The sequence below is a fragment of the Cupressus sempervirens genome, chromosome 3, assembly GCF_028749045.1.
Source record: "Cupressus sempervirens isolate cs-2001-9-10 chromosome 3, ASM2874904v1, whole genome shotgun sequence".
Classification (NCBI taxonomy): domain Eukaryota; kingdom Viridiplantae; phylum Streptophyta; class Pinopsida; order Cupressales; family Cupressaceae; genus Cupressus; species Cupressus sempervirens.
This window is the reverse complement of record NC_143120.1, coordinates 919271205-919343293: the sequence shown is the minus strand read 5'-3', so window position 1 is coordinate 919343293 and position 72089 is coordinate 919271205. Positions and strand designations below refer to the sequence as shown.

General features: G+C 47.9%; 1 protein-coding gene and 1 long non-coding RNA gene across 2 annotated transcripts; both read right to left on the bottom strand.

The window, feature by feature from the left end:
* Positions 1-16959: 16959 nt before the first annotated feature.
* Positions 16960-19224, bottom strand: LOC149569755 (uncharacterized). The gene is made up of 2 exons (XR_016362803.1): positions 17358-19224; positions 16960-17263 (listed from the first exon to the last, which is right to left on the bottom strand). It is a non-coding gene; the product is annotated as an uncharacterized LOC149569755 (long non-coding RNA).
* A 10813-nt stretch (positions 19225-30037) lies between these two features.
* On the bottom strand, positions 30038-34055 carry LOC149569754 (Cytochrome C oxidase subunit II-like, transmembrane domain-containing protein). The gene has a single exon (XM_089822478.1). It carries the CDS (start codon positions 31733-31735, stop codon positions 31175-31177), a length of 561 nt encoding a protein of 186 aa, XP_089678604.1. The 5' UTR covers positions 31736-34055; the 3' UTR covers positions 30038-31174.
* Positions 34056-72089: the final 38034 nt, after the last annotated feature.

Here is a 72089-nt window from a genome sequence, read left to right as displayed (position 1 = left end):
AGACAATCTTGGAAAGGCGGGCTCACTTGGGTGCGTGGGCTGAACATTGCTCTTTACTTTCTTTAGACTATTTGCCTTTACTTCATGTGCATCTATCCACCTATGTTGTGCATGTTAACCATGAAAAATTGACTGTCTCACTTATGAAACTTAGTTAGTTATCTTACGCGCTTGGGTCAGATCGGAACTGCCCTACGGAGGATTAATGGCCTACTATTATAAGGGCTCCCAGAACTTATGATATTAGATTTGGGTCAGCCCCTACAATTCTATGGGGACCAGGACCCTTGCCGAATAGTAGGGCCTTTACCTTTAGATGCCGGAAGGACTACTGGGCACTAACAACAGTCTTGGATCATTGAATCGTTGGAACTGCCTTCTTCTTTTATTGATTCACTAAATGACTAAAGCCTGCCCCTACTATTCTATTCTAATGGGCGTGCAGAGAGATATCTTCTGGGCCTACCGGCACCTTCGCCCTTGCCGAATAGTAGGGCCTTTACTCAGCCTATCTTACCTTTACTTACGTGCATGCCACCTGGTCATCCCACTTCACCCAACCTATGCCCATGCAAACCTATTGTTTCAGCCAGAAACACGAGGGAGGTTAGCCAATATTCACAACCCCCCCTACCTTAGTTCCACACTCCGTGCCTTACCTATATAATACCACTAGACCTTTTTCCCTATACCACTTCTTTCATGAATCGCTTATTAGTGGGGACTGCTACAGACCTTCTCTTATCAGGGCCGGATGGATCAACCAACCTTACCCCCTCACTTCTGACCCTACCCACCTTTGGATGCCCTATACCACTTGATGATTCATGAAGCGCTTAGGAGGTAGGTACTGCTATAGACTTATACGGGCGGGATGGCATGGCATGAAACATACTTTAGTGTTTACAAACTACCATAGGCTTAGACCTGTTCTCCAGCACTATACCACTTGGATTCATGAATCTTAGGAGGTACAGCTATAGACCCGGGATTGCATGGCATAGCATAGCATGATACAACCTTACCCTTCCCCCTTACTTCTGTGTTTCCTCCATAGAATAGTAGGGCCTGCCCACCTTAAGCCCATAAAATAATAGGGGACATGTTAGCCTTATACCACTTGGATTCATGAATGCACTTAGTGAGTCAGCAGGGTACTGCTATTAACCCTTCTCTTATCAGCAGGTATCAGGATGGGATCAGACAACCTCATCCTTACCTTTCTTACTCCCCACCAGACACCATTGCTAGGAGATCCATACCTTACCTTTCATCTTAGTCCCTCCCTTCACAATCAGACTCCCCTTAGAATAGTAGGGCCCTACCGTTAGTATCCCCACCAAACACTTATCTATTCAATCTCATTTATAACTGAAGTGGCCCGCAGGATTCCTTCGGATTCAAGCATCAGCCTTTTGTTCTGCATTCCAGGGTTTCAATGGAGGGTCGCTGTCAACACCCATAAGATATGACTTGGCCCCTTAGAATAGTAGGGCACCACCGAGCCAAGTGTTCATGATGGAGGCTCACGGTAGGGTGATGCCAAGTAAGATGGAATTGGATATGATATGCCCCCCGGGGGTAGTAATATGATGTTCACCGATGAATGCACTCTTATGTTCCCGCTTTGCCTTCCGGCCTATAATTTCTAAGGGCAGGCATTCTGCAGCGATAAATTCATTTTACTTCTGTTCATGGGACTGGGAAAGCAAGCCCTCTGCCGAATAAAGGCCCTTAAAGCTATGCCTGAACATGGCAGAGATCCGGTCAACTACTACTGATGCTTATGCACTCTGCTTCTATCTTTTATTCTCTCCCAACCTATGCCTAGAATTTATATAGGGCTTATGCTACTGGTGGTGCTTTATATACTAGTGCTAGTGGTGCTGGCCCCTACTATTCTATAGGCAACTGGTTCAAGATCTTAGATGGTCGGGGGAGGGGGAAATCTCCATTATAATGCCTACCCCGGTCGAGGGAGAGGAGGGGGAGGGTCCCTATATCTCTATATGGTGTTCCCTCCTTTGCTTCTGTCCATGCTCTCGCCCTATATATATGCCGCTCTCGCCCATCTATATAGATAGATATGCCAAACCAGCGATTGATGCAGTCCGAACCAGTCCTAGCGATTGATGCATTCCATTTCGAACTAGTGATGCAGTCCATTGATGCAGGACTCAGAAAGGAGGTTCCGCAACGGCAAACGAAAGATAGAATAGGAACAGCGAGAAAAGATGGGGAGATAGGGGCCCCATATAGATAGAGGCATATAGAACTCTAGGGCACTATCGCCCCGATCAACTGTCGAGTATGAGTAGGTATAAGTCATTGTTCCCAGGATTCTAGCAGCTCAGGATTCTAGCAAGTTGGGATTCTAGCGGTCAATTCGTCACATACTTTCGAGTCCTTCTGGCAACAAGTGGAGTGAGGAGTTCCCTATTCTAGTTGGGCAAAAAAGAGCTTCACTTCATCCCATAGCCAGTGGGCGCCCTATATAGAGAACTGGTCCCTCATGGCTTCAAACGATGGATACCCCACTCGGCCCGCTTCATAGCCGCTCCATTGCCCCTAGGAAGTTGTGGGGTCATTCCAGGACATACATACTCCTTTTCGTTCGCGAGACATACCACTTCGTGTTCAGGTGGTTATCTGGTTCTGTTACTATATCGAGATAAAGGCACTCGGAGCAAGGTGAGTGTATATAGATAGGGGGCCCCCCCTAGAGATCTGGGCCCCCCTCTATAGATGAGATCTATAGGGTAGGGTTCATCGGGGCCTATTGAATCTTCCCCTTGCTGAGCATGCTATCGAGCATATCCCTCCAACCGCCAACAGCTATCCCCCGTATAGATCTATCGATCCCCTATCTAGACTCAATCTACTAGAGATAGGGGAGTATACTCTATAGTCCGGCCGATCGATCGGTTCAGCCCTATCCCCTCTCCATAGTTTAGGGGGAGGGGGAGGTCCCCTATCTTATCTATATATGGGGTGCTCCCCCTACAGATGAAGGACTCTATTCCGTCTGGGTCCCCGGCCGCCCCAGATAGATAGGGCTCTACCCCATATAGAGAGAGGCCTCTACCCCATATAGAGAGAGGGGGGTTGGTTCAATATTCTTCTCGAACAGAGTATCGTTCCGTATGGGGGTCTCTATCATTCGTATCAATCATTTCATTCAGTTCCCCTCTCTCTCTATATGGAGTTCTCTTCCCCTCTCTCTCTATATGGAGTTTGGATCTAAACTCGACATGACGGTTGATGTATAGGCCACCCTAGATAGATAGGACCCCGTAGCCCTTTGCAGCGACCCCGTATAGGGTATAGATGGCCCCAACCCCCCTATCTATATATGGTGATGGTGCCCATATATAGATAGGGACTGAGATATACGACTATCGACTATCGTCCACCCTAAGACTATAGACTGCAAGCATTGGAGAGGCCCCGAGGCAACTGAACGGCCCCTATATCATATCTTTGGGCCGGCGGCCTACTAGAACTAGATAGAAGATATAGCCCTTTCTATCTGTATATGGCGACCCTCCCTTCACTATTTTCTCTATATGGCGAGGGAGACTAGGCTATACTCTCTATAGTTGGTAGTCGGCACATAGATAGATACCTATCGCCCCTAGATATATAGGCCAGCGGCACATAGGGCCCTTAAAATTCTATAGGGGCTGATCGCCCAGAGAATTGTAGGGGCGGGTTGCCTGCGAGAGTTGGGGCAAAGCAGGAGCATTACTCGGTTGAGTCCCCGAGAACTTAAACTACCAAATATCCATACCTGTAGTCACAGAACTAGAGCCCACTATTTGCCAGGGTCGCCCTTCAGTCCAGTGAGTACCCGGATGTAGAGGAGCTATATGCAGAGGAGCTATAGTCGAGTCGTGCAGGTCTATATAGAGAATTCTCCTATCCGAGTGGTTCAGCCAGGCAATGGCGGTAGGAGGGGTGGATATTCCTTTCGACCAGATGGGGATGGCCTATCCGAAATGGATATAGGGGGATGAGCGGCCTAAAAAGGGGTTTTCGAGCCTTTCCTACTCCCCACATTATAGGCGGGCCCAACGCCTTAGAATAGTAGGGCCATAGAATTGTAGGGGAATAATAGCCATAAGGCGGGGCCCCCCCCCACATTATAGGTGGGCCCCCACATTATAGGCGGGAATCTCGAGCCCTATTATTCAGAAACCTCTACAGATTCTATACGTAACATGAGTGGGTGGGAACGCAACTAGCTGCTGGTGCAGAAGAATCCAACTCCCCAGTTCATGCTAGGCATGTTACGTATAGAATTTGCCAGGCAGGTGCCCTTAGCCCAACTAAATAGCCAGCTAGGCCATTATAGGCTAGGCCAGCCCCCCTGCATATAATAGCCGGGCATAATTTGAGGGGGGTAAGGGGCTATCCTGCATGTGAATGCACAGGGTGGTGCATCTGCCTATTGCCATGGTAGGGCCTATAAAATGGTAGGGCAGAGGCCCTTACTATACTATTCTATGGCCCTCCCCCTACAATGGCAATAGGCCCTATATTTGAGTGGGTTGGGCCCCTATAGAATATTATGGCCCCCGAGCCCTACTATTCGCCAAGGCCCCTACTGGGGGGTTGGGGGTGGGACTCCCCTACTATTATAAGGGAATAATCTAATAATAGGGCTCGATTCCCCCACCCGGCTATTAACATTATCATAATCTGTTTAGGGCCTATCCCTATCCCTATCAATTTTAGGGTAGGGTAGGGGCCTTATCCCTATCCCTATCCCTATCAATTTTAGGGTAGGGGAGGGTAGGCCCCGAAATAATGTGTTTAGGGGCCCGCCCTGCCCTTTTAATAGCTAGCCGGGGGTAGGGAGACCATAAAATTATAGGGTAGGGTAGGCCCTGCAATAATCTTTTTAGGGGCCCACCCTGGCAAATAGCCGGGTAGGGAGATTATTGTAGGGTAGGGGGGGCCATTGTGGGGGAATCTGCCTTTTGCAGGCCGTAGGCAGCGGCCGGCCCCTTACCCTTACCAACAATAATCTGTTTGGGGGCACGTCTGAACTATCTAGAATAATCGGGGCCCCCCTTGGCTGCACCGGTAGCCTAGGGCGCTATTCTGGGTTAATAATAGTTGGGGGGAGGGGGCCCCTTACCCTTACCCGTCACAATAATCTGTTTGGGGGCCCGTCACAATAATATGAAAGGGGGCCCTTACCCGTCATAATAGTAGGGGGTAGGGGGTAGGGGCACACTATAGTTCCCACCCAACCCAACAGCTAGTTCCCACCCGTTTAGTTATGAGCTGATTAATGGCACAGGCTAATGCCACCCATAGAATTGTAGGGTAGGCGGATCCCCCTATATAGTAAAGGGCAGTAGGGCACTGATTCATTATTCTAGCAAGTTTCTTAATGCCGGCCTGCATGCAGAGGGGCCCTACTATTCGCCAAGGCCCCTACGGGGTGCAGAACATAGAGGCTCGGACAGAACCATTTCCTAGCGAAAGGTACGCTAAGGAAGGGGTCTCGAGCAGACTATGCAATTGGCCTTGGGATGCACAGGATCTGCGCTTTTTCGAAGAACGACGGTTATGGATTTGGAGGCTAAATGACTATTTTAGTCATGCACTTCCAAGCCTTGCATGTCTTTATCCAAAGGTCCTATGGTTCATGGGGAATGGATACTGCCCTGGAACATCGGGGCTCTACCTCGGATGGATTTGGAAGTGAAGGGAAGCTGCCTCTGCTACAAGCTATTGAACAAGTCTGCATTTGGGATGCTGCGGAAGAGCTTGGATGCCTCCGCTCTAGCTGGCTCTGTTCCTGTATTTTCCACCTAGGTTGCTCTGCATCGTCTCTACCATTGTGCATGCAGACGCAGGGTGCATGCATTTTACCGAGATGGAGATCCAGATTCTGCGGTTGCCTTAGCGAATAGTAGGGACCCGCCCATTATAATAGTAGGGGGCGGTGATTCAGTAGATTATATAGATGCAGCAGTTTTTCGGAGCAGCAGGCCCGCCCTGCCCTATTTTAGTTGTAGTTGTCCAAGGTCAAAAGTAGCAGAAGCTTCTCCACCACCAGTATCGTCGGCAGAGGAATGACGTATATAGACCAATGCTATCTGGTTTGGTTGAGTAGGGTTCTGCACTGCGCTATCTGTTTTGCGTGCTTAAGCAAGTGATTCAGTTGACTAAGAATTCCAAGCCAAGGATTCAGTTAATAAAGCAAAAGATCTGAACGCAGATGTGAGGCTATCAGTTTCACCACCCATTGAATAAGCAGTTGACCTAGCAAGGGTGGGTGGGAGGAGATAGAGCGGCTGCATTCGTTTCAGTTCGAAAGCCATATAGGCGGCCAATTGCCCTGTAGGGCTCCCTACTATATGCCTGTTGGGTGCCCCTGGTGAATAGTAGGCATCACCATTTTTGATCCAGCAATTGAAACAGCCAGCAGCATCACAGCCCCGTGGGGCGGTTGATCCAGTCGGTTAAACCACCATATAGTAGCAAGGGCATGAGAGACAGAGCCAGTTAAGGTAGCGGTTCCAGAGCCAAGTCCATATGTAGAGCTTTCATACCCATATCCAGATCCATACCTTTACGTGCACCAGAAGCATAGCCTGAAGCACATCCAGGTGCAGATGGATAGCCATACTCAGCAGAGGTAGAGGTAGGTAGAGCAGTTCCATATTCAGGAGCCCCCAACAAAATTATTGTGGGATAAGTAGTTTGGTGGGCCCCTACTATTCGCCCTTTATTATAAGTAGGGCCCTTGCCGCCCCAAACAGATCCTTAGAATAGTAGGGGCCACCCAACCTATTCATATAGCCTCCCACCCACCTGGGGCTAAAGTTCCTGTGCATGCACAGGGTGGGAGGGCCGCTGGCCCCTAAACTAGAATTCCCCCCCCCCACCCTACATGCAGGGTGTTCTGCCCTTTTAGTCAATTCTTACCTCCTACACCCACCCCACGGTGCTTCCTTTCTCCCGTGTTTACAACATGACCTCTGCTTCTGAACCACTCTTCATCACAGAACACCCAACTATAGATAGATTATTAGAAAACTCATTATATACGTCACATGCGGGGCCCCTACTATTCTATGGCCCTATATTCTAATGGGCCTGGAGCTCTTGGTGTTGGGCTAACACCCAGCTTGGTAGCTATGTATTCCCAGGTAAGGATTATCCCCCCAATACGGACAGTTTTCCGCAGTAGCAGTGCTTTCGAGAGTTTGCGTAGGTAAGATCGTTTGATAGTGCCATTGATGGTGGGTTATACCGATTGATGTTTTGGGTAGGCGAGCTTTCTCGAGAGCTTGAGCTCTAATTGGCGGTAGGGTTAACCAGTATCGGTTAATCAGTGGTAGGTTTGAGAGAAAAGGTTAGTTAGCTAGCGATGGTTCAGGTTCGGTAACAGCATCTCAGCCCTATCAAAAACTGGGCCCTATAGTTCCCCCCCACCCGACACTTTAGCCCCCCACCCTGCTTCGGCAATATAACCCCCCACAATATTAATCGCCACAATGCCCCCGAGGGCCTCTGCACCGGAGGGGCACCCCCCCCCATATAGTTGTTGTTGTTGAATAGTTATCTACCTTTCTCTAGCCCTACTATTCTAAGGGGCCCTATGGGCAATTATAGTTCTCCCTCCCACCCTTTCCTATAACTCCCACTTGCAACCTCTAGCAGGCTTCAACATGGCAGGGTGGGCGGGACCTATCTAGCTATTCTAAGGTAGCCACATAACCTTAGTGCACCTGAGGCAACCACAACAAGGAAAGCCTTCCTTTATAACCTCAACGAGGAAAGCCTTTACCACATAACCTCAGTGCACCCAAACCAACCACAACTATAGCTCCAAGCCCACCCAACCTAAACACTCTACACGCCCAGAGTTTTCCCTACTATCTATCTCAAAACAACGATGCGCCCTAAGGGCCCTACTCTTCTATGGGGCATGTTACGTATAGAATCTAGCCCCTTAGAATAGTAGGGCCCAGCCGCTTCATTTGGTCAGTTCTGTAGTAGGGTGGACCAGACCGCTACTTTGAAAGGCGAGGAACAGTCGGGACTACCGCCTATCTCCTCTTTCTCTTTACGATTTACATGGGCTCTTGGCTGGATCGGGGTGTGCACAGCGATGCCGACTTCATAATATAGGTCTAACAGCAGCGCAGGAAGCAGAGGTACGGGCAGTTTCAGATGTGGTGAAACCAATGGTATTATAGCCAGCATTATTTCTATCTGTTTTGGATTGAGATTGATACCCAGGAGCAGGAGCAACTAGAACTTTCAACGGCATTTACCTAAACTGCCCCTTTAGAATATACTTGGTGGGAGGGCCTATCGGAAGATTAGTTTAGGGCCCTGGCGAATAGTAGGGCCCTCCCTCATCTAGCCATAGAATAGTAGGGGCCTCCCACAATATTAGCGACCTGATTCAATTGTGGGGTTTGCTATGCTATAGCCCCCCTTTCGTTCAATCTTCAATTATTCTATAGAAAGGGAAGTGCTTGTGCGTGCATTCCCGGGGGTGAGAGCAAAGCCCGCTTCATCTGGACCATGTGCACCACTTGAGCCACTAATGAATCAATCTATTATTATTATTTGAAACAATATATCCCTGTAGGGCTATCCCTTCTTTCTAGTTTGCTGCAGTGCGGGCGCTTCACCCAGACCCTATCTGAACGTTCGGGCAAATGGGAGAGCCCACGGGGAACTATGATTCCCGCCCACCCAATCTATAGCCTCCCACCCAACTATAATTACCCTCCCCCCTGCAGGGTGGGGGGCAATAGTTAGGCCAGGTAGTTGCTACCTCTATTTTATGATTCATTTACGCCCAATAAACCCTACTATTCGTTTGGCAGCGGATAATTAAGCCCGCCCTATTCGCGCGCGAAGGCAGCGGATAATTGAATCACAATCACTTTTTAGCAGCGGGTAGCGGACCTACTATGGAACAAGGGGCTTTGCCCTACAATTTTATGGGCGGCAACATTAATATTAATTATGTGGAGTTTCTTTTGCCCTACAAAAATGATGGTAGAATCCTGCTCCCTACTATCTATTGGGCAGATCCGATATCCTGTTGCTGTTTCTTCGCCCTACTATTTTAATGGGCGGGCCTACTATTTTAATTTGCTATAGTTGGGAATAAGCGGTGGCTGTCCAGCTCCCAAGGCAATCATTCCTGGGCGAGGGAGAGAATGCGGGGGTCCACTGGGCTTGAACTGGAGGTATGTTACGTATAGGGATAAATATGGCAGAACTTAGGGAAGGAAGTCTCTGCTAGGAAGGGGGTCCAGTTGTGTTTAGTCTAGTTGGCAACTATAGATGCGGAAGGGGGTCCAGTAGTTACTCGACACATACTAAATATTTGTCACTTGACATATACTATATGACAAGTTATGCTCAACATATATTATGTGTTCAACATGAACTAAGTAAATGACTTAAGTATATTATCACTCATATCTCAAAACCAATATGAGATTAACAATCTCCCCCTATGATGTGAGTGGCAAAAATACTTGCTTATGCAAGGATAACTCTAGCCTTTCAAGCATAATTTAGGTAATTTCCATTTACATACAAAATTTCAAAACTTCAAAATTTTGCAAAAAATTATGACTCATCAGTTATATCTCACAATTCAATAACTCCCCCTAAGTTGATTGTGTTGTTCTATATCTGAATCAAAATCATTCCTCCTATTGAGTAGATTTGTAAAAATTGATCTCTGTACTTTGTTTTTGTCATTAACTCCTCTTTTTTTCAAAAATAGTAGCTCCTCCAAAAATATTATCTCCTCCGATATCTCCCTCATACTTAATATCTCCCCCTTTTTAGACTAATGTCAAAGGGTTGTACACTTATAGTGTGTTGGTCCAAAAATGTTTTGTCAACCTCAAGAATAATTTTTAAAGCAACATCGCAATTGTCAAGAGCTACCTCCAATGATTTGATTAAGATGGCTAGCTCAACATCAAGGTGAACTAAGCCTTCATGAGTAGAAAGATATAGATATTTCTTCATGATTGTTTTAGTGAAGGGTTGTTCCTTGTGCAATATCTCCATATGTGGAGTTAGGATAGACTGGATGCTAATCAATTTAGCCTTAATGTTTTCTTCATTTATATGTAGCACTGCTAACTGACTCTGGGAGTTTAGGATATTCTTGAAATATTTTTCACTTTTGGCTAGATACCTTGGCAGAGTCATATTGGATGACTGCATATGACTCTCCAAACTTAGTATGTGGCTCCTGATTCCTATGTGTAGAGTGTTGGATTGCACAATTTGGTGTATAAAGAGAAAATATTCTCTAGTACCTTCTTCACATTGTCAATTTTGGTTGCTAACTCAACCTATGATAATGCAATAGCACTTGATATCTTTTCATTGACCTTACTTTGAAACTTTCTCTTATACCAAGCAAGTAATTTCTCATTTGAGTCTAGGTCTGTGTCATTGAATTTCTTAACTAAGCTAGTTAAATACTCTATGATAGGCTTGGTTTCCTTAGGTGTTGATAGGTCAAATGCATTAAGAAAAAATTCCTTAATATCTAACAAAGCTTACTTCTTCCTATGCTCCCTTCTGAGTAGTTCTTGTTCCTTTTTCCATGCAAGGTCATCCTGTAGTATGTCCATCTATTCAATAGTGATGATTTCAAGATTAAACTTTGGTAACTTAATCACTTTTTCCAATTTTAGATTACCAAATGATGTAACTTTAGCTATCTTGGAAGTGTTTGGACTCAACCTAGATGATTGTAGTGTTATAACTTCTATACTCATCCTATGAAGAGATTGACTTAGAGGAGTAGCAATTTGTGGCAAAGTCATCAATGTTTGTATTGCAATTTTCCCCTCAGGTTTTGTAGTCATACCTAGCTCTTTAGTCCTTTCCTTTGCTTGCTCTCATTCATAGATTCTGCTTGATATTATGTATTAGGTGTAGGAGTAGCATCCTGTAGATGTCTTGGTTACCTTCTCAATCTCATGAACACTTCTGAGTACATGATTTTCACTTAGTTTGGCCTTGGTAGTGGATTCTACTAGTATCTTCTTAAAATATTCCTCTGTAAGGGGATTGATGTTCTGAGTGACAGTATCATAAACATCCTTTATCTTTATAGTATCATTGTTTGTATTCAATTCATGTTAAGGATTGGCACTCAGCATTAGTGTATCTTGTACACTCTACTATGTCTATTGCTCATCCTCAATTGGTGCCTATGTGTCTTCATGTGTCTTAGTGCCTTCCTCATGTGTAATTGTCTTAGTGTCAAAGGTGGTAACATCAGTTACTTGTTGTTGTTCACCTTTTTCCTCTCCTACCTTGGTAGGTGTCTACACCATTTCCTTATATTTTGTCAAGCCATATTAATGATTTCCAAATATGAGTTATCTTATTTACAACATCCTCAATATTATTTTGTAATATTTTGAATACTTTATATTTAGGTGCAAATTTTCCTGCATTTTACTTTATTGTCTTAGCCATTGTTTCCCTCTCAAATTTTGGCATCACTTGTGCAAGTGTAGTCTCTCTAATTTGTCTTTCTATGTTGAGACTGTATTTCCACTTCTCCTCAAATCTTTGACATAGATCTTTTGGTAATGAGTTGGAAATCTGAATTGGAGTTTGTTTGAATGTTGCCATCATGGCATATATTGACTAATCTACTTGGTTCATCTCAAATTTTCCAAGTTTGCAAAACTCAATATATATGAGACTAGATAAATCAACGTTATTCTTTATGTTCTCACATATAAATTGTCTAAATCTAAGAAAGGATGGTGACTCACCACTTTGAATTGGTCGTTATCATCAGATTTAGTCTTCTCTTCATCAGATTTAGCTAGAGCAATATACTTTCTCTTTGGTCTCTTCTTAGGCTCCTCTTCTTTACTAATTGATCTTTCTCTCTTCCCTTTTGCATTTTCTATCTCTTGAGCCTTTTTAGTAGTAGATCTTGTGCTAGTTTGAGTTGCTTGTATTGTAGGCCTAGGTCTTAGAACCTTTTTTTGTTTGCTAACATATGGGGCTTTGGATTTCCTCTTCTTTTTCTCAGGTGCTTCACTGACTTCTTCTTCTTAAACACCTTCTTCAATTTCTACTTCTTCTACTTGATATTCACCTTAACCTTGAGTTAAGGCTAGTGGTGCTTGAGTGGGTATATGTTCTTCTTCATAATCATCATCATGTTCTTCATTTTCCCCTACTCCACCAAATTTCTCCTTAAGCTTCTTCACAATATTGTTTTTCCTTTTTATGACTAAGAAAATAGATTTTGCCACATCATAATTCCCAAAGGTAGTAGACTTAGTATCTACATCTTCTGCAAGTAATGATGCGATTCTTGTAGAGGCTTCATCCACATTGATATCATAACCTAGTGGCCTTAGCCACCTTACCCTTGGAACAACAACTTGAACATGTGTAAAATAATTGTCAACTAGAAAGAAAACATCATTAAAATGTTTCTCAACTAGTGAAACTTGTATCCTAGTCTCTTCTTGATTGACTACTTGAAATCTTCAAAGTATCTGGTCATAAAAAACTCAATATTGTTTCCAAGTTTCTCAATAAATTCACCTATTTGCATTGTAATAGATCATTTTTTTTCCATGCAACTTTACCAAAAGAAGGAGATGTATTATGTACATAAAAGAACATGCATACAAGAATTGAACCAAATTTACATTGTGCACTCTTGGTCTTCCTTATTGCTCCCTAATTTTTTGACAATTTTTGCATCTAAAACTTGGGAAGGTCATAGGTATAATCCTTCTAAACTATTTTATAGCCCATGTCAATAGCAATACAAGGTACACTATTGAGCTTGCTGGATTGATAGAATTTATGTTTTGTTATTCTCGTCTGAGATAGTTTCAATTGTCATTCCTCGTTTTTTCCACACTACCCCTGTATTCTTCTCAATAACTTCTTTACATTCACTCCTCATGGTTTTAGGTCAGTCAAGGGTTGGATACGCTATTAATCTATGTACAATTTTCTTTGTGATTTTCACCGATCCATTATCCAACTGGATATAGAATTATCATAAATTCTACTCAAAACAATCTTTATTCAAAGACATTGGGGAAATCTAGGGCATGGGTTAACCCTTTTGTCTCTAAAATTTTGAATTCTTCTTTCAACACTCTATTTTCACATAATTTAGCATAGGTTTCTCTATTTTTTATGTCACCTATGCTACCCACATTGCATGTGTAGCAACATCTCATGTCTTGAATCATTAAAATATGAGGTGATATCATGGATAACACACCCGATGGATCTTGCTTATAAGAAATATTAGGAATGGCTCTAAATTTTGGTTGTCCCATCTCGTTACTTATCAATTTTAGATTCAAAAATTCTTTACCCTCTTTAACCTTAGGAGCTAAAGAATTAGATGTCGTTATGAAAAACTAGGGTTTATAAAAGTTTAAACGACGTAGCTTGGCACATGATAAACACCTTTGTAAATCTGTTGAAATGATGTTGAGCAACTATTGAATTCTATTTGCAAACACTTGGAATGATCTCTTCAATTTTCCTTTCCCTATCTATGCTTCTCTTCAAATTTGAATGATGTCAAATGTGTAGAAATCGATCAAACAGACCTTAAAACCTCACATTTAATTCTTAGTGCTTACACAACTTTAAGCTTAGCTTTAATAGATATTTCAACTCACCCAGCTTCCATGAAGTTTCCTTTTCACTCAGCAACCACTATGTGCATGGTCAACACTATCACCTTTGATAGCTCAACATTAACTTACATTTCACTTGGAAACCATAGTAAAAAATTTCATACTCGGTAGTTAAATGAAAATTGATAAAACTTAAAGATTTGTCCTAGGTTATAATCAACAACTTACATATTTCTTCATGCATATATAATCTTTTTAGAACTAAATTCTTAGAATTGATGTATAGTATGTCTTTTAAATATTAGTCCCACACATACCTCTTGATTTCTTAATTGGAGGTGGTGTGATCACCTAACCCACTAGGTGAAGGGATCCCATCTTGACTTGATGCACATTGCAATCTTCCTTTCTCTTCCATGTCTCAAGTTCATCTTGTCTCTAGTATTTTCAACATCTCACTTTCCTTTTCCTTTATGGAACTCACTACTTGGTGCCTTTGACCCCATTGGACAATTGCTACTTATGTGACTAGTCTTCAAATAGCTAAAACATGTAGTTTGACTCAACCATATTTTGTAGTCACTTTTGAAATGTGTTCTTATGAAATTTTCACCAGCATGTCCATACTCTTGAAAATAGTGACAACTATACCTAGTATTGTAGTCCCAAATATAAGAGTTATCATTTTGGTTTACCTTTGTCTACTTGTTTGATGATAATTTAGGCTTGGATCTACACTCATATGCTCTATGTCTATAGTTCTAACAATTATAGTAATATCCTATAAATCTCTATGAAATTTTGGTCTTGGTTCTACATTATGTTAGCATGAATGTTTTTTATTAGATAAATAGGTTTTACAGGGATTTTGAAACCCAAAAGTTAGAATATAAAAGGCTAATAATAAGTGTGAAAGCCTAGCCAAAAAAGTATAAGTTCAAAGGCTGAAAATAAGCATAAAGCCCAGCCAAAAAAGTAGAGTTCTTAGAAAAGACAAAGAAAAAAACAAGCAAAACCATGGCCTAAAGCCAAAAAAAAAAGCCAAAAGACAACGAGAAACAAAAGAATAGGTGAGAGTTATTTCTCGTTCTTTCCCTCTAGCTCTTGCATAACTTGAGCAGTCTTAAAGGCCAATTGATTCTCCTCTACTTCAAGCTATTGCACCCTTTGGTTCCCCTGGTCATTATCAGGAATGTTGATGCTATGGGAGAGCATCGCAAAACACTAATGTGATGTATTCATGACTGTGTTTCACATTGATGACAACATAGTACTAAGTTTGTATAAGACTAACAAAGCAAAAAATTATGATTTCTATATTAAGAACATTATATTACTTGTTTGATGATGCATAGTTTCTAGTGCATAATACAGTGTGTGTTTGTTACAAGGGCAAGTCCACAAAACCTAATTTGACAATACTCGGATACGACTCCCCCATCCAGACGATCAGACAATATCTACTAGACTACTGTACCAGCCCCCGCCCTATGATTCCCACCCGGAGGAGAGTCTAATGGCGGGGGCAGCAATAATCTATTTGAGGGCTGCCCCCCCACCTTTAGATAGTAGGGGCAGCCGGAGGAACACCTGCAGATAGTACCCCAGCCTACAGTTGAGGAACTAATACTGGGACGAACCAACAAGCAACCCACCTATAGAGACCAGTTTACCACTCTCCTTTCTTCTTTACGCCCTACGGCCGCCTACCCTCCTACCCTACTCTACAAACAACTCTCTAAATGCCCGGGGTCGGGGGACATTTGCCCTTTATAATATAGGCATAGAGAAGATAGATCAGGCATCAGATCTATCTCATACAGAATTATCTACATACATATTACAGATCTGACCGGGTGGGGGGCCCCGGGTGAACAATTCGGCTGGTAGTTGCCAAGGCTTACTGCTCAATCATGGATACCTAGCCCTACTCCCACCTACAGCCCCGTACCTTTTCTACTGGACCCAACCTCACAGCCCCTATAAATGTTCCAGGGGCCCCAACTAAGCGGCCAAGCTACAAACAAACCTGACTAAGCAGCCAAGTCTGCACCGGGAGCAAAACCCTTACAGCCCCTATAAATGTTCCAGGGGACCCAGGCCAACTATTAGCCGAAGTTTGGGTGAACCTACCCTTTTCTAGTCCCACCGATGCAGACTACCCTTACTCTTACCCATACCGGCAGGAGACACAAACCCACCGGTGCAAGGAGACGAACCAACCCGCGTAGGGCTCTCCAAGGCCAGGCCCTACCTATATAGTGGGTCGATGGTGTCACCCTCTGATAACCCTTTGGCTTTTTCACCCCTCCCCCTACTATCTATAAGGGTTGATCACCGGCAAGGCCGGTGGTGTCATTTGTTCCTTTTGGAAAGGCATCATTAGCCGGATCACCGGGGCACAAGGAACCCTTCCTCCTGGCCCTTCGTCCTGCCTTATAATAGTAGGGACGATCAGACGATTGACAGACCATTAATGACTCCACTCATGGCCCCCCTTCCTCCTTGAAAGGTCAGCATCAGAGGGAGGGCACCCCCACCGAGAAAAGGGTGGGCTCTCCACGGCTACCGGCAGGAACCCCACATTCCTTTTAGCACAAGGCAGGAGGTAAGCCAACCGGAACAACTTTCCCACTGGCGCTTCCTTTCTAGTTGGGGGTCGGGCCTACTATGGAACAAGGGGGCAGGAATAAAACCTACCAATAATAGAATAGTAAGGCCGCCTTAGAAGAGTAGGGCCGGCAGGAACCCCAAAAGCTAGGAACTACCAACAAACCCTAATTAACCCCAACGGATAGGCCCTTAGAATAGTATGGGCCCACAAACCCTACCCTTTTCTGACCCCCCCCACCTTTCTCTAGTTGGGTAGGGCCGGCAGGAACAACTTTCCCACCGGCTCCAAGGCACAGAGCCAGCATCGCTTCGCTTGCCAAACAAGTTGTTCTATAGGAGGTAGGGCCACCCTTCTGAATATTATTCTCGGAATGAATTGAATTGAATTGATAGCTTTTCGAATGAATAAGCCATAAAATAGTAGGGGGGGCCCTTGGCGACTTGACCTCTGCATGCATCGACCTCATTTCCTTCTCTCCCCTCTCCTGCCCGGGTGCTATAACACACGACAAGATTTCATCCCCAGTTCAACAAAGGCAACAATTCAACTATCTATATGTCCCCTCCCTTCCCTCCCTTCCCTCCCTTTTCTTTCTTTGTCCCCTCCCCTCCCTTCCCTCCCTTTTCTTTCTTTGTCCCCTCCCTAAAACAACCCTCCCTAAAACAACAAAACAAAACACCCTCCCTTTATCGTTCATTGATTTTGACTATTCGCCTATCCTTCCTCTGTAGTTCGCACTGGGCCCTCTTCACTTTTTGAGCTACGAGTCCCATCGCTGCTCAGAGGTAGGCTAGGCGAGTCAAAAACCAATGAACTTGCCTTCCCCTCATCTTAAGGTTCGGGCCTCTCTTGGGAGAGTCCCTAACCGTTAAGCCTTCAGGGAAGCTGTCCTCAAAACACCCTCCCTTTGGACGTACGTTGGGTTCCTGCCTTTTCTCTCTCTTTGTCCCCTCCCTTCCTACCTTTTCTCTCTCCTTGATCCTGCCTGCGCAGGTGGTAACATGAGGAAAGGCTGGATTAAGATTATATTGTTAGGATACGAGCCACCCGGTGTAGGGTAGTAACAAGAGGAATGGAACGAAACGGAACCCCATGTTACGTTCATAGATCAGTGTGGTATCACCTGGGTGGTTGTTTTACCCGGTTCAGGTTTGACTCCTGTATGATCGTAATAGGCATAGAGCGAACGCGACTCCTGATGATGACTAGCACAGCTTAGTCTAGGGATAGCTCTATGCCGGTCTCTCCATTTGGATATCGGTTTTCGGTGTAGCAAGTGCTGCTATACTCAGACCTGTAGTTGGTATACGGTTGATGGGACCCAGGGCTCTATCTTGGCCTATAGATAGCATATTGAGAAGCCCTGAAAGGGCTAGTTTTATGCTAGAAAAAGGCCAATGCTGGAGCCTGGGGGTACCGACACCTATACTCAGGGACTGAGGCAGTAGGTGGAAATATGGCAAACGAAGGGGCTGTGGGGAAGTTGCTTTTTGTAGGGAAGTAGCTAAAGGGGGCCCCATGGGCTCCCTATTAGCCTTTTATGCTAGCAAAAAATTATCTCCCCCGCATCAGTATAGCAACTAGTGGATTCATGTCATCCCAAGGTTGTGAAGCGGTAGAAAGACTCTCAGAACCATGTTGATCCAATAGCCTCCCCTAACTATCACCTCACGTTGGGCACACCATTGGGAACACATTGTGCACACCGTAGGGCTTCTATTGGATGATGGTTCCCGGCTCACTTGTATTCATTGTAGATGTTGCCACCTAGATTCTTTTTGTTCATCAGCTATGTCTGATATCGAAGTTGGCTTGCCAGCTATGTCTGGTATGGAAGTTGACTTGCCAACTTGATTCTCACTGAGATACACACCACACATATTTATCATTTCACTTAAGAATCAAAGCATCGATGTCCACTAATTGTGGGCCTAGTAAACTAGTAGCCTCCACTTCTGGCTCCTTTCTTCGAAAGTGGGTTGGCAGAGCTACTAGCTCGCATTAGGGAATGTACTGCCTAGAGGGCGTTACTCCTCCAGACGGGTCACAAACACAACCTTTTGTTGTTGAGTTGTATCTACTTGATACTAGCATGAGTTGTGATCCGGGCAGTTGCAAAAGCAATCATAAATGATGGATCCAGTGACTGGTTCACCTCCCCTACCATTCCCTAGTCAATCACACCCGCTGAAATGTCGACATCTCTGTCGTCCGACACTAGGATCGGACCCTTGCTGTCGCTGTGGCTCTGATTCCAAACTGTGCCGTGGGTCCCCTCTCCATTCCCGCTTTAAGGCTAACCACCATAAACCAGCCTCAGGGTAATTACGGGGCTGCAAATGTGAAGATCCTAGCTTCAAGATCTATGATGGCTGGCACAGTTCAATCGGATCCCTCCCTTGCCTTCAACAAGGTAGTTAATGGGTGGTACCCCAAGAGGTGAGTGCACCACCCAGGCCGATTTAGTCCTTACTGACGTAGAACAAGCTCACTGTGAATAACAGACCGCTTAGTTACTCAATCAAGTCAAGTCGGTTGTTCAAAGCGAGCTACTGCCCCAAGAAAGGCCCACCGGGACTTATAATCGGCGGGGCAGCTGAGTTTGGGCTTGGAATATTGAGGGCCTCCACGGACCACATTCTCTGAGCTGATAAAGAAAACTAATCAAGCATTTGGTTAATGCTTCAGCCCCTAATACTTTCTAAAGACCTGCGAATGAGTTCACTTCGCGCATTATCCCCACCCAAAGGGGCCGACCAACCATTTCTCACTTAAGAGGTTGATTGTATCATGCATTATTTATGAAGCGCCCTCACCTATATGAGTTAGATATCGCTATGCACGTTCAGGACAATGGGTCTCCCTCCCGCTCGCTGGGAGGGAGTCTCCCCCACCACACCCGATCCTTAACCTATTCGAGTAGACCGTGCATAACTGATTGTGTTCATCTCTACGTAACATGCAGCGATGGGATAACATTATCTAATTATGCATCGGGGTTTCGCATAGGGAGTCCTCCCCTATGGAGAATTACTCGGCCTATTCAATACCATCCCTCCTTTGTCGGTCTGGTATTGGGCCTCGCTAAAATACAAATTGTGTTAGATTCGGCAACTATTTTCACGTGCAACTTCATTTTGCTGTGTTACGTTAAGATATAGTTCCGGATTTATGAGTAAAAAACGGAGGGGCCCCAGTGGAAGAAAAATAGGTAGAGGTCTAGGGTGGGCCATTTCTTTGCGAGGAGGCTATTTGTGGCTTGCGCATTCCCCTACCTCTTTTTGTTCATTTCATTGCCTTTCCAACCCACCTTCCTCTTTCCTATATTTAACCCTCCTCTCTCCTATATTTAGTGTTGGTTAGGAGGGATGCCGCTTACCTCCCTTCCCTCCCTTTTCTTTCTTTGTCCCCTCCCTTCCCTGCCCCTACTATCTATAGGGCCCCAGCACGCCCTACGGGCTGCCAGTCTTGCTCACCCTGACTGCAATAATAGAATAAAGGGCGGTGCGTGTTCTCAGTAGATTCTTTTTGTGACCTGCCCCCCATTCCCAAACTAACCCTACATCTGAATGTGCGTGCAGGGGGCCCTACTCTTTTAAGTGCATTTGTCCCTAAAATTTTATGGGCTGGGCCCCCCCCCCTAGAATTTTATGGGCCCTAGCCCCCCCTAGCCATTTTATGGGCTAGCCCTCTATCATTTTATGGGCTATAATTTTATGGTATGGTTAGGTATGGGCTAGCCCTATAATTTTTTGGTAGGTTAGGTATGGGCCCCTAGCCATTTTATGGGCTAGCCCCCTAGCCCCCTAGCCCTAGCCCTAGCCCCCTAGCCCTAGCCATTTTGAGGTATGGGCTAGAATTTTATGGTATGGTATGGTTAGGTATGGGCTATAATTTTATGGTAGGTTAGGTATGGGCCCCTAGCCCTAGCCCCCTAGCCCTAGCCCTAGCCATTTTATGGTGAGGTATGGGCTATAATTTGATGGTATGGTTAGGTATGCCTATTATTTTATTGCGCGTGCCCCCTATCACCTATGATTATTGTAGGGGGGGGCTAGCCATTTTATGGTATGGTATGGTCTGGTATGGTATGGTATGGTATGGTTAGGTATGGGCTAGCCCTAGCCATTTTATGGTATGGTAGGTATGGTATGGAGATTATTGCTTCCCTATAGAATTTTAGGGTAGGGCAAGTATCAGACTATGACTCACGAGCATGAAACTCTGAACCCCGATGATGCTGCTGAAAAGGTATTGATCTGGGTATGTGGCTGGGTCTAGGTATACGCCTAGGGATGCTACTAGTAGGGATGCTGCTAGGTATAGATCTGGATCACTTCGATCGTATGGATCGATCTTTTTATCTCTGCTCGATGCAGAGAGATGGGCCAGGCCTTTTTGCTAGACAAACCAAGCCGAGAAAATTGAGCTAACCAACCCGGGGCTAACCGACCCACAATCTGTGGATTCGAAGCGAGCTATGGATCCTAACCTATGCCTTCCCGAACCACCTACACTCATCGGCTCACTCTCCTATATACGGATTAACAGAACCGGCTGGAAGGGTGTTGATGCAGAAAAGCAACCCCTACTATTATCGGTGCAGGGGGTGGGTGGGAATGATATAAAAGAGCAAAATAATGGGCCTACTATAATAGTTGTTCCGGGGGCTTGATAGTGCTGAGGGCCCCGACCGAGTCTATGGCCCCTACTATTCTCAGTGGGTGCGGCAATAATCTGCCTATAGCCTATAGCCTATAGAAACAATGGGCCCCCTTCAGATTATTTTAGGGGGCAGGGGAATAATATAATACTGCCCATTTTTGTCTAGGCGGGGGCGATCTGCCCATTACCAAGCTAGCAGGAGAGACAAAGTAAGTTGCCTAAAATTTTATGGGCGTTAAAGCATGCACCAACAGCAGAGATAGAGGCAGTTGAAGCACCACCAAAGGTATCATGGTGACCCGGCATCAGGCCCGACTAACAAAAATGCCCATGAGAATTGTAGGGCTATATCCATCGAAAGAAGCCAAAAGTGAAGGCTTTGGCAAAGGTGGCCAGATTGATAACCATAACTCCCAGCTTCCCTTCGTGTAGTTCCATATTCAGTTGTGGCGACCTACTATTCGGGTGAAAGGGGGCAGTGTTGCAGCCTATAGAATGGTAGGGGTTGCTCCCAAGCAAGAAGGTGTGGTAGCGCGGCTTCGCAGAAAATGGTATGATTCAATTCGCTGGGATCTAGTTTACCTCATGAATTCGGAACCGGAAGCAAAGATGGCAGCATCTATTACAGGTGCATATCCAGTTCCATCTCTAGAGCCATAGCCCGTTTCAGAAACAAAAGCATATAAAGATACAGTGCCTGCCCCAGCTTCCCTTCATAGGGTTCCATACCTGGGTTGCCCAGCAGTCGTCCTACAGTTCCTATAGGTCATTCCAAATCCCTACGGCCAAATCATGCATAGGCGGCAATTGCCCCCAATTGGGTGGGTTTACCTGGGCTGTGAGCTACAGGATAGGGAGAACAACTGCAGTGTTGATTGACTAATGAGCAAACCTGCCTATCTCTGTACTTTCTCCAATCAATACAAGGGCTTGTGTGACGGATATGGAAGCATCTGGTCTATACTACTCGCAGAGCAAAAGTAGGGGTAGCATCCCAACTAATGATAGCTCAGTGCATAATTGGCGGGCGGGCCCCTACTATTCTATGGGCTAAGGTAAAGATCTGGTTGTCGGGCCCTAGATTAGTATAGGCCTGGGGGAGACAGATACATTTTGAGATCGAACCGCCCTACTCTTCTAATGGGCGGTGTGGATCCAACCTCAGTTCAGATTTGCCGCCTATCTCCGGTTCTACTCGTAACAATGGAAGATATGATGCATCGGCTGTGAATGATCCTAGGCTTCTGGTACGAGCTCTTGCGCGTGCTATTGGTGTTCCATCCCCAGATTCCCTCCCCTGTACCCTAGTTTGGCTGAGCTACATGATCTTAAAGTCCAGCCTAGCAGCGTATAGGTGGCATAGGGCCTGAGGACCCGCTGAACGGGCTCCGTTCCCCAGCCGAATAGTAGGGCTCACTCCATGGCCTATAATTTTGAGGGTGGGCTTCTGCCTAGAATTTTGAGGGCCGTTTGGCCTAATCATATGGAGAGTTGAACCCTTGGTAGGGACTTAATAATCATAGCGACGAATCGTAACGAATCGAACGGCAGTCCTGAACAGACAAAAATGGGCAGATTCCCTCTTCACGCACGGGGGCCAAGGATCTGGGCCCCTAAGGGGCATGAAGGGGCCCCCTTTCAGATTATTGTAGGGGTAGGGCAACTATAGTTTAGTTGTTCCTACTATTATTCTCTTATTCCCATACCCATGCCCTATGGGCAACACCCTATTATTCCCTATATTAAATGGGCGGGCCATATATTAAATGGGGGGTTCTGCTGAGATTCTCTACGTAACATGCCCCCTGAATGCCCTACCCCCATAAAATTGTACCCATAAAATGATAGGCCATAAAATTTTAGGCTAGGGGGCGGGGCAATAATATGAAGGTGCAGGGGGCCACCCTACCTTACCTTACCTTACCTTATAATAGTAGGGGTAGGGGCCCACTGCATGTGCATTCACATGCACCATGTTACATATAGAATCTGGGGAGCGGAGCGAAGAATAATCCTTTGATTGAATCATCGCTACCCTTAGAATAGTAGGGGCCATAGGGAACTCCCCCAATGCCTGACGTTATTGTGGGGGTTCCCCTTTCAATAATAGGGCTCCCAATGCCCAGGCGGGCCGAGGTGATTGTATTGTAGCCCTGCAGGGGTGTTCTGGGGGGAATGGTAGGTGCATGGAGCTTCCATCTTATTGTAAAGGGAATCGAGAGAATGGGGCTTATAGTTTAATCAGTTGAAATGTACCGCTCATAACGGTGATATTGTAGGTTCGAGCCCTACCAAGCCCATTCCCCTGCATGCACGGGAACTCTCTCCTCATGCCATAGAAAAGTAGGGGCCCGGGTGGGTCGGCCCCAGCCTCGCATATAATTCTAATAGGCCGGGCCCTAAGGGCCTCTGCATGCATGCACCATGCTTATAAATAGTAGGGCCGCCCCTTATTAGATTATTGTGCATAGGAACGCCTTAGCCTTAGAATTATAGGGTAAGGCTAGCGGCCGGCGGGCATGTGCTAAAGCCCTATAATGGTTCTATGGCGGCCCTACAGCTCTATAGGCCGGGCGGGGCCGAGTAAGCTAGAATAAGGAAACTAGTCGTTCCGGGTTGTGGCCTTAGAATAGTAGGGGGTAGGGTGGGGCCCTACTATTCACCAAGGGGGGGCAAGATTATTGTGGGACCTTTAGAATAGTAGGGCATATTGGCTGGGGGGGTAAATGCAGGGGGAGGTTGTTCTAGACCGGGGAACCAGGCCCCTACCATTCTATGGTAGGCCCCCATCTTTATTATTGTCCCTCCCTAAAATTATATGGGCCAACATCAGCCCCGTAGGGGTTTCGATGGTGAGGTACACCCAAACCCTGGTTCCACTTTCCGTGTTGGTACCCGGTACTAGCATAGCCTGACCCTATCGACGTTGTGCTCGGAGGCCCTCTGCATTCATGCATATCCACTAGTGGTGATCCACACGATTTATGATCTCCTGCTGTCTCTCCATCATCACAGGGTTCATCGGAACTCCACTCGCCGCCCTACCGGCGGTGAAGCATGGCTCTCTCAATCTCCCTACCTGTGGGCTATGCCTATCGACCCGGAAGATATGCTGGGCTAGGTGCTGCTACCCCTACTCATGCTGCCCATAGAATAGTAGGGCCCGATATCGAAATGAAAGGAATGCTTAGATGTTCATGCTACTCATGCCTCTGCATGCTCAAGTAATAGAATCAATTGGTTCTGTATCGACTGAAACAGCTACCCCTGATCCCGGATCAACTACCTATACTTGGGGGTAATCAATCAACCAGCGGGAAGAGGTGCATGCAAAAGCACGCACGGATCGAGGTGGTAGTGAAGTCGCTATTGGGCCAAATCTCGCAAATAATATAGCCCACACCTTTCAAGGCTAGAAACTAAGCACGTGCATAAACAATTGACCCTTCCCCACTACAGGTTGGGGCGAGAGGGGGATAAGATTCACTCCCACCCCACTACCCCCCCCCCCCTATTCTAGCCCCGTGCAGGCCCCCCCTTTAGATTATTGTAGGGCCCCCATAGAATTGTAGGGCTGCCCATCTAATAGTAGGGGCAGAGGGTAATGGCGATCTGCAAAGGAACAACTATAGTAGCCATAGAATTGTAGGGCCCCCATAGAATTGTAGGGCACCCTTCATCTGCACCGCCCCTACCCTTTATATAGTGAGTAGGGCCGGTTAATAATAGTTGGGACCTTTAGAAGTAGGGGCCTCTTTGCATCATCACGCACCAGATTATTACATGACACGTCACCATCAAATTTTAGGCAGTTTCGTAGGATCGGATCCCCTTACCCCCCCAATCCCCCCAATCAATAAGTTGTTGCCCGGCAGATCTCTTTTAGTTCGATGACCATGAGTAACCAGTGAGTAGTTCTTGGGTCGATCCGGGCATGGCAGGATCAAATTGCCGAGAGGCATCCATACGTAACATGGGTTGTTTTCCGGTGCAGAGCCCCTACCATTCTATAGGCCTGCAGGGTGGGTGGCCCGGTTTATATTATTGTAGATTTCTCTGCCGCCAAGATAGATAGCGCGGCATACTGATGAAAATACGAGCTATAGGTCATAGGGAGCTGTTGCGGGCCGTTGATGACCGGGAACCAGCCGCCCCACATTATAGGCGGTGACCCCACATTATAGGCGGGAATCGAGATGCCTGCCCTATTATTCTCTTATTCCCCTACTATTCTATGGGTAGCGGCCTCCTGCCTGACACTCTCTACATTTTGACTGAGCATCGACCTGTGCTTTCCACGAAGATAGGAAGAAAACCCCTATCTCTCTGATAGAATCCCTTCCCTGGTAGCCTCGGTGCCGATCCGCAAACAATGGAAGGGAGAGGGTTACTTGGAGAGAGGGGGGAGGGTTGGAAGTTAAGTCAAATCCATCCATCCGCTCAGAATCAATCCGCGTCCCCATAGAATAGTAGGGTCATTGTTTCCCATAGAATAGTAGGGCCAGCCCGCCAGTAGGGCATCCCTTTGCATCAACAAGCTTCTAGATAGACTTCCACCTAATCAATACAAGCAAGAAACTCCCCCCCAATCATGAGACTGAACGACCCCACCTCGAAAGCACCTATAAGAATCCATGATACTTAATGCAGAACCCCAAACAATATGCACTTAGATGATCCTGCTGCCCCATGACCTAAACCTTTTAACGACCAACCAGCTACTGAACACTTTAGATTCTCAGGGATTGCTATGGTATGTTCTACTCGGTAAGGGATTTTACCATCTACTGATAGGATTATTCCACTTGGGTTTGGATCGCATGGGGCTCAGTCTGATCGAGTAGTTACACCTAGCAACCTATAGGGACTTCGCCATCCATAGGAACTTTGTGAGAGCTATAATCTAAATGGCACATAACCCTGTCTAAAGATTGATGCTGCTGATGCACCGTGCATGCATCCTTTCCCAATGTTGCTTTATCATATGTTGCTGGTGGTTAATGGGTCTAACAGTGGGCGGATCTGGCACAAGGTCTAAAGGCTCTGTGCCGAGCACTCTATATCAATCTAGAAAGCAATCCGCCTATACCACCTCTTCTTATGGATGTAGCACGGTGCGACCAACCGTGCACTACAGGCTCTGTTGGCTAACCATTTGCGACTATAGATATAGTAGGTTCGAAGAATCACTTCATTTGAACATTGATAGATGTCGGCCCTACTCTTTTTTAAGGCACTGATTGGAACACATGCATCAGATGATGGAACCCCTACTATTATAAAGGGCTAAAAGTAGCCTACTATTCTATGGGGTGGGGAAAATGCGCCCTACTGGGCGCCCGTAGGGTAACTTGTTGGAACACTTGCAGATGCTAGTGGCCCTACTATTCTATGGGGCTACCGAAGAGGAATAAGGTCTATCTATTTGCATGAACAATAATAGTTGAACTGGCGGCTAAGATGCCATCCAGCTCGGATGCTTTAAATGCGGCCTCTTTCTCTGCTCCTGATACTATTTAAATTGATGTCTCTACCTGATAGTTTTGCTGGGCCCTTTACTATATAGGGCTCTGGAACTACGTATTGATCTGCTCCTGCTACATCTTGAACAACCATCTATGCTACTGTTGGTAGTCAACTTGCGTGGAGGATTTTTAGAAGGGAAGGTTTCTATGCATGCAGAGGTCATAAATTGCATCTGAGTCGGGCTCCCACAACATCTTGATATTCATAGACTAGCTTGGTGAGATAGATCCAATTCACACCACCGAATGGAACCACCTTGTTACCCTGACCGATTTATGAACTTAGTACTGGCCCAGCCACAAACCACATGATCAGACATGAGCAGGGACAGGTAATCACTCACATCAGTACTTCACTAGGGAAACTAACTCATTCTCAAACACAAGGGACACGAACTCATTCTCCTTACTAAGCCTACTCACTCTGCATACGAACTCACAACCTTAACGAACTTACTAATTCTATTCAGAGACAAGGAACAAGGATCATTCAATAATTTGATCAAAGAATCAAATCATTTTATCATTCCTTAATTAAGAGACAAAGCTTTACTATCACTTACCATAGATTCCATTTTACTCACAGGGTCCTACTATTCTAAGGGCATTAGATTTCAATCAGGAACACCTCTGCTTATGCATGCAGAAACCCCGTTTCGGGCCCGCTCATACCTAAAAAGGGCTCTCTTAATAATCCAAAGCAGGAGGGAGTTTCAACCCATCACTGGGAATAAATGTTCTACCCTATATTGAGTGGGCATTGCGCTTTTCTATCTGTCTTTTTCGCCCAAGGCGACCAGGGCCATGTCTGCAGACCCACCTATTCCATCTGGGATCAATGGGAGGGAGCATGCTTTCCTATAATGCTATAAACTCATGTTGGCTGCATCCGCACTGACCAATATAACCATTCTTCATCCCATCCATGCCAATCAACCAACCTTCATATGCAAATTGATGAGGCCACCTCGGTCAACCTTTAGGACTGCGAAACCGGCTGTTCATGTGAAGATAGGCATGAGCGACAATAAAGCAAAACCCCGCCCCGGTTAGAGCCCTAAACAACTCCCTATATATCTTAGTTCTCAGGCCTCTGTATGTAGGTTATGCCTTGGGAGCTGCCCTGCCCATAGCCCATAGATTTTTTTATAAGGGGCCTCTGCTCTGCGGCACCTTCTATTATGATGCACCGGTCATAATTTGATCGCTGACAGCAGGGTGAGAAGGGATCAGATCAAAGGCGCATAGGAAGTTGAGTGGGGAATCGACGAAGTGATAGCCTGCCCTTCTCGGTCAGCTTACTGTGGTTAGATGTTCATCGGTGAGATAAGAGCAATGCTCCCTTCTCTCCTGCTACCTTAGTGAACCAAGAGTAGCACCGACCATAGACTTATTCTAACTATGGATCTCGAACTGCGACTAAAAATGGGACTAATGACCCTGCTCTTGGAACTTGGTAACCTGCCTATATTTAGTTAGCTCTCAATCTGGAACCGCCTCTCAATCTGTCTCTGTGCCCGGATCCGCTGCAGACCCATAGCCCTACTATTCTAAGGGAGGGGCAACGAGTTGGCTATCAGTGGACCCATATATCCATATCATATATCCATATATAAAAAAGCGATAATGCATGCACAGGCGAGACCCTATCGTTTCATCTTTTGCGGGGTAGCGATCAACCGGCACTAGATCCAGATCTAAAACAACTACTTAAGCTTGTGCCTCTGGTGCTTGTCTGCTGCTGGTGGATCGATAAACCAAACGGAATGAACCTTTCCAACCGATGCATCCCCTACCATTTTATAGGCGGCCCTACGATAATATACCTCCCGCCTGACGGGCGGGGCCAAGCGAGCCCCCTAGGGCCTCTGCACGCACCGGCCTGCCGGGCGGGGCCAAGCGCCCTACCATTCTATAGGCTACCAGGCGGCTGGCCCATAGGGCCTTGTAGAGTGCAATCTACACCTTAGCCTGCAGAGTGTGACCTATACTTGTTGTCTCTCTACGCGTGCACCCATCCAACGTGCTATCCTACCCAAACACCATCCGCACTATGCCCCAACCTATGCTTATTCCGATGCCCCTACCTATGCCCCACCTTCTCTTCTCATGATGCGGGTAACCCCTATGTAGGTACACATATAGGTACACTGGCCTCCTCCGCTCTCCTCTACGGGAGATCATCCTTCCTTTGATTACAATGCACTGGTGTGGTGCATCATCTCCTATACGAGTATCCCATGATTGTGATCGTTCGGTAAGCTACCTCTGTGCGGTCAGTCCTAACCCCACCCCTACCGGTGCTATTGGTTAGGGGCTGGTGCCACGCTGCCTTGTTTCGTCTCTGTGCATCAAGTGTCGGCCCGGTCCGATAAACCCCGTAGGGCACTGCCTTTCATAATAACTCCACTTATTTAAGTACGGTCCGAGCCCGCTGTCTGGGTAGGTCACTCCTTAGCGCTTGGGCTTCTAGTATAAGCTTATCCCTTGGTACGGTGCATCATAACCCCATTCTATCTAGTGCTCCCTACTATTTGCCAGGGCCCCTACTATTGAACAGGGAAGGGGCCCCTTTCAATAGTAGGGGTAGGGCCCCCCTTTCATATTATTCGATCAGATTCTATACGTAACATGCCGATTATTGATAGTTCCCCTGGCGAATAGTAGGCACCCACCCTGCATTGGCCTATCTTTATAATGGGGGCCCCTCGAGTTATAACGATTTAATAGAGCAGAGCGTAAGCGCGGCTCTTTCACCACCTCTTCCCAACTATTCTTGGATGCAAGGATCTCGAAGAGCTCTTCCATTCGGGATAAAAGTTGAGGTTTTCCATGACTATGCTCGAAGTCCAATTCTCCCGGGTTCTCAATGAGCCCTCGAAGCAAGGACCAACTGAGTACTAAGGTCCCCTTGAAAACGTAACTAACAATAGTTTCCCATGCTTTATGAAAGGAGACATTTAGTGAGGCCCCTACAAACTTTGAAAATGCATCCCGCAAGAGCCTTGCTGCATTATAACGCGTTGCCGTGGAGTTGAGAATTCCCACATGGAAATGGGCCCCCCCGTCGCGATGCGGTTCATCGCTGATGATGATCTGCTGACATTCGAACATTTCCACCACTCGATTGACTATCTCACGAGGAGTTACTTTTGCTCGATCCCCCTTCTCCCTATGAGAAAGCATGAGTAGAATTCGGGGGCGCATATTGCCATGCCCGATCCGTTGGGTGGAGTACCCACGAATCTTAAGTTTATAGTAGCTTGTACGATTTTTGTGAATGAGAAATACAAGTTCGGAATGCCGAATCAACTTATCTGCAGACAATGGATTACACGGAGTGAGAATGAGCATGTTGTTTACTTCTTAATATCGTATCTTCTAAAGGCAAGAATGTGGAGACACCAATAGCTATCAGCCCCCGGGCCCAATAATCGATGCAAACCACCCATCTGCACTGGCGGGCGCGCCCTATTATTAGATCCCACTATTTGCCAGGGCCCTACTATTCTAATGGGCATTCTGATGGGAAAGAAACAATAGGGCTCTATCGCATATCGCAACGACCGTCCTACGGTGGAGTATAAGCGCTGGTCCCCCTCGGCCTCCTAACAACGTCGACACGGCCGGCAGAGGGCCCCTATATATATATGGTGCTCTCTCCCGCCCTGCATAGGGTGCGACTATGACTATAGAGAGTCGCCCCCTCCGGCTCGACCCAACCTTAGCCCCCCCGCTATAGTGCCGGGTAGAACCCCTACTATCAGAAAGGCTACCAGGGGTGGGGGGGGGGGGGTCGAGGGCCTTTCTTATATTATTCTCGGCCCCCTGCATCAACAAGTTGCCCCCCCCTCTCTACCCGACACTATAGTGGGGGGGGTAGTGCTGGTGCATGCAGGGGGCCTGTAGGGGGATGGGGCGGGTGATTATCACCCCCATAGTTTGGATAGGTGGGCGAGTGGTTCGAACTATAGTGCCGGTGCAAGGGGCCCTATAAATAGTAGGGCCCTTGGTCTCGGTTGCTTATGCCCTACCGTGGGACCTCCGTCTGCACCCGGATAGGGAGCCAATCAACGGCCTCCCGCCGCAGCGATCCCCCATTCCGATGCAAAGGTTCAGGCCAGCCCGTTAGGTCTAAAGTTGTATGCCACTGCCAGTGAAGCGTGGTGCCGATAGATTCACCACTCCAGCGTCGCGATCGGAAATTGCGGGCTGGGCATCGAAACTCCAACGACAAGGAACCATAGGCTCGCTCGGTCGGGGAAGGCCGCCCTTTCTCGCGACAGCGGACTAACGGGAGCGATAAGGACTACAGTAAGCGATGAGTGAATGCCCATTTTTTTATAGGCCCCCTAGATTAGAATGGGCAGTTCATGGGCGAACAGAATGGCGGCCTTTACTTTAGGCACCCCCTGCATATCCACCCCCCCCCACTATAGTGTCGGGCCCTATAGATAGTAGGGAAGGGGCGGGGCCCCTATACAAACTCTCCACCCTTTCTAGAGTGTAGTGGGGCCCCATTCTAGAGTAGGCCCCCCCTGGCACGCCTTATTTGTATACCGGGTTGAACACACCACACTGGGCGCGTAGGAATCAGGGACCCTCGGCCTCCTAGCTATAGCTACCCCACCCCCCCTTTATATAGTTGTAGGGGTAGGGGGCGGTCCTTAGCCTTTCCGGTCTAACTCAATCCCCTTTTTGGCATGCTACGATCCCTTGAGTCTCTCGACGTCGGAGAATGGGGGATTATCCCCCTTCGGTAAGCCAGATGGCCATATTGCAGAGTGCATTGCACTTCCCCCTGCATCGTTAAGGGGCGCACTCTGATACCGTTGATGTCCGATAGCTTTGATAGTAACGGCTGGACTGACCACGACCTCGTCCATCGAGTATAACGGAACAAATGATGGTATAGCGATGAACATCGGGATAATACTAGGAAGTATGGTCCGAATAATCTCTATAAGCGTTCCGTGAACAATCCTTTGCGGGATCGGATTTCTTCTATAGTGAAAATGCCATAAAGCGCGAACCAACATCCGTGATACGAGAACCAAAATCAGAATTGGGAAGAATAAGATATCATGATGTGAGTCAATGATTCCTTGCATCACAGGTGTTGCCACGTCTTGAGATCCTAATTGCCATGGTTCCGCAACATCACAAGGAGCGATTGTGAGGACCTTTAGGTACTCGAAATTGAGGAATAGCCATTTATCCGAAATCATTTCCTTATTCCGCTGTTCTCTCCGATCCTTTGCTCCCATCCCGAAGGCAAGAGACTCCCCGCCTAATTCTTCTCATATCAGGAATTGACCCCCGCCCATCCAACCATCCCAATCAATGCGCACTATAGAAGAGAAGGGCTGGTCTGCATGCAGAGTTGCTCCTTTCCCAGTCCTATGACCTATAACTCGCCCCCCCCACCCCCCTACTATAGTTGGCGTTGGCCCTACTATTTTAAGTAAGGGGTCTAGTTGAGTGCCGGGCCCTACAACATATTTGAGGGTGCGTGCAGTGTAAGGGCCCTATAGGCAATTCTCTATGTAACATGCCCAACTATAGCAACTAATCTCCTCTGCATGAACCGGAGGGGGCCGAATCAACGTTCAGCCTCCCACCTGCCATAGAATAGTAGGGTCCATGCGACGTATAGAAGAGATAAAGGCCCTACCCCTACTATTCTAAGATGCCAAGCCAGGCCCTTACCATTCGGTTAGGCCCCTACTATTTTATGGACGCCAATCTTCCTCTGCACGCACCACCGTGCACGTACCCTCAAATATGTTGTAGGCACCCAACTATAGTTCCGGATAGAGAAGACTTGACCGGAGCCTATAGAATGGTAGGAGGGCGTCGCCCATGGCGAATAGTAGGGCCTCCCTAACTATCTTGCCCCATCCTTGAGAGCCCCTATGGCCAAACCGAGACCTTCTTTACTCAACTACTATCCTTCTGGCCAATCCGGGCCAATGCTGTTACCAGATAGACACGAACTTTCATTCTTTGAACCAGCAGGAATCGCCCCCAGAATTTTATGGCACACTCCTGGGCCTCGAGCCTCCATCCCACGGTGCTTGCTGAAACACCACATGCCCATAGCCCATAGCCCGACACAATAGTAGGGGGTATGCATGTGAATGCACATGCAGGGGCAGATTATTGCCTTCTCTTTGATCACTGATCTCGCCATAGATGGTGGTGGAAGGCAAGGTTCAACCTCCCTTTAAAGTCTTCTTTGATCCATATAGTAGGGGCCCATTAGAATTGTAGGGGGCCAAACACACCAATACATACCTTCCCTACCCAACCTACCTACCCGAGGGAGGCAGGTTCAACTATCAATCAGTTTCCCTACCATGGCACTAGGCCCTACCATGGCAATAGGCAAGTGCCCAGATTATTGAAGGATTGTTCGCATCCTGCTGCCGGGTGGCCCCTAAACAGATTATTGTACCAACACGATTATTGGGTGGGCATGTTACGTATAGAATGGAGATGCGGGCTGGGCCCCTAAAAATTCCCCCTAAACAGATTATTGCCGGTGAATGCATGCAGAGGGCCCCTACGTTTCTATAAGGGCCCCTACGTTTCTATAAAGGGAAGAATAATATAATAGAGGGCGGTGCATGCAGAGGTAGATTATTGGGCGGGCTAATCTACCTCCCCTTTATTTACCCCCTCTAGAATAAGTTGTAGGGGCCATAGAATAGTAGGGGAATCATTTCATAATAGGGCCACCCACCCCCATAATTGCCCCATCAATCGATCCATACATAGAATAGTAGGGCCTTGTGAGGTCAAGTAATGAGTGGAATCGGGTAGGAACGCCCCTATGCACAATTCTATGGCCCTAAGGCTCCCGCACTCGACAATGGATGGGGTGAAACTTGACAACCAGAGTTCCCCACCCACATCGAACTCGATTTCTTCCTGAGCATCCGGTGGTATTTCTATAAGCGTGCATATCCCGGAGCCCTAAGTGAGAATAGGTCTGCGTGCGCTCCCATTTCGACACACACATTTGAAATGAGAAGCTCATTCTGCACGCACATCGAAGATGATGCGTGTGCATGCAGAGTGACAGCTTGTCGAGTGGGTAGCTCGGCGTGGCCAGGAGTTAGTATAATGAACTCTGCATGCATCAGGCTGGTGGAACACATGAGTATTCAAGTCGATTCAATACGCAGGTAGCTAGGAGCTCCTGGAGCTTCTCATTTGTTGTGCACAAGCATGGGGCAGCAAGAGGCGCTAGGCGGATGGATGTCATATACGTCTCAACAATTCCTAAAGGGATGTATGCTCGGGGAAGGAATCAAAAGAGATAGATGGCCTACCCAACCATCTACCCCACTCCATAAGGGCGGTGGATCCACATGTAGCGATTGAGCACTGGGACACTGCCCTAGGCCGATCGGAACTGACGCACTTAGCATTGCCCCATATAATTTGAGCCTATAAAATGGTAGGGCTCCGCCGTATGATTCCATGACCTACGAAAGGGATACAATATAAGGAGGGGGGGGCCCAGCATCTATATCAGAATCCCCTTATCGTTGTGCATGCAAAGGAATCTTGAGAGCCGAGTGGGGGCTCGGCCTCTAACTATCTACTTCACCACACTCGGTTGAATCTTATCCCCGCGCCGCATCTTTCGCATATATAGTTGGCACTTAACCGAACATGACTGCCCCTACCAAACAACTATAGTGGGGGGCCCCCACCCAACAACCCAACCCCATAGAGGCTGTTCACCGCCAAACACAGATGGCTTGGCTAGAGCCGTGCAGTTCCGGGAATTCAACTATAGTAGGGCATGAGGCGGGCTGAGCTCGAGATTCTATACGTAACATTCATCCCCTACTATCTAGAGTTGGGTGGGATGAGATGCTACTCGCCACTAGAGTTGGGAGGATAACTATATATAGCCCCCCCACCCAACCATCATCCCAACCCCGTAGGGCTCCCAGCCCCTATAGTATAGTTCTGCACCGGGTGGGGGGGGAATGGGGTGGGGGTGGGGCATGAATGTTACGTCTAGAATTGCCCAAGAACCAACTAACTAACCAACTAACTAACTGACTGACTGACTACAATGGTCCCTGCCGCCTCTTCCTCTTGCCAATGACTATCCACCCCTTTTACCCCCCCTATCCCCCCCCGTAGGTCTAGTTGCCCATGGCGAATAGTAGGGGGGGCCTTAGAATAGTAGGGGCTTACACCCTTTAGTTTCCCTCCAACTATCGGGGTCCCCATATATTGAGTTGAGTTTTGTTGCGGCCCTTACTATTCATGGGCATGTGGATGATAGTTGGGTGGGAGGCTATAGTTGCCCAGTAGGAATCGCAGATTTTCGGATGCGGAAGGGAGAGGCCGGCCGCGGATGGATGATTCGATCTTCTACTGAAGTGTCGAGCCGGGAACTCAAATGGTTGGGAGATCTGCCTATCTGAACGAATCCTCTATGGCTAACTAATCGATCGTGGGCGCCCGGAAGAATCGGACTATTGATCGAATCCATTCGGAGAAGAGGGACAGAAAGAGAAGAAGCAGCCGATCCCACCCCAACTAAATAATAGATGCAGATGCAGGGGCCCGGTATTGAACACTCTGCAGACTAATCAATCAGTAAGTGAACCGATCTCCTTTTTAGCCCTTCCTTTCCCTCCGATGCCAGCCATGCCGGTGATGAACCGCTATCACAAACTATTGATGGAATGCCGCCGGGGTGGGGGGGGGAGGAGAGGTGGAGCCGGGTGAACCACTCATTCCTCTGATCCATCCCCACCTCTATATTCACCAGCTGATGCAAACCTTCCCGCTGCTCCAGCATGGGACGGCCCTTGCACCGCGTTTCCCATCCCACCCATATCTCCTGCCTTAGAAGCTGATGAGGGCCTACAATTTCTATAGGGAGTGCTCATTCCCCGCTGATTCAGAAGCGCCATAAAATTATAGGGGCCAGAACCGATCGGTGAGTCATCCCTCCCCGATCCAGCAGTAGAAGAAACTGATTCCCTCGCGTCAGAACGATACACTAGCTGATGTCGTACCGAGGTCGGGTGGGAGTAAGAAGGTGGGAACTCCAACGATCCGGAAGAAGTTTGATCTATAGGGCGAGCATGCTTCCGGCACATGGAAGTCAACTCCATACAACTCTAATCCAACCGGCCCATTAGAATTGTAGGGGCCTACCTCCCAATAGTTGGAGCCGGCTCCGAAGAACTAACTGGTGCCCCATAGTAGTTCCCACCTCAACAACTATAGCTTACCCGTTGCCTCTAATGGATGGAGGGGAAGGCCCTCCCAGCAGAGAGAGAATCTTATTTCCATCCTCCTGGCCATCCAGAGAACAAGGATGTAAGCTCGTCGCCGGGTGGGGCTATAAAATAGTAGGGAATTTCTAATCACCCTCTGTTCTCTCATTAGTCCCTACCTCCTACTGCAGCAGGGTGAGATGGCCTAACTTCCGACTAGCTTCCCAGATAGATTGATTTGATTGGCTGTCCTTAGATGGCAAGTTCTTTCTCTGGATGGATGAGAGGGAAGGTAGGTATACTTTAAGAAGTTTAAGTTAACAAATTGATTTCTATCCGGAAGGCTATAGACGTCACATGGCCACCGCCCCATCCATTCTTAACTAACTTGATATGGCAACTCGTGGGTGTGCAGAGGAAGGAACCTTGGCTAACATTCTGGTAGGCTACAATTGGATGGATAGATAGATCGAAGGAAGGTGCCTGCCCTACTATTAGATTATTCCCTACGTTTCTATAAGGGCCCCTACGTTTCTATAAGGGATTTCTGGATGGCCGGTAGATGAATTGTCCAGCATATTCATCTAGGCTAGGTTCATTCGATTATGAATCCTATAGCCCTGATGAACCGGTGGCCCCTATTATGGCGATTATTGTAGAGTTACTATCCACCCGACAGAACCCCCCGACGTGTAACGGTTGAAACATTGGATTGAACTTAAATGACGGCCCTATTATAGAACTATAGAGTAAAGGGCAACCGGACCGTGGGCCAGCCTGCCTGAACCCCCAGGCAAGTAAAGTTTCTCGATAGCCGGCAATAAAGTTAGGCTATCTGGTGCAGTGGGACTCTTCATCTAGCTATGGAGGGGTCTTCAGACGACTACCTGCCGTATCGAAACAGGGAGTAGACTACCAGATATTGGGAGGCCCGATGTTGCCCGGTTGATGAATAGATGGGCCTATCTCCAGCTAGCGGGCCCTATCATTTTATGGGCCACTGTTCATGATCCCAATTCTTCCACTATTCACGATCCGAATAACAAATATAAGGTGACAGAGAGGCAAGCGAGAACCGGACCATCCTCAATACTGAGCTAAATTCCTTTATGGGGAGGAATCATAGGGAAGGCTTTATCTCCCATATGGCTATCTGGTAGAGCTAGATGCCGTTGGAGAATTCAAACAACCTCCTACTATTTTCGCAACTAGAATAGTTCCATCCTTCTTAGTTGGTAATGGGAGGGAGGAGGAGTTAGCCGAGGGAGGCCCCTATGGCGAGAAAGGGAGTTATAGCCGAGAATACAGACAAGATTGATTCTGGGTACCTGGGTCCTCCGGTCTACTCAGTTTTGGATGGCCCCCTACGAGCCATATACCTCCCGCCCACCCAACAATAATATTCGGTAGGGGCAACTAGTTCCAATGAGACAAGAAAGAAACAAAATGTTCTAGAATGGGAGCTAGATGCCTGCCGTTGGAATCGGTTTTTTCCCCTACTATCTATAAGGGCGGGCCCTATAGGGCAGTAGGATTGCCTTATAGATAGTAGGGCTATTGGCGAGCCCTACTTTCATTTATGGGCTAAAGCAGGTCCCTACTATTTGCCAAGGGCAAGCCCTACAATAATATACCCCAAACAGATTCTCTACAGGGGAATGGGCAACCGGTGGTGTTCATCGGGGCTCCCTTCCTCCATCCCACCCATCCAACCATATTCTATACTACCCGAAAACGGTAGAGTGAACGCGACTCCAACATCTCCCTGACGGCGAAGTTAGTAACACCTAACAGATCGGTCGGTAGGTCGCCCGGAAAGAGAAGTTGGGCAGCAGCCTCGAAAGGCCTTAATGAATGGACTATAGTGACTGATTCGATCGATGAGGTATCTCGAGCCCCCCAACTAGAATTGCTTCTTCTAGCAGGGGCTATAGTTGCGGATTCGATTCACACATCCTTAGAACAGTAGGGCACAGATTAATGGAAGAGGTATCTCTGCATGCAGAGTTGTGGTGGCTTATTCTAGCAGGAAACTATGCCCCCCACCCCCAGTGCAGTTGGGTGGGGATTATAGCTAGTAGTTATCTACCGACTAGCCAGCTAGAATGGTAGGGGGGCAGCAGGGTGGCCCCCCCGCCCCCCCCAACCCCCCAATCAAGTTGCCTTTTGCCATAGTAGGGGAGGCGGTTCCCGGGAATCTTAGTTGGGTTGGGTGGGCCCCTACTATTCTATGGCCAGAAAAGGGCATTCACTAATTAATAATAACTCTAGTTGGTGGGAGAGTTGGGTGGGAGGCAACTAATTGGAGCGAGGGCCTATAGTTGATAAGGCTTGAATGGAGTGCCCGCTGAGCCGTTTTGTAACGTTGTTCCTCGGCCCAGTAGGGCGATTAATTGTTGTTTAGTTCCGGCCGTTGTTAGAACTATATCCGGGCAACTTGAGTCAACTATCTCTTCCCATAATCGAGAGAAAAGAGGGTTGAGTTCGGCCGGCATAATTTGAGGGGGCCTGAGAATAGTGCAGGAGAGATTAGATTCTATACGTAACATTCATGCCGGATAGCCGGGTTTGGTGGGATGCCCTACCTCTCCTCCCGGTTGGGATGAGATGGCTCGCCACTAGAGTCAGTAGTGATTCCGATGCCCGGATCTATCTATCTCGCCACCCATAGAATTGTAGGGGCCATGTTACCCCCACATTATAGGATGGAATCTGCCTTGAGTTGATAACCTCTATCGATGCTGGTTAGATAGGAATAGTAATTAGTTAGAAGGGTAGGTTGTTATGCAGGTTCAAACTGTATCTGATTCATCCTTCCCTGCTTCCATCCATGCTGAAATCCTTACTTAAGGGGGGCTTGTTTGGTAACTCTTGGTAAAAAGGCCTTCGCCCCCCGCGCTCTGCTATTGTTAGGCCCCTAAAATGATATGGGCGATTGCCCTATTATTCTATTATTATGTTCCGTTCAAACATCCCATAGCCCATAGCCTATAGAATGGTAGGGAAGGGAAGGGCATTATCCGAGAATCGAACCCTAACTCCCGGGAGGTAACCACACTAATCTATGAATGTAATACCCCACCCCTTCCTTCCATCGATCAATCCATCTCTGCTTCCATCTCTCCTTCCGATCTATTGATCCTTCCCATCTTAATTTGAACTAATCTATCGATCCTTCCCATCTTAATTTGAACCCTTCCCGTAACCTGAACGCCCCTACCCCTACTATTTTGAAGGGCGATTATTGCAGATTACGGCCTATAGATAGTAGGGCGGAATCCTGAACGCCCCTACCCCTACTATTTTGAAGGGCGATTATTGCAGATGAGGGCCTATAGATAGTAGGGCCTTAGAAATAGTAGGGCTCACCTTCACCCTACTATTCCCTTTACCTTTAAAATAGTAGGGGTAGGGCCACCCCATTATTTCTATAGGCCCATAAAATGGCTAGGGGGCCCTGAGAATTGTAGGGCCTGAATACGGTAAGGGAAAGGCCCCTAAATAGATTATTGAGGTTTCAATTATCCACTATTTTTCGTGGCACAACCTTCTACGCTGCTTCCAAGCCTCTCGCCATAGTAGGGGGTATGCATGCAGGGGCCCGGGCGGGGCGAACCTTAGCCCCCCCCACCCATGTTACGTAGATATTGCTTCACGTCCTACCCCTGCCGGGGCACCCCATCTTGTTCGGTCGCCTTACCTTAAAATAGTAGGGGTATGCATGGGTGGGAGATGTTCACATTCGATCACATTCTTTGCCGCCATATAATTGTAGGGGCGCCCCTTCTGCCCCATATAAAGTAGTGAGTGAGCATGTTACGTATAGAAGATCGCCGCCCCTGCTTTCATCTGCATGCATCAATAATAGAATAAAGGGCGGTGCATGCCATGCATGCAGATGCAGGGCCCCTAATCTTTTCAATAAGGATGGGATGGCCCTGGCAAATAGTAGGGGGACCCCCACATTATAGGTAGGAATCTGCCCCCGGCACGGCATGCAGACACTCGACTGTAAGGCAATAGAACCCCCCATTCTAGTTATAGTAGGGAATAATCTGTTGCCGGGGCCCTTACTATTCTCAGGGTAGGGGCCCTACCTTTGCCATTAATCAGTTCATTAAAAGGCCCGCCCCCCCAGCCGCCCTACGAGCAGCTTGCAATCTAAAATAGTTCTATGCAGGCCCCTACAATTTTCTAGGCCCAATAATCTGTTTAGGGGGCAATAATCTGGGCCCATAGAATTGTAGGGTAGGGTAGGGGCCTTAGAATAGTAGGGGTCGATCAGATCGACCGTTCCATCTTCCATCCAATAAGACAAATAAAATGAGTTGTGTGTTATACCTATGACTGATGTACCTGTGACTTATCATTGAGGGCCTTAGAATAGTAGGGGTGCTAGTCGGTCTCAAGTAGTTCTAGGCGGGTTAAGGTCCCAAGTAGTCCTTTCGATGCAGAGAGGGTGTGGGAAGATCTTATTATTGAACACGGCCCTATGCATAGAGGTGGGATGGATTCTACGACTAGTCGGTCGACATCTTCAAACTGATCGCCAGATGCCCTAAAATTCTATGGGGCAGGGATGCCCATTTATTGAAATAGAGGCAGGTGATCAGGTCATAGGGATGGTTGATTTCGATGCTGGGTCACCACAACTTAGATCGCTATCTCGTGCCAGTAGCAAGAATAGAAAGAAGGGGAAGCGTGGATCTGGAGGAGATTCATTCGATCCAAATGTGGCAGGGCTCGACCGGCTCGGGCCCGTAGGGCGGTCAGCTGGAAAGGCAGCTAGCGGAGATGAGGCGGTTGGGGATGGATGAGATGCATGAGCAGGTGGATGGTCTATTTATTTATTCTACTGCCTCCTTGATAATATGCCTAGAATTTTATGGGGGGGCGAGTGCCGACTCAATATATCTTGATTCTGGTTACCCAGCTTGGGACGGATGGCCCTTCCTCGCTGGCTGTATCTCTCTCCCACCCACCTAACGAAAGTAGCAAGCCCAATCGCCTATAAAATGGTAGGGATCCTTTTGGTATCCGCTCCTCTCCCGGGTGGTCTGCATGCAGAGTGGCTCCGCTCCTCACCGATGAGAAAGTGGTGGTGTTGTAGAGTTCTGGCTTATGGCCGATCAAGAATAAAAAGAATCAAGAGGTAGGTGGTGCCCCCCCTACCATTTTATAGGATCTAGAGGCAACTCTGCTGAGGTAGCAAGCCTAACCAATCCAATTAAAGTTTAATAAGCCGCCCGTTCCTTCCATCTGTTCTGGCCATAGAATTGTAGGGCCATCCAGAACAACAGGAGAGATAGCGAGGGTGGGAATCATTTAGTGGGCGGGATCGTGGTCCATGCATTCTCCCTCCCTCATTCGGATAGGCTTTTGGATCGGATGAACCAAGCTCGCCACCATCCCCAACAGAAAGTAATGTTCTTTCATCTTATCGGTACCCACAATAATAGAATAGTAGGCTCGCGGATGAGACTTCCCAACTAGATAAGCTGGCATCGCTACCCACCACTCTGCATGTAGAGGTAATGCTGGAAATCCCGCCTAAATCACAAGGGAGGCCCCTACCATACCATACCATTCTATAGGCACCACGGTCATAAAAGGGAGGAGCCCATATAATTGTAGGGCTGGATCATTTAAAGTTCGGTTGCCATCACAACTGAAGCGGGCTATCCACGCCCTTGAGAATAGTAGGGCAACAATAGAATAGTAGGGCCGACGCCTATAGAATGGTAGGGGGGCTACTTCAAACTTAACCCAAAAATGAAGAAAAGCACCCTAAGGGCCTCGCTAGCGGGTTTTTATCCCTTTGTAGCCGGGAGAGAATATGAAAGAAGCACTGGATTTTCTTTATCGGGATGAACGGTTCACTTGCCAATCGATCTTTTCTTTGCTGGCCAACCACAGCCTTTCTGACCATTATTCTGGAGCAACAGGAGGATCTAATGCTGGGGACTAGTGCATCATCAGCGGGATAGGCTAATGAGGGATTCAGGCATACATATCCGAAGATAAGCGAAAAGGATATGAAAAAAGCTAGGGAATCACCGGCATAGGAGGGATAGGCAATTCATGACTCGCCACCCGTCGTATCAACAACAGCTAATGGAGCAGCAGGGTGGGCCCCTACGGGCGGTTACCTGACTTCAATGCTGCAGAGATACGGCCCTACTATTCTAAGGCGCGTGGTGGTCGCAGCAAGCTTTCCATCTATTTCGGCTAGAGCAACAGTACTCAAAGGTCGGGTTGGACCGGTTGGTGGACCATAGAATTGTAGGCCCTTCAATCGGTAGGGCCCTCCTTCTATATTATTGATTACAGATTCGTATCGAATGTTGAGGAGAGGGCATCCCCCCTACCATTCTATAGGCGGTGTGGGATTATCGCGTGGTGCTGTGGCAAAAGTTGCTGGATCGTATCCCACCTCAGCTGGGGATCGGTTTGCGGCAAGGGATGCATAAGGTACTGCCGAAAAAGAGAAAATGGCTAGCCCTTCAATCAGTAGGGGAGGAGCATCAAATTGATATTAGTCCTACACTTATGGGTCAAGGGTCTCGGTTCGTGATATGCCAGTCGAGAATCCCTAGATAACCAACATAGTGTTGTTGTTCATTCTCCCTCGCCTATGGGATCGGATGGATGAGCGTGCTATCTTTTATCGGCGGGTTGGGTGGCAGATAAAATAATAAGCTTTTGGTTGGTTGAAATAAGAGAGAGCCTAAAAAATTCCAATGATTGTGCATGCAGAGGGTACCATTTTATAGGATTGGGAACGCCCCATCGCGCCATTATTCCTTAAAGTTGGCAGGTCATGGAGAGAAAGAAGCTTGGTGCGAACCCAGCAATCAGGTGTATCTCTCCTCTCCCCCGACGACCTAATGTGCCAGGCCATTGCACTTGGAATCTCGGCCTGCCCTTTACCCTTTCCCTTTCCCTTTCAATAGTAGGGTAGGGGTAGGGGTAGGGCGCCCTCAGGGACTCGGGGCGGGTCTTCTTCGGGTTATCCCTCTATTGGTCGAATGCATAAATGCCTATATAAATGGTGGGGCCCAGTTGAATAAATCTAAACTGCCCTTTACCATAGTAGGGGCAACTGGGGTAGAGGCATTAATAGGTGAGGTGGAGGCACCAGCAAAGGCAGAGGCAGGCGTAGTAAAGATAGTCGATCCGTTTCTCGCCCCAGAAAGCCATCCTAAGCCATAGCCAGAACTATAACTATAATTGTGCTAGGTCCAGATCAAGACCCATAGCATCAGTCTATGATTCTCCAGTTCTAGGGATCGATCCATTTGAAGCACCTGTAGCCCCTACAATTCTATGGGCAGGGGAGGCAGCAGTAGTTTAAGTAGCGATATAAGCAGTAGATCCAGTACTCTCTGCATATATACCAGCAGCAGTTCTTGTAGCAAAGGAAGGAGCAGAGCCAATCATTGAAGGTGCAGGGGCCCCTGCCCTACCCCATTGTTTCTATAGGCTATAGGCCCTACCCCATTGTTTCTATAGGCTATAGGCATTCACATGCATACCCCCCCACCCCACTATTTTAAGGGAGGGTAAGGGCCCTGCATGCCCCTACCCTAGCCTAAAATTTTATGGGCCTCGGCTAGAATTTTGAGGTATGGAGATCCCTACAATTCTATGGCCCCCACTATAATTTTATGGTTCTATGGGGCAGATCAGATTATTGCGACAAAAAATGGGCAGAGGGCAGATTATTGGCTAGGGGCGCCCTACAATTCTATGGGCGAATAAGCAATAGTTGTTATCCCACCCACAACGAACATTCCCTCAAGCACGCCCTATTCACCCACCAACGGCCCTGGCCGGGGCCCGCCCGGCCCGAGGAGATTCCACACCATTCTATACGTGATACAATAGGTGGGATGGGGCTCGATAGTTCCCGCTACTCTAGTAGTTCTAGTAGGGCTCATGTTACGTATCTAGTCAGTCTGGGTAATCACTGCACCAAAAACAACCCCCATAGAATTGTAGGGCTAAGCTATTAGCTATTAGATAGTGCATACCCCACTAGAGTTTAGTTTTAGTAGGGCCCCCTGGGATAGGGTGGGGGGGAACCGCGCCACTCGGGGCGGGGTGGATAGGCTGCCGATAAGAGAGAAGGATTTCAGAAGTTCCTTCTGCCGCTTGATGATTCCCACCTACCCACCTAAATTCCCTACTATCTATAGGGTCGTGCGCCTGAGTCTCAATCCAAATATTTGTTTGGTTTGCTAACGGCCAGAAAAAGAAATCGATCAGGCCCACTTGATCATAGCGCTATAGAAGGCCCCTATTATCATTCGGGCCCCTCGTCCTATATCTTTTTAGCCGCTTGCCAAATGGGGTCGCTATCTCGTTAGTCGCTTGCTCGCGTCGCTAGGGGCGTCGCCTACTGGCTTGAACGATCTTGAACGATGGTGAACCTTTACTATCATATTTTCTATCTGGCCCCACTGGGCCTTGCTCTTCAGAACTATGCTCACTGATCAAACTGCTGATGTCGGCCCATAGCCCATAGAATTTTTGGGCTGGGTGGACACCAATGAATGGGATGGGCTGGCCTAAAATTCTATGGGCCAATGAATGGGTCATCAAACCAATGGGCATCACCCCTGCATGGAGGGGGACCTGCTTACACGGTCACATGAACACGTCTGGCTAATTTGGTTGGCATCATGTGGGTGGTCTACCTATCTATCTTACTCTACTAATGCGCTGAAATGCCTACTACTTAATGGGATGGGCGAGGCCCTGAAATCGCATACTGATGAAACTACACTCTGCCCTTTAGAATAGTAGGCTACAGAAAGAAAGGGCCCCGCTGGTTGGTCTTGGCCTGACCTCACCACAATGCTTATTTCTAACGATGGGAGAGTAGACCTCACGATGCACCTAGCCTATAGAAACAATGGGGTATAATGGGGGGTGTAGATATGGGTACTCGTGGTAAGGATCAAACTCTTGATTCCTATTCAAAGCATCCATGCAGGTAAAACTCCACTATAGCCCCCCCACCCGGGCGTGGGGAGTCTATGCCCAAACAAACATACTATGCCCTATGCCCGGACATGGCAAACTGGGGCTGAAAACATCCCATCATGTAATGTTAATAAAGAGGATAGGTCTTGATCGAGAAATGCCCTACCCCGGAAGACCAACGGGAGAGGGCACCCTAGGGCTCGACTGCCTCCCCCTCCCCCTAGAATAGTGAATAGGGCCCCAGGGGTGGAAGGAGATTCTAGTTGGGTGGGATGAGCCTATAATTAGAATTCCCCCCCCCTATCTAAAATTGATTATTCCCTACAACATAATTTGAAGGGGGGGTAAGGGGGATAATATCATAATAGGGCCGGTGCATGCATGCATAGGGCCCCTACAATTCTATGGTAGTTGTGGTTGGGCCCCTCCCTACTATAGCTTTCTACAGTTAGGTAGGGGTCCATAGAATTGTAGGGCCCTTGGCGAATAGTAGGGCCTACTATTCTAAGGGCCCTACAATTCTATGGGGCCATCGCCTCCGCTCTCGTTCTGGCTATTGCCACCTTCCCTCTGCATGCACCATTCCGATTGTTGCTGGAACTATGATTCCCGCCCACCCCTACTATTCTAAGGCCTATAGATAGTAAGGGCTCCAGCGAACAGTGAGTGTTGATGCCCCCTTTCCACCACCTTCTCCATACTTGCATCGAAACATTATTTGCTTTGCTGTGGGAGAATAGTTCCAATGGCAGAGCACTTCCATTCCTTTCCATCTTTGCGACCCTAAAATTCTATGGGCCCTACCATTCTCTAGGTGGAATGTTTGCTTGGGAATAACGCTTTCCCCTTACCCCTTAATAGTAGTTGCCCATAGAATGGTAGGACCCATATAATTTGAGGGTAGTGGGTCGGGTTAACTAATCGCTAATCCCTATCAACTGATTAGTGGGCGGGATATTCGTTCAGGGCACTGCCCCACCCTTTCAGATTATTGGCAGGGTGTTGCTGAACCAGAGGGGATTTCTGCACCGTCCATCTGCCCCTTCATGTGCAAATAATCCCCAGGTTGAGATTCATCTTTGGTTCGATTGGTCATAGGACCTGCACTGCCTTCCTCATTCACTCATAAGGAAGCTTGCAGGCAGAACCAGAGAAGGCTGCCTATAGAATGGTAGGGCACCTGCCCCTGGCGAATAGTAGGAGTGATGCAGGGTGAGGGTTCTCTTGTGATTCCAATCTTTACGGGTCTACTCAGATGTGTTCCTGGGCTCTCTTCATTCATCCGTTGTTGCAAGATCATCGCGACAGGTTTCTTTCATCACCCTATCTCTATCTCAGTCTGGGCCCCACACCCCAGGGACCAGCACTTTTTATTAATTAGCCCTTACTATCTATAGGCCTTACCTCAGCAGCGTGCTCGGGTGGAACTGGACCAACCAGTTATGGATCCTACCCGTAGTAACGGCCTATGCCTGCTCCATTGCTTGTGTCCTCATCCGGGGAGTGGATAAAGAAATCTTGCCTTGCCGGAAGCGCTCGCTCGACTTGATGATGCAATCAAGTGCTTATTCATTTCCACCCCTGAGGAACCCTATGATTCCCTCCCGCCCGGCAAGATAGAGAACCCTCCAGAATGGCAAGATATAGAACCCTCTTTATTAATCAGCCCCATAGCCTCCTCCTCCCAACTTTTCTACTGGCCCTTTAGAATGGGGCCCCTTACCCCCCCGGAAAATTATGCCCTACAACTTATCTATAGGGGGGTAAGGGGGGGGCCCCCCACCCTAGCTACTTATAGGGCCCAAGATTCTATACATAACAGTGGAAGCTCGAAGAGCTACCTAGAATTTCTCTCCTCTGCACCACAATGCCCCTTAGAATAGTAGGGCCCCCCCTTAGAACCTACTATTCACCAGGGGGGCCCTTTACCCTTTTCAATATAGGGGTAGGGCCTCCCAATAATCGGCTATCCGGGGAACCTTAACCCCTCGCTCTAAAGGTAGGGTGGATAGGCCCCGTATCTTTACCGTGTGCAGAATCCTGAGGAGCCCTACTATCCATAAGGGGAACTATTTCTCAACTATTTAGAATAGTTGGTGCACTCGACCGCTATTTGAAGAAAGGGCATTAGGTTGTCGAGGGAGAGGAGGGCCTCCGGGCCACCTAACAGATCGAGAGATTCAAACACCGAGATCTAACCGTATCGCCTCAAAGTTCTAAAGGGCCAGCCATCGAACCGGTTATGAAGTTCTAAAGGGGCGGGCAGATCGAACCGCAGTGATCAGTAGGCATTGAGCACCCATCCAACCACACGCAAAAGTCAGATAGTTGAGAGACAAAGCTTGATGGCTGAACAATGGATGGCCCTAAATTCCGAATGGAAAAAGCTTAAGAGGCCAGGCCACCCTACAATTCTATGGGCTCCTACAGGCAGACCCATGTTACGTATAGAATCTGGAGTATAGAACCAACTATAGTGCCGTTCGAAAGTGGACTATAGTGTCGGGGCTTGGGGGCTATAGTAGGGGGTGGAGGCCCTCCCACTACTAGCCATAGAATAGGCCGGGGCCTCCCACCCGCGCATAAATGACCTGACCCGATCGCCCGGCCATAGAATAGTAGGGCCATGAACCACTGGAGGTCCTCATAGGCATTTTGCTTGGCCAATATATAAAGTAGGGCCCTCGCCCTCCTATAACCCTATGGCTGCTCATATTGCTATTCTCCATATTGTTGTTCCGCTGGTCTATTCATAGTTCATATTCTATGGCTACTGGTGGCTATCAATATACAGAATAGGCCGCTTCAGCACTCTTCTGATCCACTGCCCAAAAGTTTCGCGAACCCACCACTGAACCTGCTACCTTACTATCAATAGGATCAATGAATCAGCCATAGAATAGTAGGACCGCATGCCCTACTCTTTTTTAAGGCAGGCACCTAGATGAATAGAATGAACCTAGCCTAGATGCCTATTGCCATTGTAGGGGCTGATTGAACCTTCCTTCTTTATCGTTAACCCTATAGAATTGTTCACGCATAGGCATAGCCCTTAGGGCACTGGGGTTAATAATGGTTGGGCTTTCTAGCAACTACTATAAGATTGGCCATCCTTCCTCTAGTTCCGCCACCCTGCATGCAGGATAGTCGGGAATTCTCATTATAGTTATAGCCACCCTCCTATCCTATTGCCTATCGGGTTCTCCATCCTGAACTGCTGGAGCTAAGATAATGGCTGAGCAGGAATGGAAGCTATGGCCATCGATAAACTCCTCATTGGGGCTCGCTGGTGGAGATGGTAACGGGTAACCGGAAAGAAACATGTTTCATTGATAGTCGTCTACTGGATCGACCGCCCATAGAATTTTAGGACCGGGCACCTTCCGGCCAATCAAAACAAAATCCTTCCTAACTTGTCTCTACTCCTTCCTACCTGGGGGTGCCCATACAGGCCGTTGGGGTTTAGGCCCGCCATAGAATTGTAGGGCCAATAGCCTTTCAATCAATCCAAAAAGAATAAAGCCCATACAACAATGGCATATAGAATCTGGCTGGTGTTGATGCACTATAGACGTAACATGGCCGGATGCCCATGCATTCACCCCCATGCCCCTACTATTCTATGGCCCCTACTATTCGCCAGGGAAGCTTTCCGAGGTAATTTACGTAGTTGAGTAAATAAGATGAGAAACCTCAATTCCGAGCTCGTAGTTTAGGGAGGTCCGACCATCCTTTTGCCTATAGAATGGTAGGGAGAATGGCCATCCTTTCGCATTTTGTTTTATCTTGTCCCGCTTGTCCGTTGCATGCCCATAGAATAGTAGGCATCTGGAGGTTCAGGCAAGCTCCCACCCTCGTTGATTGAACCTTCCAGAAACCAGAAACAAAGGATCCTCCGACCGCGCTGCCTTAGAATGGTAGGGACTGGATGCCATAGAATTGTAGGGAATAATCTGTTTAGGGCTCAACTCGGCCATAGAATTGTAGGGCCATCCTGCATGGGCACCCTCCCTTCAACTGAACTGTCTGTCGCGGATGAGTGGGGCAACTGAACTTAAGTGCGGTTGCTGCCAATTGCCTATAGAATTGTAGGGAGCTTTGGCCCTCCATCCTGAACTGGGCTCCATCCCTCACTGGGAGGCGTTGTTACTTTTATTTGACCTTCCTTCCTTCCTGAGTGAGTCCCTGGGGTTCTAGCCCTTTAGAAACTACTTATCCCGTTGCTCCCGGGTGGCCCGCCCCACCCCTTAGAATAGTAAGGCCATAGCCCTATTGTTTTTTTAGGCTAGGGCCATCCAGCCAACATAAAATCTACCGATGGGCCCAGCAGCCCATATAGATAGAGGAGTCATTTTAACCCGGGCCCCACCGCCCAGGGCTCCTTTCTCAGAACTAAAGAAAAAAAGGGTTAACTAAAGAAAAAAAGGGCGGTAGGTTGGGGCTTCGCCATTCCCGACCTGAGGCGTATCTATATCCTCCCACCCTGCATAGGCCCCTGGCGAAAACTAAACTATAATGGGGGCCGACAGCGATGGTCCAACTAAGGAGTCCAGCCCCCTTGCCCTTGCCAATAGTAGGGGTAGGCACCCACCCTCGCTCTAGCTTGCCTTCCGGAGGTAGGGATAGAGACTCGTAAAGGTAGTGCCCATAATTTTTTAGGTGCTGCATAAATTTTTTCCCTATGTTCCCTTCTGGTGTAGCCGGCACCCCCGCAGGAGCCCTTTCTTTAGCCCTAGAATTTTATGGGCAGGGGCCCATCCCATAAAATGGCTAGGGCCCCCTTATCAATGTTAGCCCTATCTATATATGGGGCACTCCTAGAAAGCGTTCGGAAAATAGCCGCCCAGTAGGGGGCCCTGCTGCGGTATACAGAGGTGTAGCGCTACTATTCGCCCTTTAGAATAGTAGCGAATAGTAGGGGCCTATCTGCCCTACAATTCTATGGGCAATATCCCAGATAGGAGGCCAGCATCTAACTATCTGGTGTGGTTGCACCTTGGATTCAACTAAAGAAAAAAAGGGCGGCGCCATATGCCTCTTAAGATGCCGGTGGTGAACCCACAGCACTCATGAGGTTAGGATTCATTCTATCCTAATCCCTTACCAACTTTTGAAAGGTACGTCATATCCTTATCCTTCTCCTTCAAACAAGGGGGCTTGGGAATGTAACTCCTTCCTACTGAGTATCTCAACCCGTGCTGTTGCCCCCGCAGAAGCCTGTGATCGAGTGACTCTTCCGCTGAAGAGTTTCCTAACCCTGCATGCAGAGTGGTGCATGCAGATGCAGGGAGCCCGTAGGGGCCTTCAGAAACTATAGGCATGCACCCTGCAGGTTCACATGCAGAATGGCTCTTATCGTGATTAGATGCGGAATGCCCTACCCTCACCTTCCCTACTAGAATAGTAGGGCATTCAGATGAGGGCCCTTACTATCTATAGGCCTGAGAATAGTGGGGCGGCTGGGGTAGTGAGCCTAGCCTATAATTTATAAGGGCTAAAGGCAGACGTGTGTGCTATATAAATTGTAGGGAAGAATATAAGAATAGGGCAACCATAGGGAATAATAGGGCCTATAGATAGTAGGCAAAAGTATGGGGAATCAATCAACCCCTCCCTAAAAAGATTGATTATTCTCTGGCATGTTACGTATAGAATCGCCTATAGGGCCCGCGCGCACCCCCTTCATATTATTGTAGGGGCCCGCACTACCCAACTGTTGAATCATTAATATAAACCGGGCAATGCAGTACCAACAAACAAAATATGCCGGATTTCATAACGGGTAAGGGGAGAGGGCGAGCAGTTTATCCTCTGCATGTCGGACGAGCTCTCCCTATATTTCTAAGGCTCGCCCTACAATTTTATGGGCAGCCCCTACAATTTTATGGGCCTATAAAATTGTGGGCACGACTAAGGAAAGCCATAGAAAGAAGTGGGAAAGAAGGAAGCAGGTTGGCAAGAGCCCTCGACCTACAGGTTGGCAAGAGCCCTCGACCTACAGATGAAGGCAAGCCAGAAAGAATACAAGCTATGGGTAAGGAGGAGGGCCTAAATAGATTGGTAACCACACTACTTTTTTTCCTATAGAATGGTAGGCATGCATGCAGAGGGCCTGCCTGCCTAATTTGTTTGTGGTAGGTCGATCAGTCAATGATTCCTTCCCCGATCTAGAGTGGCTGAAAGGCAAGTCAGAAAGCCAACTTATGACCTATGTCGATTAGGCAGAGTTCCCCTATATTTTAAGGGGCCCCGGCAACAGATTATTCCCTACCCTACAATAATCTGATCCGTTTGGGGCCGGCTATTTTAAGGGAAGGGCCCTACAATAATATGAAGGGGGCCGGCTATTTTAAGGGCCTACTATTATATTATTCCCGCCTAGCCCGCATATTATTGTAGGCCCCCTAAGATAATTATTGTAGATCCCATAAAATTATAGGCCATAAAATTTTAGGCTAGGGCCCTAAACAGATTATTGCCCCGGCAATAGATTATTGCCCCTAAACAGATTATTCCCTACTATTCGCCAATCCAAGTAGTCGGGGTGGAGATGAGTTTGAGTGCCAATGGTAGGGTGAGAAAGTAGTGATATTGCCAATTCTGTGTGCCTCCTTTGTGCAGTAGAGTGTAGGAGGGCCAAAAGGGGGGATGCCAAGGAAGGGCTCCAGAGCTTGACTGGAAGCGGTCCCTTCAATTATGTTCGGATAATCCAAGCTAACAGCGGCCCCTACTATGGAATAGGGCAGCAGATAATTGAAACCTTTTGTTTGCCCTGACCTGAATAACGTCTTATTCCTCCCTCCTAGTTAACCGGTGAGCCTATATATCTTAGTTGCAGATTCCCTATACAAATTGTAGGGGGTAACATGCTTCCCTATCAATTCTATGGCTACCTACCCTTAGGGCCCTACTTGTATTATTGCAAGCAAGCCCTCGCCTTCTATTGTTGTTAGGGCAGGTTGTTAGGGAAGGGTAGGTTCCAGAAGCCAGTCGGCAGAGGCAGATCCCACACCCTTACCTTACCTTAAAATATAATGGGGGTAGGGGTAGGGACCGTAGGCGAGATCTTATGATATAGGCAGGCACCTAGAATCTTTCATTAGCGGTGATCCCGTGCGCCGTCTACTGGGCCTTTGTCTCGCTCTGGATCTCTGTCGGGGTGTTCCACCCGATCCTTCAGTTCGATGCAGAGTCCGCAGCATCCAAGGTGGGCCATTATTGTGCCCAGCCGGCAGCATAGGAAGGGTCCTTACCCTGGTATCAACTAATTGGGTGGTTGCTTTTGGCCCTACCATTCTATAGGCTAGTTGCTAAGAATAGTAGGGGCTATGCCAGCAGGGTGGTGCGTGCATGTAGAGGGCCCTACCGCCTACAATAATAGGCGAAGGAGGGGCCCTACAATAATAGGCGAATGCCCCCATTGTTTCTATAGGCTACAATAATATGTGCCCATAAAATGGCTAGGGGCGGGCCCCGCCCAATAATCTAGAAGGGGCCCCTACAATAATAGGCTACCGGGGCCCCGCCCAATAATCTAGAAGGGGCCCCTACAAGAATCTATTTTTCGGGGCCCCTACCCCTACCCCTACTATTTTAAGGTAAGGTAAGGTAAGGCCCGCCTAGACAAAAATGGGCAGATTATTGTTGGTAAGGTAAGGTAAGGTAAGGTAAGGGTAAGGTAAGGCTAGGTAAACTATACGCACCTGACTTTTCGGTATAACTCAAGGTTTTTTCCATTTCCTAAACACGATTAGGGAGAGTAGGGAGAGCGAGGGAATGGATCGAGTTGTTTCATATCCAATTCCAGATCGAGAGTCCGCCGTAGTTCCATTTCTGATCGTAGATCGAGATGCCCATACCCATATAGTTCTTGGGCTTGGGCAAAAAGAAGTTTTCTGACATCTCGGCTCAAGCCCTGGCAAATAGTAGGCGATGGCAGTCATATGACCTAAACTTTTGATTAATGAATTGATCGTCCCATAGAATATATAGGGCCTTTCGAACTATAGTTCTGGGACAGGTCACAGATAGATTCCCGGGTGGGGGGGGACTCGATAGGGGTGGGGAGAGTAGTCCGCGAGGAGAATTCAAGCTAGTCATTCTACCTAGGGCTGATCACTACGCATAAGTCGATGGGGCCATTGATCAATGGATTGTTACGATCTAAGATCTTAAGTTATTACAGTAGCGATATGATGAATCACGAAAGCTCGCATAGAATTGAAAGCCCTATAGAATGGTAGGCCTTTACCTTTGGAGGGAGAGAGCCCCTTTTTACTATCTATAGCCAGCTGCCATAGCCATAGACATTATAGGCCATTATAGGGTAGGGCTTCATGCCCTACAATTCTCAGTAGATTACAGGCCTGCCTTTAGAATAAATAGTAGGGCAGGAATAACCACAGGTCCCTATCCTCTATAGTGGCTAGATTCTTTGTCTCAATAGGAGCCCTATCGTCTCTATCTGTGGAGTGATTCACTATAGATACGATAGGGAGGGTCCATAACCTCCCATAATGTATTACTTGATCTCTTAGAGGTATGTTACGTATAGAATGTTGGGAGAACTGGAAGAGGATCGAGAAGAGCCCTTAGCCCCCCACCCCCCTGTCGAATAGTTCTCTACCCCCATAGCCCATAAAATTGTAGCCTATCTTATCATTGGCCCCACCCCATACCTAACCTAAAATTATAGGGCTAGGGCTAGGGGGGGCCCGCTGGGCAGTGCTGGGGTTAATAATTGTTGGGCCGCCTGCCCCACCAGGCACCCGGTAGGGCCACACATGGGGTGTGCTTGAGGGAAACTATAGTTCCAACCCCACACACGCAACCTATAGCGGAACTATTGCTATCCCTGCAGGGGAACTATGATTCCCGCCCACCCTGCAGGCAGGAGGAGACGCGATGGGGCTGAATCGGAGGTAGATTAGTTGGAGGCTCGGGGGGTTCCCCATTAGAATTGTAGGGCGCCCGGGCCCCTTCCCCTTCCAATAATCTGTTTGGGCAATAAAACCTAGCCATTTTATGGGGGCCCTAGCCATTTTTAGGTATGGTCTGTTTGGGGGGCCCTTGCCCTTAAAATAGCTGGGTAGGGTAGGGTAGGGGGTAGGGGTAGGGGCCCCTTATAATAGTAGGGTTCTCGCCCATGGATCTGAGGATTCGGCTATCGATCGGATCGGGTAAACAACCAGAACAACCAGATCGATAGTGGTTCCCTTGGGTTCTGAAGGAGGCGATCAACTGAAGCAGCAATTAAAGTCGTCAAGGGCCCATAGAATAGTAGGGCCATAGCCCTGCCCCCCCAGCTATAGAATTGAGGAGATGCCGTTTATGCACCCAATGGCTGGCATGTACTAAACCTGTTCTTAGGGATTCCCCTTCCAATAATCTGTTTGGGGGGCGCAATAAAATAATAGGCAATAATATGCCCCCATAAAATGGCTAGGGGATAGGCGGGCCCTATAATTTTATGGTATGGTCAATAATAGGCTCTACCTCGATTATATAAGCGGGGGGGGGCCTGGAAAATAGCCAGGGTGGGGTAGGGGGTTCCGAGGGCATTGGTTGGTCCAAGTTTTGCAGATCCATCACATGATCGAATGGATTCGCCAACCATTCTAGATTCACCCCATTATGGTCTAGATAGGGCCAACACCAGCCATCTAGCAGGATGGGCCCTATAATTGGAAGGTTGGTTGCATAAAGCTAAGGATAGTTAAGCTATCGTAAAGCTCTAGTTTTGACATTAGGAAAGAAACCGATCTCTCATGCCTAGCTAAGAAGGAAGAGATCCTATCTCTCATGCCTAGCTAAAAAGGACATGACCATGAGATCCCCTCCTTCGTCGGGCCATGAGATCCCCTTTGGGCTGTTAGGAGACTTATGGGAGACTTCTGGGATAATAAGTTACCCGCCCTCCTTCACCCTATAGAATGGTAGGCCATACTAGCTAGCTTTCTGAAGGCCTCCTGCCCGATGTGCCCCTCTGCATGCATCAAGCAAGATTCTATATGGAGCAGAAGAGTGATAGGCACTTACCTTTAGAATAGCCCTTAAAATAGATTATTCTTCCTTTGCTAGCAAAGCTACTTATGCTACTCTAGCCTATGCTGTGTTTGCTTCTGTCCCTTGCTGGTGTTGCTACCAAAGCTTCTGGTGCATCTGACTATCGATCTACGGGGAGTTTAATAAAAAAGTCTATGTGAAGCGGACCCCGGTTGCTAGTATAGGGTGGAACAAGGGGTTCAAAACTAGGCCCCTACTATTCTCCAGATGATAAATTGAACTTGACTTAGAATAACCCCCACTATTCTAAGGCTATTTCTATTTATATTCCCTACTATTCGCCAAGGGGCCACCCATAATTGATAGGGAGGCCCCTTTAGAATAGTAGGGGCCCTTTGCAGTTCCATAGTAGGGCCACCAAAGGGTGGGAGGTATAGCCCTATTGTTCCCTCCCAAATAATAGAATAGTAGGGCCCTTCCCTGGCAAATAGCCGGGTAGGGATCTCCCTACCCCATAAAATGATAGGGCCAAGGTGGGGCGCAATAAAATAATAGGATCTAAAAAGGGGTACTACAATAGTAGGGGGTATGCAGGGGGTAGGGCCGTGGGCATGTTACGTATAGAATCCTGATGCGGTCCCCTCAATAATATAAAAGAGGGCACCCCTACATTCATGTGCATTCACATGCATACCCCTACTATTTAATGGGTAATGGGCAGATGAGGAACCCAACCACGTCTGCAGTAGGGTCGGGTGGCCCTATTATTAGATTATTGATCAAAAGTTTTTCTGGGTCATATGACTGCAATAATATAAGAAAGGGTGGTGCATGCAGAGGTAGAGGGAGGGTTATATATCATTGCCGGTGAATGAAGAGGGCTACTATTATAGAAGCCGGTGCATGCAGATGTAGGGTATGTATATTGAACCTGGTGCATGCATGCAGAGGGCTTCTGCATATGGCCCCTACCCCACCCCGGCTATTTGCCAGGGTAAGGGTAAGGGTAAGGGAGGGTAAGGGCCTATTATTCTATTATTCGGGAGGGTATGTATATTGAAACCCGGTGCATGCAGATGCAGGGCTTCCCCCTACCCCCTACCCCACCCCAGCTATTTGCCAGGGTAAGGGTAAGGGTAAGGGATTGCTGCCGGTGCATGCAGAGGTATGTATATTGCCTGTTCATGCACAGGTGCGTGCAGAGGGCTTCTATTCTATTGTCAGTGCCCTACAATTCTATATGGGAGGTAGAGAACTATTCGCCAAGGGGTGGGGGGTTCCCTACTATTCTATGGGCAGGGGCCTACTATTTTAAGGGATCGTCTTTCTTGTTCATCGAACGGTTCATCGGAAGGCGAAGGAGCTGCTATCTCTCATCAACCGGCCCCTTACCCTTATAATAGTAGGGGTAGGGCTTCTAGAACATATGAACCACAAGATCTTCATGGGTATTGGATTGACTCAATTCAGGATGGGCCACCCTTACAATAATAGGCGAAGGGGAATACTTCATCTGTCTCAAGCTGGTTCATCAGGAGGGGTGTGGTTATTGGTTTTCGAATAGCCGCCGCATTGTTGCTCCGAGTGACTACCGAAGTGATGAAGTCCAAGTAGCCCTCAGGGTTGGTTCATGTACACCGAGAACTGGCTGGAAGAAGTCCCGACATGAATGTGCCATCCTGAACTCAATAGCGGCCTTGATCCACCTCTCTTCTCTATGAGAACAATCGGAGAGCCCGACACATCGCCAAATAACGACTTGTGGTGGAGCACCGGCCAGCTATTAATGAACATCTCATGCCAACCAAGAATTGCTATCTCTGGGGCCGGGGTAGCCTAAAATTACCTCCCACCCACCCCTTCATTACCCCCAGAGATAGGTGGAATGGGCACCAGGAAGCCGTATCGATATCCGTATCTGGGGGCGGGAGCCACTAACTATAGATAGATGCGGGTTCAGTCAGTCGCCCACCCATAAAAGGAGCGATCTACTGTCATTTTTTTTGGAAGCAGCTACTGTGGTGTAGCCTAGGTAGTTACATATAAGCTCCAGTCCTGCCGGATCAGTAAGTTTTTAGAACCATAAAGAATTGATTTAGTCATTTCCGCTCCAGATCCGTACCTAGTTCCTGGTCCGGATCTTTCAATTAATCCCGTCGATGCCCCCCTATAGAATAATGGGCCTACTATTTTGAAGGGCCACATGAACACCCCTAGCAAGGGATGGGTGCTATTATTCAGGCGGGTTACTTTGACTGGATAGACTTCCGGATCCGGGCTACTGGTCCTACTGCTAGTGGTGGATATGATGGGTATGACTCTCGATCTAGATATGCTGCGACTATGCCTATAATTTTGCCATTAATCAGCCTCACTTCACTCACCTTCCACCTTCTCCCTAAAATTTGATGGGCACCACTACCTCTACAGTATCGCACCTACCCCCAAGCAATGGAACAAACAATAGTGCAAGCAACTGTCACCTGCCTACCTCTTTCGGATGCATGCAGTTTCACCGCTAGCATTATGCCCACTAGGTCCGAGAGAGGAATGGAGTCACATGCTTATAGACATATTACCTTCCCTCTGCATGCAGACCCACCTGTGCCCATAGAATAGTAGGGGCCTCGGGCGGGCCGGGAGGGACTCAACCAAGAGCTGAGAATGCAAGAGATTTGCCCATAGAATTTTAGGGGGACATGCTTGCTTCGGAATGAGGCCTATAGATAGTAAGGGGAATGAATCTCCCCCTTGGCGAATAGTAGGGCGATATTACGTATATAAGATACTGCCTTCGTAGGCCTGTTTAGCAAGTCGAGCTAAGTGATTCTGAGATTGGACTGATACTTTCTTGATTTCTTGCGAGAAAGGAATTGATAGCTTCCCTACTATTCTAAGGCACACCCCCCGTACTATTCCCCCTAAACAGATTATTCTCTCGCATTCATATCACTCGTTGGATATGCAAACGGCCCCCTCTTTTCTATCATTCTGGGTCGACTCCTACAGCATCACTCTGCATGCAGATGGCCCCTACTATTCTATGGGAGATAGCTGGTTCGAACCATAAAGGCCCCTCTTTTCTATTATTCAGAGGGATGATAAAAAGAAAGCGAGGGGATTTAAGCCCATGTTGAATCCAAATCCTTCCCTCAAATTTTATGGGCTGGGCAACTCCCCCTACAATTCAATGGGCGCCACCCTTGGATCCAATTGTCTCCATCAATCTTCCCAGCCCCCTTGGCAAATAGTAGGGCCCCAGGCGGGCCTCCATCCTACTTACCTTCATTATCATTCAGGTCAGCCCACTAGAACTATAGGCGCGTAATCTTGCCTAGAATAGTAGGGCATTCAGATGAGTGCCTAGATTTTCTTAGGCTCACCCTCATTGAATGAAGATGTAGGCCCTTACTATCTATAGGCCTCATGGATCAATCATCCACACCTATTCATCTGATGCCATAGTGCCGAGGTAGGGGGTGGGCGATAGCCCTAGATATTCTATACGTAACATGCCCATGCACCCCGGCCCAACCACGGAATAGTAGGGGGAGAGGATAGGGCATAGAATAGTAGGGTGCGATTCTACCTTAGAATAGTAGGGCACCCACCCCTAACGAGACCCTTTAGAATAGGGCGGGGCCTCCCCCTGCACACCCATGTGACGTATAGAATCTTTGAGAAAGGTCAACGTGCATGCAAAGGGCCCTACGGGCTCTGGTTCACCGCTAAAAGATGAGTTCTGCCTACAATTCTATAGGGCAACCCCCAATAGAATGTGAACTAACCAACCTTCCTTATCATTTTGGAGTGAAGTTAAATGCTCTGCTCTTAAAAAGGGGTGGGGCTGGCTCTCCTTATTGGTTGGTGAGTTAGCCGGGAGATGTGCGGGGACGGACGGAGAAGGGGATCCGACCTACCTATAGATAGTGAGTGGTGATGGTTAGGAATTAATACTTCCAAGAGCACGCGCCTTACGTTTCTATAGGCGCCTTACGTTTGTTTCTATAGGCATCAAGCATAGAATAAATCAAAGCCAAATAGTGGTATGTTCATCATCTCAGATATGCTTACTTAGCTTTCAATACGTTACGTTGCCTTCAAACTGGCTTACTTACCTATAGCCATAGATATAGGGCTGCGCCCTACTATTATATGCGGGGCTTGCAGATGAGATAATGGCCGAGCGGGGTAGGGGGTAGTCCAATGCCATGATCCGGCAATGAATGGGGGGTAAAACCTTGTTTCTATTCCCACGCATGATAGGAGCTCAACGATATGATATCCTAAGGGGTGGTGGGATTATTTTCCCCTTTTGTCATAGATAGAAGTAAGTGCGCGCTCGGGGATAATGCACAGATGGGAATAATAAACCAAAAAGTGTATGGGTAGGGCCGAGGATAAATGCCAGATATATAGACAGGGGCGGGAGTCTTCTGCATGCATCGGGCCGGCCCTATCAAAGCCAAATTCTATACGTAACATGCCTTAGGCCCCATAGAATAGTAGGGCACCCACCCCGCCAAGATAGATAGGGCCCCCTTCCCCCCTCTATATAATTGTAAAGGGCCTCCCTATATAGTAAAGGGGCACCAGCCCATTAGAATTGTCGGAGCCAGATCTATTATATACGTGATACAACTGGATGATATTAATGATACAACCAGTCATCAGTCTACAGTATCACGTGTAGAATCCAATTCATCCAATCCGATCTGATCTCCTCCCTATAAATTCTATGGGGAATCATTGTGCATGCAGATGGTAGACCCCCATATGGATAGAGGGGGTCAGCGTGAATGCAGAGTGCCCCTGCTGCCCCAGGGCCTATCGGTCGAGAGCATACATAAATGCCCTCGTCCTCCATAGCTATATAGGGTCGGGTTGGCACCCCCTCCCCTAGTTACACCCTCGACTATATAGATAGATGGCCCCTATCAGTTGCGTTAGCAGAGTTCTCTCTCGTTGCCATATAGATAGAGTTGGGTGGCAGTTAGATATAGATATCCTCTCCCTCAGCATGCTCTCCTAGTGCACCACCATCCAGACTTGCGCATAGTAGGGGGTAAAGGAGGGGCCCTATAGATAGTAGGGGGCCTCTGGGATTATAGATAGAGAGGTTTGAGAGATTTTAGACAGAAGTCTGGATTGAGACTGGCCTATAGAAACAATGGGGAGAAATAAATCAATCATTTTTGAATCAGCCTGAAGAATCAGGCCCATGTTTGTTCTTGTCTGGTTCGTTGTTGGTCATCACCTGGGAGTGCCATAGAATAGTAGGGGGCGCAATGAGCTGGCCTCCTAGCCTTATTCCTTCTTAGACGGAAGCTATCTGGGCTGCACTGGCCTCCTAGCTATGTTCTCTTCCTCGCCATAGCAACACAATCGATGTCCTGCCCATACGGAAGCTGGTAGAACTTAATGAGTCAACAATTTATACAGGAATGAGAGAGAGGTGGGTGGGGGAGAGAAACAACATTTGGTGTTGGTGGGTTGGGTCGATCCGGTGCCCCGAAACAAATTATTGAGGTAGATCCTGCCCTATGGCAATGGGGTGGGCATGTGACGTATAGAATCTTAGCTCCATCCATCCATCACTCGTCTGGTTCATATGACTATGCCTATTATTCTATGGGGACCTAATGTCCATTCCCCGCCATAAAGGGGCCCACCGTTAGTCGATCAAAAGTCTGGCTCCTATGACTATTCAAGTGACCCAACGTCCATTCCCCTAATAAACCCACCTAACATCGATCATTCGTCTGGTTCATATGACTGGCAAACTGACCTCCTAAAATTTTATGATACAGTAGGCATTGAACCGACTGAACCGCCCAATGGCATCTACCTCCCCTTGGCGAATAGTAGGGGCCTGCTGTGTGTGGGCGAGATTCTATACGTAATATGAAGCGCTTGCCTTAGAATAGTAGGGGGCTACATGGGGCATAGAATTGGGTGGGGTGGGTGGGCATGTTATGTATAGAATCTTGCCCCAACCTTTCAATATGGCGGAAGACTGTCCAAGAAGCCAACACAAATTCCCACCCGCCCGGGGAGGAGAAAGCCTTTTGAGAATTTGGTGCAATGTAGGGGCCCTCCTAGACTCGTAGCAAGCTTTCATCTGCCGCATCCTAGTGTGGAATTCTAACTATAGAAACTATATCTCCCTCCCCCCTGGGCACTGAGCTTTAATTATTCTAGCAGGTTTATGCCATTAACTATAGTCCCTCCCTATAGTGGAGGTAGGGTCCAGTGTTGTGCTAAAGAGAAAGGGAAGAGTGGGCGGGAGAGAATATTAGTGCCATTAGTTAGTGCCGTTAGTTACTTAGTTAGTTAGTGTCGTTAGTTGGTTAGTTAGTTGGTTCTAGGGATGGCGATTCTATACGTAACATTCATGCCCCACCCCCCGCCAAGCCCGGGTGGGGGTAGGGCCCCAACTATCTATAGTTGCTAGGATAGGGCCCTTTATCGAGCCGAGTAGAGGATAGGGCCTTTTAGAATAGGCCGGGGTAGGGGCCCCGGCAAATATATTATTGTAGGGGTAGGGGCCCCGAATAATCTGTTGCCGGGAGAATAGTAGGGAGATTATTGTAGGGGCCCCAGCAAATAGATTATTGTAGGGGCCCCTAAAATAGATTATTGTAGGGGTAGGGCCACCCCATTGTTTCTATAGGCCCATAAAATGGCTAGGAGCCCATGAGAATTGTAGGGACCTGAATGCCCTGGTAAGGCCCCTAAACAGATTATTGGCAGGTAAGCGCCTATAGTTCTAGTGGGCTCCCCGGGAGCGACCCAACCAATCCCCACCCCCATAACTAGAATTCTAGGGCTAGAACTAGAATTCTAGGGCTAGTGGGGTTACTGATCCTCACCTCCTAGAGAATTATAGGCAGGCCATTCAGGTGAGCCCTAGAGAATTATAGGCAGGCCATTCAGATGAGCCATAACCCTCACCTCCTAGAGAATTATAGGCAGGCCATTCAGGTGAGCCGACACTTCCTGGGGCCCAACCCCATTCTTTAGGAATGAAGGTAAGGAGATAGCTTACCTAACTCATGTTACCCCACCATTCTATAGGGAATCTTTGAGTGCGAGCTCACATGCCATTGGGCCCCTCCCCCCCATTAGATTCTTCATGTTACATATAGAATTAAGATTACGTAGGCTGCCCATTCTATGAATGCATGCAGAGGTGGGGTTCAACTCTCCAGTAATCAAAACCGACTTGATTGCGAACGGTTCAACATCCCGGGCATCAGTCAAGTGGGTGGGTGGCTGGGGGAGCCGGGGCTTGGTTTATTTTATGAAATATCCCGGCGCCATTGAAACAGGATATAAACCCGACCTGATCAGCTCCAATCGGTATTTTGAGTTTCGCCATTATCATACTATAGGAGCTGCAAAACCGATGGGGGGGTGGCTGATTACCTCATCTTCATGCCCTAAAATTCTATGGGTCCCCAGCCCGATCAACCCAGTTTCCCACCGTGGAACCACCACCCCATCCATGAATGAATAAGCCAATAACGTTGCCTTTAGAATAGTAGGGCGCCCCTAGTCGACCCAGGGCGACGAGCGGAGGCGTTACGGTAGCAGCAGCAACAGCATCCGGTAGGCAAGATACCCCCTACCTAAAGCAATAGATAGAGCCAGTCAGCAGCGGCAGGTCCAAGACAGTCTCAGAAAATGATGTCAGGGTCCCCCCGTGAATGGATCGCTTTGTCCTATGCTCCGCCCCTCTCTTTGATTCGCTTTGCTCATCGGCCGTTGATCCAGTAGTTGGCCTTGACTCAGTGAATGACCCTCCTGAAGCACCAGTATCAGTGGCTTCGATTTATTTACCCCGCAGTATCGATTGCCTATAGAATGGTAGGGTTGGCCTCATATATTATTGTAGGGCGCCCCTTCAATATCTTATTGGTTGAAGGTTTCGCTGTCCTTTCATTACTTGGGTTGGGCGGGCGTGTCGGTTAGCCTTTTTTTGCCCACCATTCTATAGGCCGCGGTGGGCTCGGTTCTTGTTTAGTCAATAGGGCATGGTTCCTGTTTAGCGTGATACTGTTGGGCATGGCTATCAATATGGACATGCTTTATATGATGGGTCGACTCATGAGTTTGATGTTTGCCCTACTATTCTATGGGCCCCCCTAAACATATTATTGTATAACTTTCTTCGCAATGAGTTTTATCATAACTAGGTGGATTATCACTATGATTCTCACTAGGTGTTGCACTGCAGAGGTGCTATAGCCATTGGTACGGATGGTACAGATATTGGTACAGGTGTGGATTATTACCATTCTGACTTTTTTTCCCTGACTGAGGTGCCTGCCTATTGATTGCCTGTGGTATCCAGATTTGGGCCCAATAATAATTGTAGCTATTGATGCCCATAAAATTATAGGGACCAACAACCAACAAAATTTTGGGGTGGGGGGGAATGGTGCTCTTGTTGTTTGACCAGGCCCACCCCCGTAGCAGCCCTACTATCTATAGGGCCCCGTAGTAGCGTAGCCCCCATGTTAGCATGCATCTTAGGAAGCGTACCCGTGATGTGATAAGCATAAGCATCTCTGTATTCCGTGTGAAGCTGAACAGTGAGATAGATTCAATGTATCCCCGTCGCCAAGCGCTACCATTAAAGTATATACTAATCGAATCCCCGTACGAAGCGGATTCCAGTTAGTCGCCGCTCCAACCATCTCCTCCCGGGTTTGAACTATAATTGGGAGAAGTGGAGCCCTATAGAAACAATGGGGCTAACTCTGATTCCCCTTGGTGAATAGTAGGGAATAATCTATTTAGGGGCCTGCCGGGGGTAGGGCTCCCATCGACTTGGCTCGAACCGACGATCGCTCAATCTTCCAGGTTCACTGGTTCCTATTCGAACTCTGCCCGATATCGGCATGTCTCGACCAACGGGATCAGAACCAACACAGTCATTTAGCTAACAAAAGTTCAAACCCGCAATGATATCTAAAGTCCCTGGCATCCAATGTCATTTTCATATCGAGGCCCCGCCCCTACTATTCGCCTGCTTGCATAGGTGGGGAAGAGAAGAGTCTATTATAGACGTAATATGATGTGAGAGAATCGAATCCGCATTAAGCAATGAATCGGCAAAACCGGAACTCATAAACATAAAGTCGGTCGAATCCAGGATCCTCGATCACATCCTTTTCAACATCATCAGCTCCAAACCTATCACCTCGAGGGGTGAGAAGACTCTTAGGTTCAGACAAGTCACCCCTGCATGTGAATGCACAGGGTGGGTGGGAAGATATAGTTGCCTGGGTTCACTCTTCTCCTCTCCGGCGGGAAGAGTAGAGAATAGAAAAGATATCCACTACCCCCCCCTACCATTTATAGCCGGCACCATCGAATCGAAACTCATCAACATCCAAATCGTCAGAGAAATGCTCTATCTAAAGTTGTATCCGCCCGTCTCTTAGATACTACGTAATATGATATGGAGGGTTTGCACGGCCATTGCTCCCTGCTGGCACCCTAGCCGAATAGTAGGGCGATTGTTCACTGGCAATATTCCTTCACAGCTCTCGAAGAGCCGGATACGACTGTTGGAGTGCCCATCCCCAACCAAAATTTCCAACCAACTCTAATTGGAGGAGGGCAACTATAGTTCCCAGCCCTTGCGAATAGTAGGGCCCACATGCAGGGTGGGTGGCCCCGTGAGGGAAGGTGGCAGGCTGATGCCATTAACAGCATAATTCTAGCTGCCTTAGAATAGTAGGGGGCCTCCCACCCCCAGCCGAATAGTAGGGCGAGTCCCCCCCACCCCGCATGCAGGGCTGGAATCACTCTACTTTGGGTGGGAACAGAGGGAAGAATGAAACAATAAACAATCACTCCCTACAATAATCTACCCTTACAATAATCTGTTTGGGGGCCCTTACCCGTCATAATAGTAGGGGCAGGGGCCCCTTCTAGATTATTGTAGGGGCCCGCCTAGCCCTTTAGAATAGTAGGCCCCCTAAGATAATTATTGCAGATCCCATAAAATTATAGGCCATAAAATTTTAGGCTAGGGCCCTAAAATTCTATGGGCAACTGGTCAGTTATTTTTGCCCGAAAAGTTCCATGGCATCAATATCCATTTCGTCGATTGATTTATTTCTATCAGAAGTCCCAGAAGAGCAGGGAGATAGCAGTATCTTATCGTACGTAATATGAGTTGCTTTGAAAGGAGTATTAATTAATTCCCTATAGAGAGTAGGGCGAGTGCCTCTCGGTGTGTGTGGGGATGGGTGGGGGGCATAGTTCCGGGGTTGGGTGGGGATTAATAGTGGTGGGTGGGAGGCAGAGGGGTAGCGACAATAAAGAAATAATGAATGAAGGCCCTTCCTTTTTTAGTCGATGGCAACTCCATAGATTTTCGGTAGCTCTGAGCTCCAGATACTGCTAATTTATGCTCGATAATGACATGTTTCTTGTTTTCGATCTGGGGCGGCCCTGGCAAATAGTAGGGGCACTGATCTCACTGTATCGATCCTACGGGGAACTATGATTCCCAAAAGCAACCACCCAACTCTATTCGGGTGGGAACTATAGGGTTCCGGGAGCCCTACTATTCTAATGGATCGTGGAGGCCCCCCCTTACCCCCCTATAGAGAAGTTGTAGGGCATAATTTGGCGAGGGGGTCCCTACTATTCTATGGGGGGACGAGTTGATACGAACCTGTGTTGCCGGTTTCTTGCTCACGATCCTCTCCGGCTCTTAAGAGTTCACCTTCCCTTCTCACTGAACAAAGAACCTCTTCTCCTCTCCGCACTGCTCGCCTTCGCTACAGATATCCGCCCATGAACCTTTCTTTCGTCGATTTTCTAGTGGTCGACCTCCATTCATAGCAACCACAGGATGAACTCAACAAGTCGAGTGAACCCAGCCCAGATGCACCAACTAATGCAACTCTAAATACTACTAGGACTTAAGTCTGCCTAAAGAACCATAATAGGCGCATCTTTTGGGGTCACCCAGTTGGAATGTGCCGTTCATCACTGGAATCAATAGAATAATCTTTTTAGGGGAAGCAATGCCCATTAGAATAGTAGGGCAATGGAACACCCAACCCGAATCTCCCACATCATATTCCGTAACCAAGGATCATCAATCCGATAGAGAAACCTTTCTAAAACACCGCATATTCGTTAAAGTCGCCCCTACCCCTACCCCCCTACTATTGAAAGGGCCCACCTAGAATAATCTGTTTAGGGAGAATAGTAGCCTATAGAAACAATGGGGGCAGATTATTGGTTGGTTGGGCCACCCCGGCCCGGCAAGGGCCATCGATTCATTAGATACCACCACTGAAGCCGTTGGGCAGAGGGATGAAATCAATCGAGGGTTTTTTTGCGTGCAGAGGGCCACACACAAGAATGACAGCCCTACGAGCCATATACCTCCCGCCCACCCAACAATAATATTCGGCTAGGGAGCCCTATTATTTGGCTGGGCTATAGTCGAGGATCAGCAAAGAATGAACCAACTCTCAATCCATATCATAATCTCAATGCCCCACCGGCAAGCGTCGAACTGGTACCCCCTTACCTTATAATAGTAGGGGTAGGGCCCGGCGAATAGGGTGGGCGAGCCCCTAGACAGATTGCCCTACCCCCTACAATAATCTATGAGACGGGCCTACAATAATCTCCCTACCCCCTAGGGCCCGCCCCTAGAATTTGATGGGCGCATATTATTGTAGCCTATAGAAACAATGGGGGCAGATCCAACTCATTTTATGGGCCGGGGCCTACCCTATATGGCGAATGGGAATGGGAATGGGAATGGGCAGGTGAGGCCCTTAGAATAGTAGGGGCCTTCCACCCTGCTTCGGGAACCCTATGATTCCCACCCGTGGATATCGAAGTGGTGGCTTATACTAGCTTATTCTAGCAGGCTGATCCCTACTATTCTAAAGGCGGCCCCTCAAATAGATTATTGATAGTTGCCACCTGGGCGGGCATGTTACGTATAGAATCTATAATCTAGTCTAGCCAATTATGGTTATTGGGGGGCCCACCCACCCTTCTCTACGAATCGATCTCTTCAAGTCCCTATAGAGCCGATTTGGATAAGGAACTAGAAAAGGAACTGATCCATTCAATCCATTGAGATCAATCTACTAATGGAAAACGAACGCCGCTGAATATTTATACAGCACAGCGGGTCCCTACTTTTTTATGGGCACAAGGCACTATCAGGCAGGGGCACATAGTGGGTGGGAGAGCCCTCGATACTATAGCACTACCCGAAGGGAACGGAGGTCAAACCTGCGGGGGCCGGGGATGAGCATTGTATAGAACGGAGAAGGAATAACCTATTGGATCTATAGCCACGTCACCGGAATGGAATCGCCTTACTCACTAATTGCCTGCCCTTACCCTTACCCTTACCCTTATAATAGTAGGGGTAGGGGTAGGGGTAGGGAACCAATGGAATCAGTGTCTGCTACAACTGGGTCTTTGTCTCGATATCGATCTACTGGATATGCGGGGGATCCCTTACTATCTATAGGCTAATACTTCCACCTTTTCCCCTGCATCACTCCTATAAACAAGTGCCCACTATAGAGGTAGGGTGCTTACCTTTGCGAGGATTGCAGCGAGCCTATAAAATAATGGGCATCAAAGATAGAGGCATAGAGAGCGGCAACATCTATCCTAGCACCAGCCAGCATTTGAGTAAGCATCACTACTCGCAGGAGCATAGGCAGATCCTGTCGCCTATAAAAATGGTGGGGCAGCAGTACAATATCAAATAGTTATTTCATACCCATATCCGAATACAGAGCTATATACTGACCCAGTCCTAGCCACAGAACCAGTAGCACATGGGCGGTACATGGTCGGTGAGCTTCAGCCAGCCGGTGGTCAGTCTGGTCGTTGGACGGGTAGGCCGTTGTGGTCGGTGGGTGTGAGGATCGGTGGGCAAATATCCCGCCCTATCCATGGTGGGTGTCGGTGGGCCCTGTGCATCGGTAGGTCATTAGGCTGCATCAATAAGGTGGGTAGGTCGGTGGTCGGTAGGAGAAAGGTAGGCCGATAAGGTGGGTGTGAGGGTCGGTGGGCCACTATCCCTACGGCAGGTGTGGTTGCCCCCGGCGAATAAGGTCGGTGGGTCTCGATCCCGACCATCCGTTGGGCCCTATTCTGAAAGCACTCGCATGGGCACCCATAACAGAGGCAAAGGTTGGGATAGAGATCTACATCAAATTTGGGGTATCTATATCCAAAGATAGAAGCAAAGGCGTATAAGGTAGAGGCATTTGATCGAGTGATGAAAGCAGATCCCCCAGTTCATTCAAAGTATGCAATTGGAAGCCCTTCCCCTTCCCTTATAAATAGTAGGGGGTAGGGGTAGGGACCCATGTTACGTATAGAATCTTCACCCCCCTACCCCGCCTAAAATTCTATGGGCAAATCTGTTGCGAGCTCTAGAATTCTTCCCATACTCCCGGTGCTGCCCCACTGATCATGTACGTAACATCCATCACTCCCACCCATAATTCTAAAACGTTGATTCAATAGAAAAGTGTTCACGGGAAGGCCGGTAGGAGAGCCTATAAAATGGTGGGCTAGCCTATAAAATGGTGGGCTACTACACATGGGTATGCATGCAGGGGGAGGCTAGGAGCCAATTAGAACTCATCGTTATTGACCCAACCACTTATCATCACAACCTTCGATTGCTCGAGTAACGATAAGGGAAGGTACTAATATGAAATATAGGAATGAACAAGGGGACCCCATTCTTCCCAACCCCACTTCCTACCCAACCCCATGCCCTATATAATTTTAGGCAGGTAAGGGCTGTTTGAGGAATGAAGGGAAGGGAAGGCCTATTGAAAGGGAAGGGCCCCTACCTAGCCTTTGAATTGTAGGGCGAGTTCCCGACCCGATAAGTTGTTGGCCCCTACTATTATTCTAATTATAGTTATAGGAGTGCCCTACCTCTCTTTCTTGTCGCTTCGCTCCCTACCCCACTAGCCTTATGTCCTGCCCAACCCCATTTTGAGAAACTTCCTTGGCCCTACTATCTCCCCTAGGGGGCCCCTACAATGGCAATAGGACCCCACCCCACATTATAGGTAGGCGAGAATCTTAGAAACGGTCAACTATCGAACCCACTAGGATGGTAGTGCAGCTATTCAACTATTTCTTCTGCTCAGTCCTCTGCTCTGCTAGATTAGTTGCCTAGCCGATAGTAGGGCCGGATCTTGCCGGCAACTGCCCTACTGTTCTATTATTCAAGCTGGATGGTTGAAACCTTCCTTTCCAGCTACCGGGATGCCTTCATCGTGCATGCAGAGGTAGGGCGATAGTGTCCTCGATTCCTGCCTATAATGTGGGGTCCTATTGCCATTGTAGGGCCCCTACTCCCCGTCATGCTAAAATGTTAGTTCTTCTCCCTACTATTCTAATGTGGTTTACTTAATCTCTCTATCTATAGGAATTATTGGCCTTATATTCAATAGTCGAAATCATTCTATTGGTTGGTGAATCAATCTATTGCCAGCTCCCCACGCTCCTCTCGTTGGTGCGCAACGTTGGGACGGCGCAGCCCGAAGCCCGTCAACCAATCGGCCGGCTTTGAGGAGCCATCCTTAGCCCGCCAACACACTGTAGCCCTCCGTAGGCACCTATAGCCCATAAAATTCTAGGGCTATTGCCAATGACCCTTACTACTTGGTGTGGGGTAGAGCTGGTTGGGAGCCCACGCCCTCACTCTATGGGATTGAAGATGCTTGGGGGAGGCCCCCTATAATTCTATGGCCCTTGGATTCCAGCCAGACCCGCTAAACCATGGCTAGCGCCTATTATTGTGGGACGTGGAGCATAAATGGGAGTTCCCGCATATAGGTTCACCCTTACAATTGTTACCGGATGCCGGTAGATTCTTCTATGGCCCCGGGGTAGATTAGTTGTGGGAAGCTAATCTACTGTGGGTGAGGGGTAGGAAGACCTTACCTTATAATAGGCCAGGGGTAGGGGGTAGGGGCAGGGGTGCAAGAAAGAAGGCATTCTAAAGAAAGGATCGTAAGGGCATCAATGGAGTGGAAAGTTTTGAAACGCACAATAATAGAATAATAGGGCGGGCAACTCACAATTATAGATAGTTGAGGGCAGGAACCAAGAACCAACCCCGAACTATCAATAATCGGCATGTTACGTAGAGATCATTTGGAGGAAGAACACCCAACTAAGCAAATGAGTAAGCCATGCACAATTATAGCTATAGTCCTCACAATTATAGATAGTTGAGGGCAGCAACGCACTGGGATAACAAAAGCAATTTTGAATCACCAACTAGAGCCTATAGAATGGTAGGGAGAAGCAAGTTCCGGGAACAACCGTTCTTCGTTTCAACAGAAGGTGCGGCAGCCGAAAGAAAGCGAGGGAACAATAGAACTAAAGGCCCCACCCAATGCCACAATTACCAAAGAAAGAAAGCTCTTGATGCAGGGTGGCCAGCAAATAAAGTTGTCCAGGGCAGTCCTCTTTTCTATTATTCACCCATTCCCCTATATAATGTGGGGTAACATGGGGGGTTCTCACCAATATCGGTTGTTCAAACAAACCCTTCCAGTTTGACAAGTTGGTTGCATAAGATGCAGCGAATGCCTATATAAAGAGTAAGGAAATGGAGAGATGCTTTCTTTCTCAAACTCGCATCTCTCCATTTCGCGAGCATGGTGGTCGCAAACATGGAGGATTGGTGAAAGTCCAATGTGCTTGGAGAACGGCACATTCAAGGGGGGACGGACCGCTACTATTCTATGGTAGGGTGGCCCGCTACTATATTATTATTCCCCGCCCGCGCATCTATGCTAGTGCTTGGTAGACGAGGTTCAGCACAGGTTGTATGGCTTAGAACAGTTTGCTTGGACAACTTCTATGGTTAGACCATTTGGATGGTTCGTTAGCTAGCGGCTTCCAAAATAGCTTCAACCGGACCACTATAGGAACCAACCCCCCATGTTACGTAGAGAATCGAGGGGCAATGAAACTAAGCGAGCACAACATCTTCAGTAAGGTCAACAGGAAACGAATGGTTGTTCAAACCCAATCGCATCGGCAGCAAATCAAGGGGGGCAGTGATAAGAGACGGATTGAACCCCACCAATGAAGGCGGCAGTTGTGAAAAGCACAGGGAGGGCACCATCTGAAAACGCGAGTTCAATCCCGAATGAACAAGAGGCGAAGGTAACGGCCAATGAACAATCTTACAACGTGCTGATGGAACTATAGTTTAGTTTTTCACGGAATCCAAAATCGGGCGGGCAGTGATAATCAAGGATTAAAAAGATAGGATCGTAAGCAACACACTCTTGAAACTAAGGGCAGTTCAGAATAGGGAGCGAGTAAGCAAAGAAAGACAGGGCAGTGAACCCACCCCACCAATATCTTCAAACTAAGGCCCGACCCCGTAGGGTTCATTCATTCTCGCGGAAGGTGAGGAGGCAACAATTACTGGCTGTTCCTAAAAGATAGGATCAATTCCCTCCTTTCAATTCTAGACTTTGGGTTTGAAACCAATATAGGGTAGGGTAACATGGAAGGATATAAATTGGGGTGGGGCCCAAGAGGATAACCGATTGGGGTGGGGGAGCCCCGGCTACTATTGTTGCAGTCGAGTATTCCCAATGAAGAGCCTGCCGCTTAAGAGTGCCCGGTGCAGAGGGTGGGAGTTGAGCCGACGTTAGCCCATGAACACCCGCCCGAGATTTCTCTCGCCGCCCCCCACCCGTATATCTTATAAAGGGGTGGCCCTACTATTCTATGGCCGACGCCCCCCACCTAACTATATGGGTTGGGTGGCCCCTACTATTCGTCAGGGAAGGTTCGATTGGGTTAGGGGGGGAATAAGATATTGTGGCCTACATTGCCCTACTATTCGCCATGGCGGCACTCATCTGCCGCCTATTATTGGAAGGTTACGGGGTGCCATAGCCCTACTATGGAACAAGGGAGGGGCAATCAACAGGAATATTCTTTGTTTGTGAGAATGCCTGCCTGCCTTAAAGGCGTTAATGATTGGCCGGTGCCCAGTTGGCTTCAAGCGAACATTATTGGCTGGTGCCCGGCGTTAATGGCCTATAGAATAGTAGGGTGAAAGGAAAGTTTTCTCTGCTCGGTGGGGAGGGAATCAACACTGCTCTGCTAACCGGTCACTCTAGTAGACAACTATCAATTAGACATGTTTCATACTCTAGGCATCCCATTGCTCTCAATAGATATGCTTGCCCTCAATAGCATGCATTGAATGATCCCCCCTGGGCGCCCTTGAGATAGTAGGGCATTCATACATCGAGAGAGTAGAGCAGTAGAGTTCCATTAGCCATTGTTTAATAGA

Excerpts from the sequence above, each read along its gene's own strand:
- LOC149569754 (XM_089822478.1), bottom strand. The coding sequence starts at position 31,735 with ATGGGAGCAAAGGATCGGAGAGAACAGCGGAATAAGGAAATGATTTCG.